Consider the following 63,821-nt stretch of genomic DNA (forward strand, 5'->3'; position numbering starts at 1 on the left):
GAAAACAGTATGGACGATTCTCAAAAAATTAGAAATTGAGCTTCCATTTGACCCAGCAATACCACTCCTGGGAATATATTCCATAGAGGCAAAAATGTATAGTCAAAGTGACGTCTGACTTGTTTGTTCATTGCAGCACTGTTTACAATAGCTAGAATCTGGAAAAAACCTGAGTGCCCAAGAACAGATGACTGGTTAAAGAAACTTTGGTACATTTACACAATGGAGTACTATGTAGCTGTTAGAAAAGATGAAGTCATGAAATTTATATACAAGTGGTACTACATGGAAAGTATCATGCTAAGTGAAATGAGTCAGAAAGAGAAGGACCGATACAGAAAGATTGCATTCATCTGGGGAACATAAAGTAACAAAATAGGAGACTAACACCCAAGAAGAGCCGAGATAAGTACCAGTAGGTTTACTCCATGGCTTGGAGGCCGGCCGCACACGCTAGGGGAAAAGGCAGCTCAGATAGAGAAGGGAAGACCAAATAAGGGTGTTGGGAGGATCCTCCCAGGATGGGAGATGCGTGCTGAGAGTACTGGTTCAGCCCTTTTGGGAAACAGTATGGACGATTCTCAAAAAAGTAAAAATCACGCTCCCATTTGACCCAGCAATACTACTCCTGGGAATATACCTCAGAGAGGCAAAAAATATAGTCAAAACGACATCTGCACTTCTATGTTCATTGCTGCACTGTCCACAATAGCCAAAATCTGGAAAAAACCCGAGTGCCCGAGAACAGATGACTGGTTAAAGAAACTTTGGTACATCTACACAATGGAGTACTATGCAGCTGTTAGAAAAAATGAAGTCATGAAATTTACATACAAGTGGTACTACATGAAAGTATCATGCTAAGTGAAATGAGTCAGAAAGAGAGGAACAGACATAGAAAGATTGCATTCATCTGGGGAATATAAAGTAACAAAATAGGAGACTAACATCCAAGAATAGTCGAGGTAAGTGCCAGGAAGTTCACTCCACGGCTTGAAGGCTAGCCGAACATGCTAGGGGAAAAGTCAGCTCCGATAGCGAAGGGAACACCAAGTAAAGGGTGTTGGGAGGATCCTCCCAGGATGGGAGATATATGCTGAAAGTAGACTATAGACTGAACATGATTTTTGCAAACCTCAGCACCCAAAAGGAGAGAGAGAACAAAAGGAAATGCCCTGCCACAGAGATGGTAAGGGATGGGGGGATGGGGGGTGGGAGGGATACTGGGACCCGTGGTGGTGGAGAATGGGCACTGGTGGAGGGATGGGTACTCGATCATTTTATAACTGAAACCCAAGCACAAAAAGTTGTAAGTCTACAACTGTACCTCATGGTGTTTCACTAATAAAAATTTTAAAATAAATAATACATAAAGTGCTTGCCTATTCATTTGTGGTATATAAAAATATATGGTAAAAAACTAATATTCAAGGCTAGGGAAAACAATGGCGAGGAGGACTGGTGAATCGCTGGAATCTAGCGCAAATGTGAGTGGGGTCGGGGGCGGGGGGGAATAGGTAAGATAGAGAAGAAACCAGTATGACAATAATAGCTGGAAATGATCACGCTGGACAAGAGCTGAGTGTTAAAAGTAGGTAAAGAAATATACACAACAACCTTTCAGTATCTGTATAGCAAACCACAATACCGAAAGAGAGAGAGAGAGACAGACAGAGACAGAGACAGAGACAGAGAGACAGAAGTGCCTTCCACAGAGGCAGACTGGGGGTGTGGTGGGTGGTGATAGGAGGAAACCTGGGGTACTGGTTCTGGGAAATGTACACTGGTGGAGTGAAGGGTGTTGGAAAACTGTATGACTGACACCTAATCACGAATAGCTTTGCAAGGTCTATCTCACAGTGATTCACTTTTTTTAAAACAAAAAAAAAAGAAGTGAACTGCCACCATTCTCACAGCCTCTCTCCACACGCTTGGGCTGAACCTCAACCATGAGTGAATCTGCAAAAAACCCAGGTATGCGGGACTTATGATCTTTGTGACTGAGAACTCCAGTTTCAATGGAACCAGGAAGGGGTGACCCTTCCCCATCTCCCCGTTTTTGGTAGCTTGGCAATCACACCCACAAGCTGCCCCTTGTGCCATATAATCTCATTTATAGCCATGATCCAGAGACTCAACATAAATCTCTTGGAAGAGAGCACAAAATGAGACGCCATAACCCTGGCACTGGACCCGGTACCAGGCTGTTTTATTCAGGGTACCCCAGAGGGGGATGGTGAGTTCCCCTCCCGGCCCCAAGGGACCTAGCCTGGGCAGATGAAGACCTACAGTACTCAACTACCGCCATGCTCATGGTCACTCTCCACACGCTCAGACAGGCCTCACCCATGATACAATCAATTCCTGTACTTTACACCACTGATATACCAAGAGTAGCACACCATATTTGATGGGGTTTAAAACAGAAGGCAACCAATCTTAGGGCGAAATATAGTTTTACAGGTATAGACATAAGCACATAAGGCTCAACCTTTACATGTTACTAATCTCTTATAGAAGGGCTTAATAGCTCCTGGGTGAAATACAACAATCTTCACATATTTTCCTCTAATGAAACCCTTTGGATCACTTTTAGTGGATTATTCATAATAAACAATACAAAATAAATTATTTTGGTTCTGCTTTGGGGGCAGGGATTGGGGTTTTGGGATGGAAACACCTGAAATATGGTAGTAGGAAGATGTAATGGAGGTGGGGTTGGTATTCAAATATTAAATGTAATCAAATATTGTGAACTACTTTATAAAAATTAAATTAAATTAAATTCAAAATTAAAAAAAGCTGGCAAAACGCGACAAAAAAATAAAGTGCTTGCCTAACATATGTGCTGCCTGTGGTCCCTGGCACTGTATATGGTTCTCCAAGAACTGCCAGGTGTAACCCCTAAGCAGAGCTAGTTGTGGACCTCCCCACCGAAAAATAAATAAATGAATAAATAAATAAAGGAAAAGAGGGGAAATAGAAAGTTGTCTTGGTCAGGTAGTCCATCAATGTCCAATCAGGTTATAAGTGCTTTGGTATACATGAAAAGAGACTATTTATTTATTTATTTATTTATTTATTCGGGCTGGAGCGATAGCACAGCGGTAGGGTGTTTGCCTTGCACGCAGCCAACATGGCTGACCCGAGTTCGATTCCTCCGCCCCTCTCGGAGAGCCCAGCAAGCTACCGAGAGTATTTCGCCCGCATGGCAGAGCCTGGCAAGCCACCCATGATGTATTCGATATGCCAAACACAGTAACAACAAAATCTCCAATGGAGATGTTACTGGGCCCGCTCGAGCAAATTGATGAACAAAGAACCTTTTTGAGCAATTTATTTATTTATTTATTTATTTATTATTGAATCACTGTGAGATACAATTACAAAGATTTCTTGTTCAAGATTCAGCCGTACAATCAAATACCCATGCTTCTACCAGTGCACACTTTCCTCCTCCAGTGTCCCCAGTATATCCCCTCCTCCCCATTCCCAGTCCTCACCCTGCCTCCATGGTAGACAATTTCCCTAATACTCTTTCTCTACTTTGGGCATTATGTTTTGCTCAAATTTGTCCACCACCATTCAAGTCTGCCTGCCAGGGGCAGATGCTAGATCATTTATTGTCCCTTGCTCATTTTGAAATATCATGAGTGTCGTGGCTGTATGCTTCTGGAATCATGGATTGTAGATGGTTGGGTTCCAGAGCTATTTCTGTAGGGCACTAATCCATTTTGGGATTCAATTGGATGTCTCTGGACCAGTGCTGCTGGTGTGCTAAAATGGCATCTGGAGGCACATTGTGGGTGTAACAGCCAGGCCAACGAGTGGATGGGGAGCCGGGGAGAGACAGCCTGGTGCCTCTGCCACCATGCGGCTTGGAGATTTTAATCCTGTAACTCGCATACCTGAGCCTTGCTTGTGGCAGCTCTTGGTCGCCAATATTCCATCTGGAGTAGGCGGGGAGACTGCACCTGCTCCATCTGGGGTGCGCCAGTGAAACTGGCTCAGTATGGGGCCTGGAGAGATCTCCAGCACTGTGGTGTCTTCGGACTCACTACTCTGGTGTCTCTGGTTTTTGATCTTTTTTGAGATTTATTTATGGGTCTCTGAAGCAAGACCAGTAATAGAGTTTACAGGGTGGTGCTGGAGTTGGTTTGTGGGGTGACTGTCAGTGCTTTCATGTGTATTGGGAAGTGGGGGAAGGTAACCCATCCCAACTCCGTGAAAACCTGGAGATTTCAGTCACAAAACCCACATACCCAAATTTTCAGCAGATTATATCTTGGTGCTTTTTGGGTCACACCTGGCCATGCACAGGGGTTATTCCTGGCTCTTCACTCAGGAATTACTCCTGGAATTGCTCAGGGGACCATACGGGATGCTGGGAATCGAATCCGGGTCGGCCGCATGCAAGGCAAACGCCCTACCTGCTGTGCTATTGCTCCACAGCAAAGCCTGGCAAGCTACCTGTGATGTATTCAATATGCCAAACACAGTAACAACAAGTCTCAAAATGGAGATGTTACTGGGCCCACTCGAGCAAATCGATGAACAATGGGAGGACAGTGCTACAGTATATCTTGGTGACGTCTGTCCTGAGACGGTGGAGTCAGGCCGGGAGTATGGTAGCGATTTTGGATTATGGAAGCAAGCAGCTGCTGGGAGCTCTGGTTGGGCGGGCACAGACCAATCTGCCCCCCTCCAGTTTACCCCGGTCTGTTCAGCCATGTGCGGGTCTGAGATTAACTGTGGTTTTTGATCTCTTTCAAGATTTATCTATGGGTCTCTGAGATTAGGTCAGTAAATGAGTTTGTCTAGCTAAGCCAGAGGTAGTTTGTGGCATGGCTACCACATACCTAAGTATTGGCCTTTTAATTCTTGGTAAACTTGGTCCCAAGTTTTTGGGGACTGGCCAAATGCACAGCAGCAATTTTGGGGTGTCAGGAAGCCTAAAGGCACCATCAGGCTGCTGATGCACTCGCCCTGCAGATACAAGTTGACCTGTTGGAGGCACCATACCTCCAAAAGAGACTACTTTAAAAGGAGATCTGAGTCAGAGAGATAGAACAGGAGGTAAGGCATTTGCTTTACACACAGGTTTGATCTCAGGACCCTATCCAGCCCTGAGCACCACTGCCAGGAGTGATCCCTGTATACAGAACAAGGAGAAAGCCCAGAGCACCACCAGATGTGGTCCAATACACAAAAAAGAAAAAAAATGTTGGGAGAGATTTTACAGAGGTTAAGTTACTTTTCTTGCCTGTGGCTGACCCTAGTTCAATCCTGACACCTCATGGTCCCCTAAGCACTGCAGGGAACAACTCCATAGCACAAAACTGGGAGTAGCATCCAAAACCTACTAGGTATGGTCCAACCTTCCCCAGCAAAAGTTAAGGAAAAGGCACATATTATACATAAGCTTATCTAATATCATAGTAAACAAATTAAAATCACAAGAAATTTCACATTTATCAGATAGGAGGTTAAAATCATAGCTCAAAATCAGACTGAGCACATGCATCGCCTACAGAAGGCACAGATCCATGCAAGGCACTTCATGGTGCCCTGAGTACCACCCAGAAAATCTCAAGCACTGAAGTAGGAGTAACCTGCCGGTGTATGTGGCTCTATGCCCACATCAACCCAAAAGAAAGAAAATTAAATTATCAGATTGGCAATGTTAAATTCTGAAGAACAACGTTTTACTCAAAGGTGGGACAACCACTTTGAAAATCCCTGGACTCTACATAGATGCATTTATCCTTCAATCCTTCAACTCAGCTTCTAGGGACAGTGGAGTGCAATAAGAGTTCATTGTGGGGCTGATAGCACAGCGGGTAGGGCATATGCCTTGCACACGGCCGACCCGGATTCGATTCCCAGCATCCTGTATGGTCCCCCGAGCACTGCCAGGAGTAATTTCTGAGTGCATGAGCCAGGAGTAGCCCCTGTGCATCACCGGGTGTGACCCAAAAACAAAAACAACAACAACAACAAAAAGAGTTCACTTCTAATTAGTCGAGTATTTTTCTATTTTGTCATCCCATTGTTAAGTAATTAGAAGCCTGGAGCCTGAGCAATACTATGGTGGTAGGACACTTGCCTTGTTTGTGGTAGACTCAGGTTCTATCTCTAGCACCACCAGGAGTGATCCCTAAGCACAAAGCCAAGAGTAAGCCCTGAGCACCAGTGGATATGGCCCACTCCACTCCAAAAAGTAATTAGCAGATGAATTAGCCATGATGGGGATAATGATATAATGGAAATACGAAAACATTACAAATCAGAAAAACCTATTTAAAACCTGAATGGGAAAGCTATTACATGGTTAAGGCATTTGCCTTGCTTATAGTCAATTCCAGCTCATTCCCTTGTACCACATATGATTTCCTGAACCAGGAAAAGTTCTTGAGTACAGCTGGGTGTGATTGTAAAACACTGTCCCTCCCCCCAGTAAAAATACTTGTATAAGAAATATTCTGTCTACACTGTATCTAATGGGTACTAATTTAAAGGCACAATTTCTATAAGATCATCTCTGAGGCATTAATAACATCATAAATTAAACTTAGTTTGAAATTTTCAATTGTTTCCACATTCTTACCGTTCTGTGTAATTATTCTTGAGTAACTTTTAAAACAGTAAGAAAAAATGTATTATTTAGCATAAGAAGCCTAACTGGAGTGGCTTTCTGGTTGGTTAATTTGTTGACTATTAGGTTATTTTGGTGCCTACTGAACCATTTTAAATTGTTCATTCTTCTTCACTTGGTCATCTCAGAAAAGTCTCCTTCACATAAGAAGAAAACTGCAGAAATGCCAGTAATTCTTTAACAGTGAGAGAAGAGCAGTTTCGTCCTGTCTGTATCTTTTCATCAAAGAGGAAACCTTTCCCTGAAATGCCCTTTGGATTTCCCCTCAGTTTCATTGGTCAGCACAAAGAATTTGAGTAACATTTTACTTGACCACTCTCCACACGCATGAAGGTACCACCAGAGGAACAAAGGCATGCGGGTCCCGGGGCTGAGATCTCCAAGCCTGCTCGAATCGGGGGTGAGCATCCTCCACCCAGATCCTCCATCTTTCAGTAGGCAAGGGCCACACCTACCAACTGGCCCCCTGGTGCCATGTAATCTCATCAACGGCCAAGACCCAGAGACTATAAAACCCAGCTCCTGGAAGTGCTGACATCTTATTATCTCATTCTTACTTTGGACAACCTGGCAGGCTACCAAATGTTACCTGCCCACATGGCAGAGTCTGGCAAACTCCCTATAGTGTACCCAATATGCCAAATACCAGTAACAATGATGGGTCTCATTATCCTAACCCTGAAAGAGCCTTGAATATGGCACTTTAAAAATCTCAGGGCTAGGACGAAGGAGACGTTACTGGGGCCTGCTCGAGGCAATCGATGAACAACAGGATGATCGTGATCGTGATCGTGATTTTACTAGATTCAGAATTTATCTCTCCACAGACACTCTCCGCACACATGAAGGTACCAGTAGAGGATCAAAGGCACGCGCATCCCGGGGCTGAGATCTCCAAGCCTACTCGGATCGGGGCTGAGCATCCTCCACCCAGATCCTCCAAATTCCAGTAGGCGGGGGTCACACCCACCAACTGGCCCCCTGGCACCGTGTAATCCCATCAACAGCCAAGACTCAGAGACTATAAAACCCAGCTCCCGGAAGCACGACATCTTATTATCTCATTCTACTTTGGACATATTGGCAGACTACCGAATGTAACCTGCCCACATGGCAGAGTCTGGCAAACTCTCTGTGGCGTACCCAATATGCCAAATACCAGTAACAATGATGGGTCTCATTCTCCTAAAGAGCCTTGAATATGGCACTTCCTTAAAAATCTCAGGGCTAGGATGAAGGAGACGTTATTGGGGCCTGCTCGAGGCAATCGACAAATAACAGGATGGTCGTGATCGTGATCATGATCAGAAAATTTATCATAGGATTTAAGTAGTTTTTTGAAAGACATTCTTCACATAAAAGTTAAATTTTTTAACCGAAAGGGAAAGCCCTAGCGTCTCACATTGACAATTAAAGCCATTCATTATTTTAGATCCGGGCAGAAATCATAAGTAATTTAGGTAATTTTCACCAAAATTATCTCTGTAGAGTTCATGTTTAAGAATGCTTAAGAATCAACTTTCATTCAAATCAGTTCCTTGTTTTCTGACAATTTAATGTATTTTTCACAGATTTGGAACTTTAACCTTGACGATAGGTATAAATGCTATGATTATCTTAATGTCAATATTATGTTTAAAAATAGTCTTGCCTGAGGTAAAACTATCCTGTATCGGAAAGTCATGAGTTTATGACCAGGGTCAATTACTTTTCTCCTGCATTAGCTCTATTTTGACACGCTTACTAGCAATCAAGGGAAAGCATAGGCATATGGTTGTTACAGCAAACTTCCTTCAATTCCACTTCATTTTTTGTTGCAAGCATCTAGAGGAAGTAGAAGGTTCTTCAAATCATTCACTAATATGAAGAATGACTGAAAGCCAAATGTATTAATTTACTAATGAGATCTACATGTGTAAATACAGACTAGAGATTCTGACAGCTTAATAGGAAATAATACCCTCTCTGCCCTGAATCTGCATATATATATCTACAATGTAAACTTTCTAAAATACTCTTGACTGTATTGTCAATAAATGGCTAATTTTTTATTTCATAAAAACTTAAAATATATTTTGGTTTGGGGATACACCCATTATGCATGGTGAACACGTAGTGCTGGGGATTGAACCTGGGACCCCAGGCAAAGCCTGTGCTCAGTCCATTTGAGGTATTTCTCCAACTCAAAATGTTATTTTTTAAATTGATATAACATTGGTTTATAAGATTGTAAATGTTTGCTTTATGGGCATAGTTCTCTCACACCACACCCACCAAAATACCAATGTCCCACCATTATAGTCGTTTGGACTAACTCTGTTCATACATTTGCCTTGCATGCAGCCAACCCAGGTTCGATTCCTCCATCCCTCTTTGAGAGCCCCGCAAGCTACGAAGAGTATCCTGCCTCCACGGCAGAGCCTGGCAAGCTCCCTGTGGCGTATTCGATATGCCAAAAACAATAACAACAAGTCTCACAACGGAGATGTTACTGGTGCCTGCTCGAGCAAATCGATGAACAACGGGAGAACAGTGCTATAGTGCTACCCCAAAATATCACTTGGAGACTTCAGTTCTGTCTTCAGTCAGAATCTGGTGTTTTTTTTGTTGTTGCCGGACGTTATTTCCTTGTTTTGATTCTTTACATATCACATATGAATGAGATCATCCAACATTAAGTCAGGAGAAAGGCCTTTCTCAATCCTCCCCTACTCCTCCAGTTCCATCCGTGTTGTAGCAAGAGTAAAGATTTCATCTTTTCCTTGAAGTCATGAACTTTACATACAAGTGGTACAATATGGAAAGTATCATGCTAAGCGAAATGAGTCAGAAAGAGAGGGATAGACATAGAAAGATTGCATTCATCTGGGGGATATAAAATAACAAAATATGAGATTAATACCCAAGAATAGCTGAGATCAACACCAGGAGGATTACTCCATAGCTTAGAGGCCAGTCGGGTATTCTAGGGGAAAGGACAATTCAGATAGAAAAGGGAACACCAAATGGAGGGTGTTTGGAGGATCCTCCCAGGAGGGGAGATGCAGGTTGAAAGTAGACTGGACTGAACATGCTCGCTACTCAATGCCTCTTTTGCTGATCACAACACCCAAAAGGAGAGAAAGAACAAAAGGGAATGCCCTGCCACAGTGGCAGGGGGGGATGGGGGGATGGGGGGGATGGGGGGGAGGGATATTATCCTGGTGGTGGAAAATGGGCACTGGTGGAGGGATGGGTATTTGATCGTGGTATGACCAAGATCTAAGCACAAAAATTTGTAAATCTACAACTGTACCTCATGGTGTTTCACTAATAATAAAAAAAAAAATTGAAAAACAAAAAAACAAACAAACAAAAAAAGATTTCATCTTTTCTTACAGCTGAGTAGTATTCCATTGTGTATATTTACCACGTTTTCTTTATCCATTCAGCTATTGTTTGGGCACTTTGGGTTATTTTAAAATATTGGCTATTATAAATAGCAATACATAAGTGTACATGAATCTTCTAAAATTAGTTTTTGTGTACTCTGGATAGATAACAGGGAATAAAATTGATAGAATATATGATCATTCTATTTTTAATTTTCTGACAAATCTCCATAGAAAATGGACAAATTTACATCACTAATGATATTTAATTTTCCCCACCCACTCCCCCTATAAAGTGGGAACATGCGCTTTATCACCGAGTCCACATCCTTGGTTCCTCTTTCTGGCCTTGTTTTGTTTTGTTTTGTTCTAAGAGAGGAGATATGAGATACAACCAGCAGTGCTGGGGTGGGGGTTGGGGGATGCCGGGTTGGGTGGCTATTCCTGGCTCTATACTTGCACAGCGGTAGGGCGTTCGCCTTACAAGCGGCCAACATGGCCGACCCGAGTTCGATTCCTCCGCCCCTCTCGGAGAGCCCGGCAAGCTACCGAGAGTATTCGATATGCCAGACACAGTAACAACAAAGTCTCCAATGGAGACGTTACTGGGCCCGCTCGAGCAAATCGACGATCAACGGGAGGGCCTTTACCTTTACCTTTATACTTGGCATCACTCCTGGCAGTGCTCAGTGCTCAGGGACAACATGGGGGTGACTTAACTCCTGTACACTCATGGCCTATATTTAAAAAAAGAAAGAAAGAAAATTCTCTGGCCCCTGTTTTGTCCTTTTTTAAAATACAGGCCATGGTGGGCTGGAGTGACAGTACAGCGGGTAGGGCGTTTGCCTTGCACGAAGCCAACCCGGGTTCGATTCCCAGTATCCCATATGGTCCCCCAGCACCACCAAGGAGTAATTCATGAGTGCAGAGCCAGGAGTAAACCCTGAGCATTGCTGGGTGTGACCCAAAAAGAAAAAAAAAATAGTAGGCCAGGGGTGTGCAGCGATAGCACATGGTCATTTATTTATTTTGTTTTTCCCTTCTGAAACAAAACTGCCCACCCCCGCCCCTCATAATCCCCCCAGAGAATGGCTATTTTTAAGAAGCTACCATATCAAACTTAAACTTTTTCCTTTAAATGTACACTGGTGGAGGGATGGGTATTGGAACACTGTATGACTGAAACCCAATCACGAAATTGTTGTAACTATCTCTCGGTGATTCACTAAAAACATAAATTAAAGAAAATCAAATAAATTTTTCCTTTATGTGGTCTTCTATTTTTGCAATCAGGATCGTTAACTCAGCTCAAGCTACTATCAAGCCACTGTCCTCCTGTTGTTCATTGATTTGCTGGAGCGGGCCCAGTAGGCCCAGTAACATCTCCATTGTGAGACTTGTTGTTACTGTGTTTTGTGTATCAAATACGTCACAGGTAGCTTGCCAGACTTTGCTGTGCAAGCGAAATACTCTCAGTAGCTTGCCAGGCTTTGCAGTGCGGGCGAGATATTCTCGGTAGTTTGCCGGGCTTTCCGAGAGGGGCGGAGGAATTGAACCCAGCTCAGGCCGGTGACTTGCAAGGCAAAGGCCCTACCACTCTGCTATCGCTCTGGCCCACAACTCAGGAACACAGACTCTAAGAACTCTCTGGAGTGAAGTACTTATTACTGAATAACACCAAATACCTTTTTTTGAGGAAGGTGGGGGGCACACCTGACAGTGTAGGGGGAGCTGTGTGTGGCATTCCAGCCCTTTGAGTCATCTCCCTGGGTCTCCAAACACATTTCATAATACCAGTAGGTGGGCTGAAAGGGCGCATGCCTTAGAAAAGAAGGATAGATCTATTTTGCAATCAGAGAGGAAAGGAGGAAAACAAACTTTTTTTGTTTGTTTTGGTGTCACATCTACTAGTGCTTGTGGCTACTCCCAGCACAGTGATACGGGCCAATCCCCAAAGGTATTTGTGGCACCATGAAATGCCAGAGGTCCATCCCCAGCTCACACAAGCAAAACATGAGCACTCAGCCCTTTGACCCATCTCCATGGCCCTGGAAACACTTAAAAAAAAAAATCTATAGAGAAATTCTTTAGTAATGAATGAGCATAATCAAAATTTGTTATCGTAGGTTTAGATTTTTACAACCATGAATTCCTGTAAAAATTTTTTCTGGATTTTGAATCAATATTTTTCTAAGTTCCACTTTTAAAGGAGGAAGTATCTTTCACTGATTCAACTGTTTAATGATTCCCTTTCCACTTGAATTCTTCTCTGGTCAGCTCGTAAGCCTGTCTCCTCCACGAAGTGTTCAGTGTTCCAGAGTCAGAACTCCATATATAATGACTGAAAGAATGCAAGATTTATAACATTCAGGGTGCAAAAATATTAGCAGCAAATTTTATGTTTATAAAAATGCTAATAAGAGTTTTATGAGTGCGCTTTCTTTTTTTAAAAAAAGGGGGGGTTATTTTGTTTGAGTTGGGTTTGGCTTTGAATTTTTGTCACATTAGAAGTGCTCAGGGCTGTTTCCCACCAGTGCATGAAGAAGGCTGTGCTCCTAGCAGCAGGATGTATGGTGTCAGGGAACTCCAGGGAACTCCAAGCTCCTATAAGCAAAGTGTGCTCCAGTCCTTTGAGCTGTCTCCCTCACTCTAAGGAGGCATGTTTTTTAAAAAAATTTATTTACTTACATTTTATTTCCTCCAATCCCTGCAGTGCTCAGGGCCACCAGGGTTATACCCAGAACTGGGTAGCAGGCATGCAGTACTCAGGATTTATGCTTTACCACTGGAGGAACATCATGGGCCATGAGTGGTAGAATTTGGAGTGGTTGTGTTTTTTTTTGGGGGGGGGAGCATTGAGGGGGTTCCAGGATTTACTATGGGTGCTCAGGGTTTACTCATGGAGGGGCTCAGGGCTCCATATGTGGTGCTGGGGATCCAACCCGGTCAAACACATGCAAGCCCAGCTGCATTACGCTCTGGACCAAAAGGCTTTTTCTTAAATTCTGTTACTATTAATAAAATAACTATAGCTATTATTAAGGAAAAGCATTTTTGCCTCTAGTTCTTCTGTATGATTGCAGATAATTTCATGCGAGGAAGTATAAGCAAATACAATCAACTAGAAATACTAGACCCTTAATATGTATATGAAAATGTGTCCCAAGATGACCTCACACAGCAAGGCAGAGATTCTAGCTCCGAGCCATCCCAGTAGCTAGAACTGTGTGTGTGTGTGTGTGTGTGTGTGTGTGTGTGTATCTGTGTATGATGATGACCGTTCCGCCCTCCCCAGGGCCCCCTCCCCAACTTCCACCCAGGGCCTCAGGACATGGCATGTTCGCTACCATTTGAACCAAAAGCCTGCCAGACCTCTTCCCTTTGTGGTTGTTGCCACGGGCTGGGGTCATCCTCTTGGTTGGAGTTGCATCATACTTTGCACATATTTTTTTTTTTCTTTAGTGGGGATAAACCCAGGGCTGACCGCTGTGAAGCACCTTTGGCACTGCTTGCACATTTTCCGTTTTGGTACTCTCACTGGCTGGCACGGGACTGGGACAGCACTCTACAAAGAGCGAAAGTACTGAGTACCGAGCTCTAACACTGAGTGACTCCAGACCTAGAAAACTTCCTTTTCACATTTTCTGCTAGCTTGGACCCACGCAAATGAGCAATTCGTTTACATACCGAAACAAACTAATTTTCACGAGCAGTAGGAGCCAGAGTGATAATACAGCGGGTATGCCGTATGCATTGTACGCGATCGACCCGAATTGGATCTCCAGTACACAATAGGGTCCCGGAATCCGCCAGAAGTGATCCCTGAGCACAGCCCGTGCGGCCCAAAAACAAAACAAAACAAAACCAAGTATTATGAAAATTCCATTTTAAAAAAGAGCGTTGTCGGGCTGGAGCGATAGCACAGCGGGTAGGGCATTTGCCTTGCACGCAGCCAACATGACCGACACAGGTTCGATTCCCAGCACCCCATATGGTCCCCTGAGGACCGCCAGGAGCAATTCCTGAGTGCATGAGCCAGGAGTAACCCCTGAGCATCGCCAGGTGTGACCCAAAAAGAAAAAAAAATAGAGCGTCGTCGTAATTCCACAGCCCTGCGTAACCCCACGCCCTCAATATAAATGTACAGTACGTTTTACTACCACAAGATATGAAACCAAGTACCCCCTAAGAAGAAGCTCGGCGAAGAAGTCACAACGCTTACTGCGGGGGGCGTGGTCAGATACCGGAAAAGTGGGTCCAGGGCCCGGAAGAGGCGGGGCACCAGGCGCCCTAAGAGGCGCTCGCGCCCCGCGCGCTTCCTTTTCCGCTCGGCTGCGGCCGGAGCTAACGCGTGCAGTGGCCGCCGGCAGAGCACCTGGGCCGAGTCTGTGTGCCGATCTCCGGGCTCTTGGTGTTTTGTCCCCTTAGCTATAATCTTTCTGCCGGGACCCCGACCTCGTGCGGAGCCCATGTACGTCCCAGGCTTCGGGGGCTCCCGGGGTCTTCACTGCGATGGCGCCTGCCCCACGCCCGAGTGGCCGCGGGGACGGGGGGGAGGGGTGGTGCCGACCGCAGCCCTCCCCCCCACCCTGTTGGCGCGGCTCCAACCTCTTCTGGTTTAAGTTGCGTTTTTGTAAGTAACCACCAGACTCTTTGCAAATGCCGGTAACTTAGTTAAGGGTCATAACCTTACGGGTCCCCAGGCGGCGGGAAGGAACGGGTCGGTGGGTGGCCCCGAAACCCGTCCTGGCCTTCGTTGCCACCGTTTTGTGTACCTGGGAAGCCGTGCGGCCCTACAAGTAGGTGGTTATTGTCCTTTGGGGTCATTTTATAGTGGGGGAATAATAATTCGATAACAGTATGGCCCGTAACCTCTGACTGCTTTTCCAGCTGCTCGCTGAAAAAAATCCTAGCGGCGCTAAGCCGGGTCCTTGTTATTAGTTACTGGGTCCTGTAAATTTAGAGAAGGTTGCGCTGTATAGATGGCCCTTCAGCTCCAAACGCGACTTTCTGGGCATGATACTAGAATAAACGGCCCACCTGGGAGGTGGGAGGCACGTTTCCTGTTCATGAATGTGAACAGTTCACTAGCAAAACAAACGCGCTGTTTGTTTATCTGCCAGGGATTACGGTCGTGCCTATTTGAGATCCATGTGTCTTTTATTAATGTTTAAAACTGATGAAATTGGTCCCCCACTTCATACAGGAACAGGAATATCAACCATGCTGTAGCAGCTGTTTGTGCCCTACCTCATTCCTCTTGCCTTGCTCCCTAAGGTTTGGCCGTCTGGGGGTTTGTGTCCAGTTTCTTGATTTGGGATGGAGGAGAGTGGGTGGCAGTTACCACAAGCGCATGTGTATAGGTGTGTGCATAATTTGTTTGTAGAAAAACTGGATTATGCATAGTGCCTGATTCTCATAAGACAAATTCCTGAATTAGGATTTAGAATAAGCTTCCAGATACTGATTATGGGAAATAATTTCAGCTTTTCAAGGCTTGACAGTGACAAATTGTCTTTGCAAGGTTCAACATTTGATATATCTTAAATCATTTCCAATAGCCATCTGGTTCAATGATTTATCCTCCTGGGGTGTTTTGTCTAAGTGTTCTTTCAGGACATTTGGGACGTGTTCTATGGATGATTCAATAAGAATGCCAGCACTATGTGTGTAAAACTGAATTTGGCTTTGTGCTTTTTGAAGAGTTTTTTTTTTTTTTTAAATAACCTTTAACCAGGCTCATAGCTCATCCTTGTTAAGGTGAGACAGAAAATCAATAGATGCATAATCATTAAGACCATTCTTAAAATCATATTGCCAAGGTAAAGAACTATACAACGTTTTTCCTATCCAGGCTGATAATATTCATTTCCAGGTTGAAAAGATCATTTAAAGGATTGTTAGGAATTGATCTTTTGAGAAGGATTTTTTTCCCTTTGGAGGCAGGGTACACCAAGTGGTGTTCAGGGAATGCAAGGCGAGTGCCTTAACCTCCCTGTATCACCTCTGAATGCTTCCTTCCTTTTACTGAGTTATAGGAGTTGTGCATGTGTGTTGTTATGTGTATCAGATTCTTGGCACCCACCACTAGTTTCTTTGATGTCCTGTCACCAAAAGATGTATGATCTTGAATAATTCTAGTTGGAAAGTTGGTTGGAATTACGGTAGTGTAAACATGGTTAGTGTATCGTTACTGGTAGAATGGAAGACTTTTATTGGACTTCTGGTGTATAAGGTGATAAAATAAGGACTGGATATAGTTCCTATTAAGAGGCCTTGCTTTGTGAGGCCTTGGGTTCAATCCCCAGTTCAGCAAAAGAAAAACAGTTGTAATAGAATTCAGTGTGATTTTTATTTCCAGGTGAGACGAAGCCTGTCATCATGAAGATACATAGAAGTTATCATGATAAATACTTGGCATAGAGGATTGCTGGGAACCACATAGCACACAACTGCATATGAGGTACCAAAAGTTAACATTAGATTATGTTTTTATTTCTGGATATTTCTGTTCCTGGCTTTGTATATTTTGACATAAGATTAACTGGCACAATGATGACATCACCTTTTGCCGTTTACCCAGCAGAGGGTTTCTTTGAAGAACTATTTTGAGACTGAGATGCCAGTAATATATAATAATAAGAATTCATCAAATGTAATGAAGCTTTAGATTAATGGATAAAATTGTTCCCACACATAGGTAACTGCTGGTGAATGATCCAAGAATTTAGCTGTGAGTTTGAAAAACAGTCATTATCTCAGGTAAGTTGTTAAGCAACACCCATATGTAATGTGTATATATACATATAATCTGGTAAAGCCCCAAAGAATTAAAGAAGTTCCATAATAAAGTGGGAGGGGGCATAGATTCCCTTTTTAAAATGGGTATGAAGAGCTGTCCCTGTTCCTATTTTCATCATGATTTTGTGATTTTTTTTTTTCTCCCTTGGAGGTACTACATGCAACATTTTGGAAGGGAAAACTGAAGACAACGTGAAACAAAAGATAAAAATGTTTGATTATCACCTTGGAATGTGTAAATGTATAAATTATTTTTATAACAAAAATACATAATATGAATTTTTTGATACTATGAAATAAAATTTTCTCTGAAGTGCATCAGGAGTTTAAATCCATACTATTTTCCTATTAGTGTTTTTTTCTCAGAAGTTATATCTCGAAAATGTGTATTTTTGTGTTTCTATTCCCAGTTTGGCACCTTGGAGTACATTTAAAAAAATGGTTTAGGAGCCATAGCATGTAGTTGCTTTTAAAAATAGTATTCAAGTTTTGATCTGTGAAGAAGCATGGTTTCATAGGCACAGGCATACTGCTTAAAAAGGAATGAAAAATTTTGTTTCACATTTCCTATTCATCACCAGCAAGAGTAGCTGTCCCAGGTCCATAAGTAACAATAAACTGATGAAGCTGTTGCTGGCATTGAGTCAGGTAGATATCTCTCTGTTCTAAAAAGTCTTCATTATATTGTTCAAATGGAAATACTGCATTTGGAGCAACACAAAATACTGCAGCACCTAGTGAAGAAGAAAAGTACGAGAAATATTTAGTAGAATGCTAAGCATGAAATTAAAATGTCAACAAAATAAGGAATTAAGTTCTGACTTAAACAGACTAGTCCAGATGTTACTCGATTTGAGACCCAGGATATAGTTAAGAGGCAAACATAGGTCAACCATTGGCAGAATAAGGTTTATATTTAAAGTTTGAAAAATTGGCAGGTAAATAACCAAATGACCAATTGGAGATAAAAAAAAGTACTGAAATAATCATTTGATTAATATCAAGTGAATGGTTGGGGGTCAGTATTTGTGAGTGGTGTACTAATTCAAAGCCACTAATTAAAGGACCATTCAATTAAAAAACCACTGGGGCTGAACAAAAGGGTTGTGAAGGCTCAATCCTTTATAACATAAGGTCTTTAGCCTTGCCTGGATTGATCCTTGACTACCACTGGGTGTGGTCCCCCTTCCCTCTCCCCAAAGTAGTTGACAGGCCAGGAAGACTAAATGTATGCTTTTAATGCAGGAATTTCATGTTTCATCACTGGGGCTATATATCCCCTCACCACTTGATTGGGAGTGACTCCTTGAACAATTTGTTGGGAGTTGCCTCAAAACCACTGACAATGGGGAAGATGAATTGTCACGTTGTCATATGGGTGCAAAGACCTGCACTGTAGCACTGTCCTGTTAATCGATTTGCTCGAGTGGGCACCAGTAGCCTTCTCTGTTGTGAGACTTGTTAGTCTTTTTTGGCATATCTAATGCGTCACAGGCTTTTATTGCCTGATAGGATCAACCCAACAAACACAGAATACCATTAGATAACTAACAATTTTTTGTTAAGCACAGGGGCTTGTAAGGCTCAAGCTGATGACCTTGTGTAGAAAACAGGACTAAGTAACATGTACCATTGTCTTCCTTGTAATATAAAGTGACTTATCTGTCAGAGGCTAACAAATAGATTATCTGAATCCCATCCCCTCTTTTTTTTTTTTAACGGGGGAGACTTCAGAAGCCCTCTGATGACCAGGTTTCTCCTGGCAATTTTGGACCTGATACTTGGGCGCTGTTTAGATTCAGTAAATGCTGGCAGTTACCAGGACCACTCCAGTGGAGTTCAGGGGGCCATGTGGATCTGGGGATCAAACCTAGGGCAAGAGAGGCCCAATACACAGAACACACGCGTTGCATGCAGGAGGTCTGAGATTGACCCCAGGCGAAGCATGGTCCTTCAGGCACTGCCAGCAATGACTCCCAAGCACAGCTAAAAATAACCCCAGGAGCACCAATGAATGTATCCCAAAACCCAAAAATGAACTAAAAATTGGGGAGCTTGTCACATGCAAGGCTATCTTCCTTTAAGCTATCTCTGTGACCCATCCACTTATTTTCTTAAGTACTTTACTCCTGTAATATTTCAGTGGAAGTTTTAATGTCCTCTCTACTGTACATCATACAGTCTAGTTATCTTTGAAGGATAGGCCTCTTCAAGATGTTCAGAATAATACTTTTCAAGATGTATCATTTTGTGAAGTCATGAAATTTACATACAAGTGGTACTACATGGAAAGTATCATGTTAAGCGAAATGAGTCAGAAAGAGAGGGATAGACATAGAAAGATTGCATTAATCTGGGGAACATAAAGTAACAAAATAGGAGACTAACACCCAAGAACAGCTGAGATAAGTACCAGGAGGTTTACTCCATGGCTTGGAGGTCAGCCACACATGCTAGGGGAAAAGGAATCTCAGATAGATAAGGGAGCACCAAGTAAAGGGTGTTAGGAGGATCCTCCCAGGATGGGAAATGCATGGTGAAAGTAGACTATAGACTGAACATGATTGCGACTCAATGCCTCTTCTGCAAACCACAGCACCCAAAAGGAGAGAGAACAAAAAGGAATGCCCTGCCACAGAGGCAGGGGGGGATGGGGGTGGGAGGGATACTGGGATCCGTGGTGGTAGAAAATGGGCGCTGGTGGAGGGATGGGTACTTGATCATTGTATAATTGAAACCCAAGCACAAAAATTTGTAAGTCTATAACTACCTCATGGTGTTTCCCTAATAAAAATTTAAAAACAAACAAGATGTATCATTTTGCTAAAGTTTTTAGAGCTAAGTTCAATTAAGATCTGAAGTCTCATGAGAAACTTCAACATAATGAAGGTCTTAGAATTGAACTTATATTAGAAATAACCTTTCTTTTGATATATATGGCCAACATTCTGATCTTTGTCACATGAGACCCTCTTCTGCGGTTTCCCCCTCATTTCCTCTTGAAGCCAGTTGTTACATCCTTTACCTCAGGGTGTATCTTCCTACATTCTAGATGCTAATTTTCAGTATCTTTGCTGGTGATTTCTCAGTTAAAGTCTCAGTAAAATTCTCTTCAAATTCCTGATTCCTCTGTTTATATCCCTGCAGGATGTTACACTGATACCTATAATTTCATTTTGCCAGTGTTTTCTTTCTTCAGTCTTGCCAATTGGCACTATGATCCACTCATGTAGAAATTTTCATTTGTCCCTCCATGCCCGCTCCCCACCATCCAACTCTTAAATTTAGTTCACGAGTATTTCCTATTGGCTGTGCATTTAAAAAAATATATATGTAGAATTCTTTTTTCTGGCTATGTTAAAAGCAATTTTTTTTCTTTTTGGGTCAGACCCAGCAATGCTCAGTGGCTCTGCACTCAGGAATTATTCCTGGCTGTTCTTGGGGGACCATATGGGATGCTGGGGATTGAACCCAGGTTGGCCACTTACGAGGCAAATGCCCTACCTGCTGTACTATCCCTCTGGCCCCATTAAGAGCTTTTAGCACTTAAGACTTCAAAATCAAGGGCTTGAGAGATAGTGGGAGGTTAAATCTCATACTTGGCATGTGCCCAATCCTGTTCTGTCCCTGGCACTACATGATTCTCTGATTATTCCTAGATGTAGGCCTGTGTAACCCCTAAACACCAACAGAGATGCTCCGGTGATTCCTAACATTTCAAGGCATAAGCTCCAGTGCATCCTGGGACTCAAAGCATCTGGCTCAGTTACCAAAGAATCTCTGGAATTGGTCCCCACTGAGTACCACTTGTAAGGAAATTCCTACCTGGAAAAATAAATACCTACCTGAAATTCATTATGAAAACAAAACATACGCAAAAGATAAAAAAATCTTAGAGACCTGGAAGATAATTCAAACAGCTGAACACTTGCATATAGGAATTCTAGGTTAGTTCCCGGAAGCTGGAAGCAGCCACTGAACACTGCTGGATGTGGCCCCCAAATCGAAACCAGCCAAAAAAAATCCCTACACATAATCCTATTTACATCATCAAATATTTTAAGTGCCTCAAGAAAGTCTAGGGTTAGAAATGGTATATCAAGCCAGACACTTGCTTTGCATGTGGCTTACCCTGGTTCGATTCCTAATGCCACATATGGTCTCCTGAACACCGCCAGGAGTTAAGACCTGAGAAATGCTGGGTGTGGCCCAAAAACCAAAAACATTTTGGACGAATATCTATCAAATGAAAATACTTTGTTATATTTACCAGAGAAGTCCTTAATACTACAGTGCCCAAGTTTTTTAGTTCAGGGACACATTATTGTATTCTTACTGGTCTGGAGCAATAACACAGTGGGTAGGGCGTTTGCCTTGCATGGCCAACCCAGGTTCGATTCCTCTGTCCCTCTTGAAGACCCCGGCAAGCTACTGAGAGTATCCTGCCCTCATGGCAGAGCCTGGCAAGCTCCCTGTGGCATATTCGATATGCCAAAAATAGTAACAAGTCTCACAATGGAGACGTTCCTGGTACCCGCTGGAGCAAATCGATGAACAATGGGAGGACAGTGCTAAAGTGCAGTGCTACTAAACCTAGTTATGTCTTAACTGACATTATTGTAAAATTAGCAGCATTTTACTTATGGTAAATTAATGTATCTTTCATGTTATAACATGTATTTTGAGAAGGGCTACAGAGATAATTCAGTGATTCCGTACTTGCCTTGCATGGACACCCAAACGGAAGTGAAAAGCTGCTGTGAACTTCCTTAGAGGGTGGGGTGGGTGTGGGTCATACCTGTCAGGGAGCTCTTCCTGGTGATCAGGAGTAACTGTAAAAATGGGCCAGGTGGTGCCAGTGATTGAACCTCAGCTCCAGAATGCAAAGCATGTGCTCTAACCCACTGAGTTATCTCCTCAGCCCTCAAATATGTTGTTGTTGTTTTCTTTTTGGGCCACACCCAGAGATGCACAGGGGTTACTCCTGGCACTGTACTCAGGAATCACTCCTGGTGGTGCTCAGGGGACCATATGAGATGCTGGGAATCGAACCCGGGTTGGCCATGTGCAAGGCAAACACCCTACCCTCTGTGCTATGGCTCCAGCCCCTCAAATATGATTTTAAATAAACAGCAAGAGATGAAAAAAAGTCAAAATAAAATATATATTCTTCCTACTATTATCTAGTATGTTAGGAACCATAATTTTTATTTTGGCAAATTATTCAGAATAATAACTATCCTTTTCTGAGAGACGTGAACCTCTAAGACATAGAATTTATAGTTCATCTTTCTGAGCACAAAGGCAAAAAGCAAACAACATAAAAAATACAGATTACATCTAACTTAGGGGTTCATAAACTCTAAGACTACATGGAATCTTTCATTTTATAGCATGTATTTTGAGAACATGTATTCATAATACATGTTATAAAATGAAAGATACATAAAAACTGAAAGATTCTATTTAATAACGCTTGGTTTAGACATTTGTGGAGTGAAGTTGTAATTGATCTTTGTGAAGTTATTAGAGTAAAAAACATATAGCAAACTTAAGTACTAAATATATATGTACAGAAAAGTCCATGTTAATATATTCTTTTAAGTCTCAGCTTTGGAAGCAAAGTTTGGTTTGAAGATTGGTAATCTTTCATCAAAATTAATGCCTCATCTGGTTCAACAAGAACTTACTGAAAATAACTCGGGCTGGAGTGATAGCACAGTGGGTAGGGAGGGCATTTGCCTTGCACTCGGTCGACCTGGGTTTGATTGCTAGCATTCCATATGGTCCCCCAAGTACCGCCAGGAGTAATTCCTGAGTGCATGAGCCAGGAGTAACCCATGTGCATTCCTGGGTGTGACAAAAAACAACAACAACAACAACAACAACAACATTTTTATTCGAAGACTTTTTTTTTGCTTTTTGGGTGGGTCACACCCGGCGATGCACAGGGGTTACTCCTGGTTCTGCACTCAAGAATTATTCCTGGCAGTGCTCAGGGGACCATATGGGATGCTGGAAACCGAACCCGGTCGTCGGCCGCATGCAAGGCAAAAGCCCTGCCCACTGTGATATCGCTCCAGCCCCTTGAAGACTCTTCTTGGGCCAGAGAGATATTGTACAGCAAGTAGGGCAATTGCCTTGCATGTGGCCAACTGGGTTCAATAACTGGCATCCCATATAATCTCCTGAGCCAGCCAGGAGTGATTTCTGAGTGTAGTGCCAGGAGTGACCACTGAGCACCCCGGGTGTGGCCGAACCCTCTACCCCATTATCCCCCTTCCGAAAAGAATTCTTTTCTGGAATCAGGGAAATAGAACAGTGAGGTATGGCGTTTGTTTTGGATGTGGCCCACCTGGGTTTGATCCCCAACACACCATATGGTTCCCCAAGTCCCACCAGGAGTGGTTTCTGGGCAGAGAGTGAGGAGTAAGCCTTGAGCACCACCGAATATGACTCAAAAACAAAAAGAACAATAACAATAAATTTTTTAAAACTCTGGGTTTTTTTTTTTGGCTTTTTGGTTCATACCTGATGATGCTCAGGGATTACTCCTGGCTCTGCACTCAGGTATGACTCCTGGCAGTGCTCAGGGGACCATATGAAATGCTGGGGATCGAACCTGGGTTAGCTGCGTGAAAGGGAAACGCCCTACCTGTTATGCTATCACTCCAGCCCCAGCTCTTCTGTTTTTATTAGCAAAATTACTAAATAAATATTTAGTGGTTGAATAAGTTATGCTGGAGCGATAGCACAGCGGGTAGGGCGTTCGCCTTACAAGCGGCCAACATGGCCGACCCGAGTTCGATTCCTCCGCCCCTCTCAGAGAGCCCGGCAAGCTACCGAGAGTATTCCATATGCCAGACACAGTAACAACAAAGTCTCCAATGGAGACGTTACTGGGCCCGCTCGAGCAAATCGACGATCAACGGGAGGACCTTTACCTTTACCTTTATTATAACAGCAATACTGAAAAGCTAGTGTGCTAGATGATTGCTTTTTTTTCTTGGTTATATGTTTACTCTGGACAATTAAATATTGCATTCTATTTTAAAAAGAGGAAATTTTAAAATTATTTTTCCCCCAGCATTCTTAAACCTACATGGAAATTCAAGTATGGAGAAAGTCATGCATTATATGAAATTATCAGGAGCTGGAGTGATAGTACAGCGGATAGGACGTTTGTCTTGCACGTGCCCGACCCAGGTTCAATCCCCAGCATCCCATATGGTTCCCCAAGAACCCCCAGGATTGATTCCTGAATGCAGAGCCAGAAGTAATCCCTGAGCCTTGCCGGGTGTGACCCCCCCAAAAATATCATATAATGATAATTCCTATAAACAGAAGTTTTCATATTTAAACAGGTCTTTCTTAACTGATAAAATTTATTATTCCTTAGGAGAATATTTAATACATATGTAACATTTTAATAGACTGAGAATATTTAAATTTAAATATTATTATATGTAGGATCATTAAAATTTCATAGATTACCATATTTCAGTGTGAGAGATATCTCAAACAATAAGGCTGCAATGACTACATCTTCTTCAAGGACTTTATTCCTTAAGTTCAATCGAGCATGGGCTTCAGATAGGGACACTCTAAAAAAAAGTTGATGCCAATAAAAACATGTTATTATAAAAGTAATAAATATTTTTGGCAAGACCAAACCAAGTCATAGGTGAATATAAGCAATTGTATTTTTTATTTCTTTTTTATGATTTATTTTATTTACATTGAATCACCATAAATTACAAAGTACAAAATTACTCATGATTGAATTTCAGGATTACAGTGTACTGAAACCAGTCTCTTCAACATTGTCCACTTCCCTTTAACAAAGTGCCCAGTTTCCCTCCTACCTCCATCCTGCTTGTTTAGAAGACACTAAAAAAATTTTTTAAAAAAGGTTTGTTTTCTAGTTTGACTAGACTATTCCAGAACTTTCAAGTATATTGATATATTATCAAGGAATTAGGTTTCTACCCTGACTTCTCTTTATTATTCTAAACCCCTTCCCCCAAATCTGTTCAGATAAATACAAAGTTCAAAAACTTAATCTAAATATCTCTTAAAGACACATACTTGGTATTTTCTTTTAATTTTTCATTTGTTTGGAGTTATCACAGAATCATAAAATGTCAACGTTTGAAGAGATCGTAGGGTTCAAAGTTCAAACTCCAATAAAGTAATTGAATTTTCTTTACAATTGCCCAGCCTCTTGAAACTTTCCTAAGATTCACTATGATTTATGAGGATGTCTACCTTTTAACTGAAAAACTTCCCTTAAGTTCTCAGAATGCAGATATAATGTACATGAATGATAACTGGACTTGGGAAACAGAAAACCTGGGTTAAATCCTTGGAATTTACTAGTTGTGTGACTTTATATAAATTATTTCATTTTAAAATTATTTAATTTATATTTGTAAAAACCTATAAAATGGGGATAACAATAATTCATAGCTTCTGTAATTTCAAATAAAGCATTTGAAAATTTTGTGACTCATCCACAAAAGTTATATAAATGTAAGTTGAAATTGGTTTTACTTTAATTTCCACCCACTAGTACCTGGTTCTGTATTCTGGAACTACAGAACAAGCCTACTACTTCTTAAATGTGACAGTTCTTCAAATAGTCAAAGAAAACTTTTATAATTACCCTTTTTCTAATATATTTCTAGTTCCTTTAGTATACCAAGACACACATAATATGTAGCATCCCAGTTAAAAACTTCATTACCAGATTTGGTAATGCTTTTTTTCTCTACAGGTATTTTGACCAACAGAGGAGAGGTGAGGTAGAATTACTCTTTTATTTTTTCTTTTTCTTCGGTGGAATTACTCTTGACACTACATTCTACTACCCCAAGCAGAGTATAGGTAACATCTTTATTACATTGTCTGTTCATATTAAGCATATTATGGGAATAAATCTCAAATATTTATAATATTAGTACACATCAGGGTTTTGTTTTTTTTCTCTCTCTCTCTCTTTTTTTTTTTTTTTTTTTTTTGCTTTTTGGGTCACGCCCGGCAATGCACAGAGGTTACTCTTGGCTCTGCACTCAGGAATTACCCCTGGCGGTGCTCAGGGGACCATATTGGATGCTGGGAATCGAACCCAGGTCGACTGCGTGCAAGACAAACGCCCTACCCACTGTGCTGTTGGTCCAGCTCCAGGACATATCAGTTTTTTATCATCCACTCATACTTGCACTAGGGAGTTTGGGACCTAATTGAAGTCATTAAATTTATCTTACTGATTTTCTTGTAGATAATATCACTGTTGGTGATTTTTCTGGTGTTATTTACTTACAAATTTAATTATCCTGGCCCTGATATTCCCAACTAAGGTATTTCTAAAAATATTGATTTGGACAGAATATGTGGAGAGTCATTAAGGGGAAAAGAAGAGAGTATCATTCAACTCACCTTCTCTAAAATCAAAGTTGGTGTTATTAGACACCAATCTATAGAAGTAGAAGAAAACTTAAAAGTTTATGATTCTTTTGAGAACTGTTTTCTATTTCATAAACCTATCTCTACACATGCTGTTTAAATACAGTTGTCACATTTAATGTCATATTAAAATTAATTCTGCTTCATTTAATTTCCCCACACCCTTCCCCTTTTACTATTGCTGTAGCAACAGAAGGGCACAAACACACCTGGTTGTAGTGCTTGCACCTCTATAGTGAAGCTCGCTCAACTTTAGTTGTGGTTCTCCTGCACACTTGGCTGTGCTACAGAAATAACATACTCTGTTGTGCTCCAAGGGTCTCAGAAAGCAGAGCTGTAGGGCTTGGTGCATGTAGGCAGCACTGAAGATCAAACTTATGGCTTCACTCTTGTGAAAGCAGGCTATTTTTGCTAATAAACTGTCAACTGATCCCCTCAAATAAACTTTATTTTTAGATCAATATAGTTATATGTTATCTGAGGTTAAGTGAGTTTAAATTTAAAATATCTTTTACTACCTAGAACAAGTTATGAAAATAGCACTTTCAAAGCTCTTAAGTTTTTAATTGATATATGATTATGATTCAAGTAATTAAATAATTAATCCATTAAATAATAATTTAGGAAATGGAAAGTGGGGCAAGAAGAAATGAATCTCAGAACAGTGCAGATCACTGTAGAGATGTCTCCGGACCTTGCGCCAGGATGATTTCACCGGGCACTTCTGATGGGAGCAGGCATTGTCCCTCTGCCAGCTCCAAATGAACCCTGGCGGCCACAAACCTCCAGAACCCAATTGCACCCACCCTCACGACTAATCTTCACAGGCTCTTTCCAAGCTCCTCATGCAAGAGAAATGAATCCGCTGAAAAGCCCAGGTATGTGGGACCAGTGACTGAAAACTCTAGGCCTCAAGGAACTGGGAACAGGCTACCTTTTCCCATCACCCCACCTTCCGGGGTCCTGGTTGTCACGCCCACAAACTGCCTCCTGGTGCCATTTAACTGCATTAACGGCCATGATCCAGAGGCTCATAAATTAATCTCGGAACAGAGCACCTCACTGCAGAAATGTACTCCAATTATTTGAAATTTAAAATTTTAGAATTTCACAGCTGCATGATATCACCTACTATTTTTTATTTTTACTTTTATATTGAATCACTGTGAGATAGACCCTTACACACATCTTACACTATTTATAAAAAGCAATACAAAATAATGTTGGTGGGAAGGTGTAATGGTGGTAGGATTGGTGTTGAAATATTGCATGTAATCAATTATTGTGAACAAATTTATGAAAATTAGCATTGTTAGCACTGTTAGCATTGTCCTGTTCATTGTTCATCAATATGCTCCAGTGGGCACCAGTAATGTTTCCATTGTGAGACTTGTTACTGTTTTGGCATATCAAATATGCCACGGGGAGCTTGCCAGGCTCTGCCATATGGGCGGAATACTCTCTGTAACTTGCCAGTCTCTTCGAGTGGATGGAGGAATTGAACCTGGGTCAGCCGTGTGCAAGGCAAACGCCCTACCCACTGTGCTATCGCTGCAGCCCAGATAGCTCAGTTGGTAGAGTATCAGACATTTTTTATGAAAATAAAAATTAAAAATAAAAAAAATAGAACAATACAGTTGCTTAGAGTGCCTGCTCTGCAGGCAAAGGATCACAAGTTCAAATCCATAGCATGCCACATGTGCTATGTGCAATCTTGGCAACACTGCTGTTTAAGCCTGACAGCCCTGCTATCTGTGATCCCTGGCACTGCAAGCAATTTCTGCTGTACCATACCAAGTATATGTATGCACCACAAAAATAGTGGTGACTTCTGACAAACACCACAACAAAAGATGTGTGAGTGCCATGACCAGGAAGTGAAGCCTTAGTGTGTTGACTCCCAGTAAGCATCAAAACCATTTAACATGTTTGCCTCAACCTGAAGAGTTCATCCTTATGAATGTGTGTGCAAACACAGAAAGCAAAAGAGTGCAAACCACATGAGCAATGAGGCCAAGTTTGTGAGCACCACATAACTGATTTGCATGCCCTGGTGAGCACCACAGTTAAAAATGTGTGAGCCACAGTCCAGCTTGTGTGCACCCTCCTATCATCACTGCATCAATATCAATAACAATAAAGGGAAGGGAGAGAGGGAATAAATAAATTAAAACCAAAGAACAAATGAAACTAAGAAAATGAAAAGCATTTCTTCTTTTCAACAAAACAGAATTCAGTTTCCCATTTTGACAGCATACTTGGTTTCTATGTTGGTTTATCTTTAGCTTACTTTGAGTGGGGACCCTTCCAAGTGGTGCTCAGAAGGCCAGGGGACCAACTGGCAATTCTTAGAGCATATGCCCTAACCCTGTACAATCTCTTGGTTCCTACTCTGTCTCTCTCTCTGTCTCTCTGTCTCTGTCTCTGTCTGTCTCTCTCTCTTTTTCTTTCTTTCCTTCTCTCTCTCTTTCTAAAGCTATTTAAAGATAAATATACAGTTGGAGAAATTAACAAAATATCTCTCTTATAAACCTATACTTGATATTTGTAACCAGTCATTTATTTTTATGAGAATATATAAAATATACAATGTATAAATATCACTGTCACTCTCACTGTCCTCCCGTTGTTCATCGATTTGCTCGAGCAGGCCCAGTAACATCTCCACTGATATATAAATATATAAAAATATAATACATAATATATAATGTATTATTTATTCTTAGTCCTACCTCATTATGTTTTGGAGATTATGTATTAATTTATGCCAAGTTATGTACTAGTCTATAATAGGGAACTGTTTTAATTACAGTATAATCACAGCACTACATAGTAAAACTAATGTAATGATTAAAATGGACTGAGGTAGTTCTTGTTCTCTTTCTTTTTTTTTCTTTGTTTTTTGGGTCACACTTGGCTGTGCTCAGGGCTTACTCCTGGCTCTGCGCTCAGGGATCAGTCCTGGCTTGGGGAATCATATGGAGTGTTAGGCATCAAACGCAGGTCAGTTATGTGCAAAGTAAAGATCTCTCTGGTCCCCCCCCCTTTTTTTTGCAGTGGCAGAATTCAAACCCAGAGCATTTACATGCTAGGCACATGCTCTGCCACTGAACCATATCCCTGACCCCAGAATGAGGCAAATTTTAGGTGCTAACATAAAAAATATGGTATGATATATGCCATACATTATTTTTTTGGTAAAAAATTAAGATGAACATATGTACTTATATGCAATAAATTTAAATAACATAGATCCAAGATATATAACATACATACATAAAATGTAGCTAATATATCATATAGTTATATATGTTTTCTATGCTATTATTTGAGAGGATAATTTCTAGGAGGATGCACAAGAGCTATTAAAAATTATTATCTAGGGCCAGATTAGCACTGATGAATGCAGCCCTGGAGACCCTCAACACTACTTAGTAACTATCAGCATTGCAGGGCCCAAGCAGCACAGCACTTTTGGGTCCGTGGTATGGAATGGGGAGTGCTTAGCAAGGCATTTTACTTATAATTTTAGACTTTTACTGTACATACCCTACTTTTATAATAAAAATTGACATTAAAATTTTTCTGGAAATAGTAGATAAGTATATTAAAGTATTTCAAAGTACAAAAAATATTGTGCTTAGAAATCTTTTTTATATTCAACTTCAAGATTTATGGAATAAAATAGCCACATTTTAAGAAATAATTATTTGCATTTGACATCACCACACTTTTTTGTAGATATGTTTCATACAGGGGTACAATAAAATTAATTTGATTAAAATAAGTTAATGAAAGTTGAAATAATGTAATACTGAAAAATAAAGAAGTAAGTTCCCTTAAATTCTTTTGGAAAAAGGTACATTATAAACTTATTAACCAGAACCTGGAGAGATAAGGAAGGAGGTAAGGCACTTGTCCTGCACATGACCAACACCAGTTCGACCTCTCGCACCACATATGGTTCCCTAACACAGGAACCACTCCTGAGCACAGAGCCAGAATTAGCCCCTGTGCACCAAGGATTGGGGCTCCCAAAACCAAAAGACCAAACCAAAAATAACCCATCAGAAATCAAAGAAGTGAGGCAAATCATTAAATTAATTAAGCACATAATTTCAAAGGCAATACGGGATTAAAAACCTTGCACTGAATACTTACAAGTATTTTAAAGCAGATGCTGACAGTTTTGATCCACATATTGCATCTGTTCTGATTCTGCGACTTGCTAGATAATAGCCATGAATCATTCTTTCTGCCTCCACGCTAAATTCTACTTTTAAATTCTTTGCAAAAGCCAGGAGCTAAATTAAAGTTTTGAAGATTAAATTAATAGAATCACTTAATACAAAGTTTACTGGCACTTTAAAATTAATTGATTAAGTACCTAGGCTATCCTAAAATTATTGAGCACTTTTATCATAGACTAGATACTTGTCAGTAATATTCGTGTTTACCCTGAATAATCTTTGCCTCCCTCTTCAGTCAAGAAATGTTTTGTTCAATGTATTTGTTTTGCCTGTTTGTATGAGATGGAGAAGAACAAGTAATGTTAGTAGACTTCCCAGCGGCAAAGTTTCAAGCAAGACATCAGTCCTAATTTACAGTAGTACACAATCTCATCAGATTGTTATAGTTCTTGCAAAGATTTTTCTCTTTGTTTCAGCCAAGGAGGGGAATGGAACAGCTTAAATGGAAGCCGAGCAAACTCTAGCCCATTATATGATCAAGTGGCAGCTGAGCAAACTCTAGCTCATTATATGACCATTATAATATCTAAAAATTAAAAAATCATGTCCACTGTCATCATAACAATTTTATAATAACCATGGAAATCTATGAAATGGTCAAATGTGGCCAGGACCTTAGAATCCAAGGTATCTCTCTCTGTCCAGTGGGGAAGAAAATGGGAAGGAAATACTGAAGGTGAAAAGAAAGAAGAAACAGGCAGCAGTAGTATTCCCCTGTGAACACGCTCCCTGTGCCTCCTAGAGTGTCCTTCTTATTCTCTTATCTGGAAAGAAAGCTTCACTTCTACCCTAGAAAGGGTTTTGCTTCCTTTATCTCTTTAAATGAGTGCTTGCTTTAAACATTTTGTGCTCTCCATGAAATCCTTCTTGGGGAGGCACAGACCTGGGAGGTGAGCAAGCGGGCTGTGCTTGACCAGTGCCCTGGCCTTCCTCACACTTTTTCAACATCATTTTATTCCATGGAAATACAGAATCCCCAGTAGTTGCCCCAGCTACTGGGATGGGAGTGTTGTTAGTGATGGCCTTCAGGGTCGGTTTCTTCAAAAACTGCCACATGACAGCTCATATCAAATAGAGGTGCAAGTGGAGGAAAGTGTTATAAATCTTTTCTATTTCCATCCAAAGCAGAACAACTCTTGAATTTTCTGTAGTCAAAGCTTACTGTAGGGCCTGCTGAAACTAGCTTGTAAATGGCTCCTACCCACTTCTTCTCCCTTCTAAGGATAATGATAGAACCAACTCTGATAAACACTGTTATACTAAGCTCCGTTTCATTCTAACGCCGAGAAAACTCAGAATCCAATCTATTTCTTCCAATCTCTTTTGCATGACACATAGATTTATTTTATGGGGAAATTATCTTCACTGCTTGACTAACATATTTATATCTCTTCTCTACATTTTTGCCCGAGCTTCAAAACTTATTGCAAAATTTGTCAATAAGCTTAATGAAATTCTAATCCCAGTGATTTCATAAAGTTTTATTTCGGTCAGGAAGATCTTTTCAAAGTTTTTCTTATGTATACTCAATTCTACATTGAGGGGGGAGGGACTGGGGGCTGTGCAGGGAATGGAACCTAGAATCATATATGCCAGACAAGTAGTCTAACATGAGCCACAATTCTTTGCCCTCATTTCTACTTTATAAAAACATTTTAATTTTTTTTAATTGTGGGAAGCACCTGTGCTTAAGAGACCAGGGGCCAGTCTTGGGAATACTTGACTTGGTGGTGCAGGTCTGATAGGTGCTCAGGTCGATAACGTGGTTCTACTTGGACCCTGAGGGGCTGGGGGTGGGGGGTAATGCAAGACATGCACCCAAAGTGCCAAGGACTGAATTTGGGGTCGTTGTGTATGCAAAACATTCACTCAAACCTTTAAAGTATCTCCCTGAGACCTCAATTTTACTTTCATTATCTTTGTTATTATTTTTATCTGTAATTGCCATCCTTACTGCCATCTGAATATTACCTGTTCTGAAGTCCAACTAAATGCTCACTTTCCTCATGAAGTCCTTCAACAACAACAACAAAAAATCAAACTTGATATCTCTTTTCTGAGTTCCTAAAATCTTATAACCATCACCACCCTGTCTAGTATTTAAATTATCCCTCGTTTTAAGTATCTTTCTAATCTCAATTGATTATAAACTTAAATGTAGAATTTACATTTCTTTGGTAGTATATTTTAAAAAATAAGTAGACTCACATAACATATTTAGTAAAAAAACTAGTCCATAGTTTCCATAGATATGTGTTTTGATTGCATGGGAAATACTGGGCAAAAAATTGTGTTATATATTCAGTATCCTAATCCCTAGAGACTTTTTTCCATCCCTTGTCTTTTTTTGGTTGCTATTATTATTGCTTTGTCATGCGGGCAAGATACTCTCGGTAGCTTGCCGTGCTCTCCATGACGTATTCAATATGCCAAACACAGTAACAACAAGCCTCAAAATGGAGACGTTACTGGGTCCACTTTAGCAAATCAATGAACAAGGGGAGGACAGTGACAGACAGACAAATTATTATTGCAATGACTGGTGGTTTCACATGCTTGGTTGTGCTTGAATACTCAGCCACAGTGCTCAATGTCAGTTGCATACTATAGGGCTTGGGTTTTTTCCCCCACAATATATTTGTGGTGATCTCACACTTTCTGACTGTAGTGCTTGCCAGAGGCATGTGCTCACACACATGCTTGGAGGGGTTGCATTCCTGGCCGCAGCACTCACACATCTTTAGATGCCGAACTATTAGATACCTGGCTTTGCACAAGAGCTGCACAGTCTTCTGTGGCATCAAAGGTCCCAAACAGCCTAACTTCTGGGAACTACTCTGTGCATGTAAGCAGCATTGGAGTTCAAAGTCACGACCTCACACTTACAAGGCAGGTACTTTTAGTCATTGAGTCATCACTGCAGTCTATCTTTGTGTGTGTGTGTGTGTGTGTGCGTGAGAGAGAGAGAGAGAGAGAGAGAGAGAGAGAGAGAGAGAGAGAAGCATTGGTGGGGAGCCTGGTTTGGTTTATACCTGACTGAGCTCAGGGACTATTACCAGCTCCAAACTCAGGAATGACCCCTGACATTTTTGGGGGTACCAAGTTTGGTGTTGGGGACCTAAACTAGGGATTGGATCAGTTGTATGCAAGGCAAAAACTTTACCTCCTCTACAATCTCTGCAGTTTCCTACTTTTCTCTTATGTATGAACATAAACTTTATCAAATATATTGTTCTTTTTCTATTTTAATTTATGTAAATTATCAATGGTAAGGCTCATACTTCTGAAATCCATCTCATTTTCCACTCTTTTACTGTTGCTATATGCTTACAAGGAAGGAAGGTATAAAAAATTTAATGACCCATAGAACCCCACTTCCTAATATCCCTTGCCTTTTATTTATCCTACTCAGATACTTTAACTCTACTGTGAATGGTTGCTGAACAATTAATATTAAAATGGCTTTTCGTGTAAATAATTAAGTAGCTTTTATAGCCAGGAGCATCTTACTGAATTTACATCACATAACATCTGCATTATCTAAATATTTTATACTTATTTTCATGTCAAATGATCAAAATAAGGCCTGAGAGCTAGTATAGGTGGTAGGGTACTTGTCTTGCACATAGCTGACCTGGGTTTTATCCCTGGCATTCCAAATGGTCCCCCAAGCATTGCCAAGAGTGATTCCTGAATGCAGAGCCAGGAATAACCTCTGACCACTGCCAAGTGTGGCCCCCCAATATTATTAAAATAAATTAACATGTCATGATAGATACTTCCTAACCTCAGAACTCTGAAGATATTCATACAAGGGAAATCCTTTGAGTAGTCTGTAAATTGTAAATAACTGTGCATCCATATAGCTTTTCATAATCTTCTATAGAAATAATTTAAAACAAAGATTTTAAAAGTTATGATAGAGACAATGGTGTAACAAATAAACAACACTTTAATATACCTATGCATATATTTCACATATAAATCATATGACTATATATGTGTATAATGTATATAGAACTATGTTCTTTTTTTAAGGGAAGTCATGTATGCCCAGCAGTAGACAGGACTTCTTCCTGGCTCAGTGCTTAGGGCTAAGGGATCACACTTAGTGTGGGAAGTGAAATTGGATTGAACATTCAAGGCAAGCCCCTTCACGTCTATGCTTTCAGGTCCTTTCTCTGTTCTTTTCATGTTAAAAAGCTGGAAGGAAGTTGGAATAAAAGAATAATAAAGAAAATTTATGTTCAAAAGGGAGTCCTACTTAAATTCAGAAATAAATATTTTTAGTTACAGTGATTCTCATTTTATCTACTTTTACCTTTTCAAAATCTTCGCTTGTAAACTGTTTAGAAGCAACATAAAGCAGTCCTTCAGGATCAATGGCCTTTTTTAAAGTATGTTGTATAGTTGGAAGAAGTGGGTAGCAAGGAGATGATTCATTGCAATTAATCAATAATCCAAATGTCTCTACAAGATTAGCTGGAATCAAACTGCAATCCTATATTAACCCAAAAGGTAAGGGAAACATTATACTCTGGCATTTTCACAAAAAGGGAATTAAGTTTTACTTATAATAATCACCCAAATTATTACTATTAAAATAGTATTTATTATGAATTATTGTTTAAAGAAATTACTGAAGAACATGCAACCTCCATAGGTATCAATTTTTGAAATTTTTTAAAAATTAAAACATTTTTATTATGTCTTCCTTTCTCCCTTTTCCCTGTTTTTCTCTCTTCCCTCCAACCTTTTCTTTTACTCTCTTTCTTTCCAAACACAGTTTCATGCAAGCATACATTCTACTAATAACCCTCATCTAAGGCCCCTTTAATCATTTGTGTCCACTTTTTTCTTATACACATTTTCATCAAAATCTCCCTACTACCTATGAAAAATAACATAGTGAGTACACATCTGTTTGGATGGTTACAATCATCAGAGTTTCAAACATCACTGTTTCAGTCCTAGTACCTGATTTAATACAGGCACATATTAATAATAGGACATTAATAATAAAAGCATTAATCAAAAATCTGTGACTAACATTCCTGAAGAACATTTTAAAAAGCATGCTCTGCATATAATTTACCATCTGGCCAATTAGAGTGTTGATTTTCTGTGTGTTTCTCTTCGAAGATGACTCCATATCAACAAAACACCAAAAACTGCACTGAACTGGAAAAGTCATTTGCTGATTAATATCATCCCCAAACTTCTTTCCTGGGATGTGTACTGTGATACTTCTGCTTTCCACAACTAAATCAAAGACATTACCACTTTGTCACTTTAGGTAATTGTTATCTGTTTGTCTATAAAGTAATAACAAATATAATATCTAATTTTATGGTGTAAACTTTGTATAGTAAATAAAGGTAAATTTGATTGTTTTATAATACATGGTCATATTGGAAGATCTATCATTTAAAAAGGTCAAGAAAAATATTTGGATGTTCGTGTCCCATGACTTAGAATCAATTACAGCAAGCAGCAGGCTTTATGGTCAGTGTCCAGTAGAATAGGCTGGGGGTTAGAAGACTGGTAATGTAACACAGACTGACAAGGGACTCTGTACATAAGCAATATTATTTTCTGTAGGGAAAAAACAGAATCAGGCTCTCTATATGGGAATGAAACAGGAAATGTTTAAACAGGAATATGAATACACAGATACGGAAATATACCTCAAATTCAGTATTCCTAAACCAAATTTATCATTTCTGTCCCTCAAACTGCTGATTGTGAATCAAATAAGGGCATCTCTATCCATTTCATTAAAACAAACAAAAAAATAACTTCAGAAATATCCTACTTTGGGGCTGAAGCAATAGCACAGCGGGTAGGGTGTTTGCCGTGCATGCATCCAACCCGGCTTTGATTCCTAGGATCCCATATGGTCCCCTGAACTCTGCCAGGAGTAATTCCTGAGTGCAGAGCCAGGAGTAACCCCTGTGCATCGCCAGGTGTGACCCAAAAAGCAAAAAAGAAAAAAATCCTACTTTTCTTTATTCCTTCCTTTATCCCTTATAGTCATCAGATTTAAGATTTAATCCTATTTCTAGGACTCTGTATGCCAAATAATTTGTGAAATTAGTTCTAATAATTATTGCTTTAATGATAAGCCTCTTGTATTTATGTTTGATCTTTCTCTTTTAATCCAGGACCCCAAACTATATATTTGGCAAATATATTTGATTCTACTCTATTTAAATATAAGGCAAATATATATATTTAATTCTATAGAAACCACAAGAGCAGCTTGCAAAATGGTAGTACCATTTTATAATCCTGTTAACAAGAATTTTCAGTTTCTCCACATCAAGGCAACATCTAATGTCAATCTTTATATTTTAATTAATTAATACTTTGTACTGCCAGATATCGAACTACAGGTGTCACAATGTAAAATGAAACACAGTGTAAAATGAAAATTTGAATCATTTATTCCAAAATCAGGGCAAAATATCTGCTGTTATGAGTATGGTTATGTAGTTTTTCCTATGAAGAACATATTATTACTTTAAAAATATGATATGGGTGGTGTGAGAATTTTCAAGCTCTTTAGCTTTAGTTGTGAGAATATAAAAGACGAAACTGCCATAGAAAAACCATTTACCGGTTCTTATAAAAGTGAAACATAGAATTACCTTATGATTCAGCAGTTCTACTTCTAGGTGTACACCCAATAGTGTTGAAAGCAGAGATACAAATACTTGTAAACCAATGTTAATTGCAATGCTATTCACAATAGAGAAAATGTAGGAATTACCTGTGTCCATCAATAGATAAATGACTTTTTAAGTGGTTGACACTTAAAAACCACTAAACTTTACATTTCATACCAAGTAAATAAATCTTCCCCTCCCGCCCCCCCCCCCCCGCTTTGGTGTTTGGACCACACATGGCAATGCTCAGGGGTTACTCCTGCTCTACGCTCTGGAATTACTCCAGGCAGTGCTTGGGAGATTAGATGGGATACTGGAAATTGACTCCAGGTCAGACATGTTCAAGATAGGCATCCTACCCACTGTAAAAACTATCACTACAGCCCCAACAAATACATCATTTTAATTAATTAATGGTTAATTTGGTGCCTGGGATCCAACCCAGGTATGATGCATATGAGATATGTGCTCTACCACTGAGTCTTTTCCATTTTCCTTTTTTTTTTTTTCTGTTTGTGGGGTCATACTTGTTGGTGCTCTGGAGCTACTTCTGGCTCAGTGCCTGGGGATCATGATCAATGGTGCTCTGGGACAGTGCAGTTGAGAGTGGGGGAGGACAGGGCAAGGGGGCAGGGATGTGTCAAACTGAGGATTCCTTGCTCTTTTTTTGAAAGTTTGGGGTCACACTCAGTAGTTCTAGGGGCTTCTCCCTGCTCTGTACTTGGGACCCTTTCTTGGCAGTGCTCTGGGGATCACATGGTGCGAAGGACTAGAACTCGGGTCAGTCACATGCAAGGCAAGTGCCATAACCTCTGTCATATTTCTCTGATCCTGCATTCTAGCTCTCTAAGCTATTTCTCTTCATGTTCCCGGAGCGAACAGATGCCATTGGGCTACACTAGCACGCGACAGGGACAAATGGAGACGTTACTGGCGCCCGCTCAAGCAAATCGACGACTAACGGGAAGTTAAGTGATTAAGTGAAGTGAAGTCATTGTTGCTGCAATGGCCAGGGATGACTCTTACAAGATGTGAACTCAAGCACACTTTGATGCAGTGCTCCAGATGTCACATCATTTTGTTGTGGCACTGGCATCACTAACCAAGACTAAACTCCATATGTGAGGTAGTGCTGGGAACCAAACTCACAAGGCAGGCACTCTATCACTGAAACACATCCAGGGCCCCTAAACGGTATATCTTAAATTGATAACTGTGTGGTATGCAAATTATATCTCAATAAAACTGTTACCAAAAATGTACAAGTAATTGCTGTTCCAATTAAAAACTTTGATTATTGTCATGATTTCTATCATGTATCTTATATTATACAATAACAGTCTTAAATGCAAATATATCAGCACTTAAATCACAAGTGAAATCACAAGTATTTTGTAGCTAATACCTATATATATTCAGGTGTGTACACACACACAAACATATACACACATACACATACACATACACATACACATACACATACAATAGGAACAGGGGTATACAGCTCAGAGGTAAAGCACATACTTTGCATGGCCGAGACTGAAGTTTGATCCCTGGCACTGTCAAAAAAAGGGAATGGAGAATACATATATTTTGTTTTTACCAGAACAACAGAAATGCTGCAGAAAGCTGTTTATTTTATTCTTTTTTAAAAAATTTATTTATTTATTTTCTTTTTTTTGGGGGGGGGGCACACCTGGCAATGTACAGGGGTTACTCCTGGCTTATGCACTCAGGAGTTACTCCTGGCAGTGCTCAGGGGACCATATGGGATGCTTGGAATTGAACCCAGGTTGGCTGCGTGCAAGGCAAACGCCCTACCTACTGTGCTATTGCTCCAGTTCTGTTTATTTTACTCTTGATATGCACACATCTTATCAACAATCTCTTTTTTCAGTTGGGCCTCACGGGATGGGGGTGGGGAGCCGGGCCTGTCCTCCCCACCCCAACGAGACCCCAAGTCACCGCCCACGAACGGCCTCTCTGGCTCCTCACCAAGCTGCTCAACGGCCATCATCCCAGAGACTCAGGAGCAGATCTCGAAACCCAGTGGCTTTTGGCAGAAATCCCTCCAGATTTAAGTGTTAAAATTTCGGAATTTCAAAACCACATGGCCTTACTACAGCCATGCGACATCATATGTTATTCATAACCAGCAATAGAAAACAAATTGTCTACTGTTGCCTTTTAAGCAGACCTGAGTGTTGGGGTAAAATCTCAAATAATAATGGTGGGTCTGGTGTCGAAATATTAAATGTGATCAAAGTAGAGAGAGTAATGTGGAAATCATCTGCCCCACAGGTAGGGGGAGGGTGTGGGATGGGGGTATACTGGGGTTTTTGGTGGTGGAAAATGGGCACTGGTGAAGGTACGGGCGTTTCATTGTATGACTGAGTCTTAGACCCAAAAGCTTTGTAACTGCTCTCACAGTGATTCAATAAATAAAATTATAAAAAATGAAAAAAAAAAGTAAGGTGGAGTTCATGCACAATTCAATCAGCTAATCAGTGGCTGAATAAATAGCAGTACTCCTACAAAAAAAATAAAAAAATAAATAGATAAATACATAAGTAACACAAAAACTCTAAAACATATTTGGTAGTAAATAATAATTCATGGTCCTCCTGTTGTTCATCGATTTGCTCGAGCAGGCCCAGTAACGTCTCCATCATGAGACTTGTTACTGTGTTTGGCATATTGAATACCTCACGGGTAGCTTGCCAGGCTCTGCTGTGTGGGCGAGATACTCTCGGTAGATTGCTGGGCTCTCCGAGAGGGACGGAGGAATTGAACTCGGGTTGGCCATGTTGGCCGCTTGTAAGGCAAACACCCTACCACTGTGCTACCGCTCCAACCCATTTGGTAGTAAAAAGCCTGCAATTTTTTTTGCTAGATCAGGAATAATATAAGAAAATCCCTTCTCACCAATGATCTTCAAAACTATTTTGGGGACCAGAGAGACAGTATGGGGATAAAACACTTGCCTTGCATGCAGCCACTTCCACTAAGCCTGGTTCAATCCCCACACACATACCGTCCCCTGAACACCACCAGACATGATACTGAGCACAGAATCAGGAATAGTCCCAGAGCACCATTTTGGGTCATCCCCAAGCCAACCAAACAAAACAAACCACACATTTAAAATTTTACTGGAAATATTCTAGTTAATATAGTAAGAAAGGAAATAAATCTAGCTCAAAACAAGCTCATGTACTAGCACAATTCTGAACAAAGTTTAAATGATTCATTTGATGTTAAATTCATGTTTTTAATTATAAAAAGGAAAAAAGGAATTATTTAATTTTTCAATTGTTAAAATGTGTTGCAATATCAACTGTTAAATAACTTTTTGATGCTGATGAGACTATAAATAAGTAAAATTTATTTGAAAAAATTTGTTTACCTGATTGAAGTTGTTCAAGCTTATCTTTTTTGTGTGAAGCCAAATCTCCTATAAAGCAGATACCACCTTTTGCTAGCAAAGCACTACCAGCTTGAATGCTACCTGCTCCAGTTCCATATTTATTACTGGCCACTGTAGGGAACATTTCAGCAGAGACTGGATGACATATGCCACGGGGCACAAGGTTTATACTAAAATTCAAAAGCCTAGGAGGGGAAAAAACAACAAAATATTATTGTTAGTATTCCAATATTTATTTTCAGGAGCCATGATGTGTTAACAGCTACACAAACTGTTAATCCTTATATGTGGATAGGTAAAAGTTATAAAATGTCTAGTGTATATAACTTCCTAAGGAATTTCAACACTAGTTTGAAGATATAAAAAAATGGAAGACTTAGAAATATTTGCAAGTCAATAAAGGAGTGGTCTTTAAATATAGCCCAACTTAAAATCACCGAGAGAAAAGTGGAGAATATAGTTCAAGTGGTAGAATATATTTCAAGCATATGTGAGGCACTGGGTTCTAGCCCCTGACACCATATGACCCGCTCTTCTAGTATCATTAGATGTGAACCCCATAAGATAAAAAATCTAGACAGTTTTGAAAAAATCAATACCAAGTCCAATCCTAACCATGTAAATTAGAGGTGGAATAAAAATAAATTTAAAAATTCTCCCTGGTGATTCTACAGTCAAACTGAAAACCTCGTCATGTATTGAACAACACGATACAAACCTGGTTATATATTAAACTGAAAAATTTTTTTTTAGGGCTGGAACAGCAGGTAAGGTTGCTTGCCTTGCATACGACCAATCTGGGTTCAATCCCTGGTACCACATACGGTCTCCTGAGCACCATCAGGAGTGAGTCCTGAGTGTAGAGCCAGGAATAAGCCCTGAGTTGGCAGATGTAGACCTCCCCCAAATTTTAAATGACACAAGATCACAGAACCATGGTCAAAAATATAAAGTTTGAATTTCCATATATTTGAAGTAAATACTTAAAAAATAAAATTATTAAACTACCATTTTTAATAACAAAAATACAAAATTTTTAGAAATAAATCACAAAATATGTGCAGGATTTTCATAAAACATTGCTGAGAAAAATTAAGGAAGATAGAAATAAATATATTTATGGATCAAAAGACTCAACATTGTTAAATTGTAAATTTTACCCAAATTTTAATTATAAATTAGATATCAGTCCCAATCAAAACCCTTTAAGAATTTCTGGGTGTATGGACAGAAGAGTGGCATTAATAGATTCTGAACTTAAAAGAACATTTAAAGTATTCAAAATAGTAAAAGATAAAGAAAATGAATAAAACTGTAACACTTGATTTTAAATTTAGCATACAGTTACAGTAGTCAAGAGCATGTGATATTGGCAGAATTATAGACAAATAGGCCAAAATAACAGAAAAGAACAGGCTAGAGAGATTACTCAGTGGGCTAGGTGCTTGCTTTGAGATCAGAGTTCAATCCCTTTGCAAAGTCCTCTTAGCATTGCCAGGAGTGAACCTCAAGCACTGACCTCAGAGTAGCCCCTGAGCACTACCGGGTGTGACCTAAAAGGAAAACAAAATAACAGAAAAGAGTTCCCATAGGTTTACATCACCCTGGCCGTGATTGGGGACATCTAAGATACAGAACACAGAGTGATGCTCAGAGGACCAGGTGGTGCCACAGATTGAAACAGACTGGCTTCATGCAAGGTGTGTTCTCCGGTCCCATGAATCAGTATTATTGACTGGAATCTTGGAGGAAAAGAAAAAAAGACTGTAGTCTCTTAATGAGGAGATCATTTTAAAATGAAAACAAAGGAGTTTACAATGTGGCTCAGTGTTAGAGCACTTACCTTGCATGTGTGAGACACTAGGTTTGATCCCTGATACCACACAAACAAAATAAATAAAAGAAAATGAAAACAACAAATCTAAACATGTTCGAAGTAATGAGGGTCAATAAGTCTTTGAATAAGGCACTTATTTATAAAATCTGAGATGACTAAATATGTTGAAACTAGGGTTGGTTAGATTTTCAAACAATGAAAAAAAGGACTTCATTTTTCAAATAATGTTTAGTAAGTTTAAACCCAAGATTAAAGTTTATTTAAATATTATTCTGCTTGACTAAATTTCAAATAATTATCTTGTAATAATGTTCATAGAAATGATTCATTCAAGTCTGTTTTACCAACTTAAAATTTGAAAAAATATCATGTTACCTGTCTATAAGTAGAGTATCACTTGTTATAATTAAAATATCCAGAAAACTTTGCAGTTCCTTGTTACAGTCATTTGTCAGTACTAGACTCATCAGCAAACACAACTTGAGTAAATTGTAAGTCCCAGGAGGAATGATTTGTGATGCAAAGATATTGGCAAGTATTGCTGTAAACTTCCAGCATGAACTGGCAGTCAAAGAGAGAAGACACCTGAAATTGTCACTAATTCCGGAAGGAACTGAAAGTAAATATTAACACAGATGTTAAAAAAAAGGGGGGTTACAATAAGAAAATGTCTTTATAAATAGTAAATTTGGTAGGGCACAGATATTAAAATTTAGATATTTATAAAAGCATTTTAAAAATTACAGTTCATTTACTGATGCTGTTTTTAAACTCTTATGATAATAAATTAGATTTAGATAGGCTCTGGTCTATCATTTATATCCTAGGTAATGTAATAAAAGGAATCAGTTGCCCTGTGTATCCACATAGATTTGTTGTCAGTTGCAATCCTCACTCACCATTTAAAATTTAGGCAGCTAATGTTTTCTGAACAAATGTATTTTAATTAAAATATCTGCCAGTGTTTGAAGTTAATATTTTCCTTACCTTTTGGACTGCATAAAGTGATGCTATTTGCCTCTATACAGACAGAAGTTTGTTTGGTTTTCACACAAGTTGGAATTCCAATGATTTTATACTCATGTCCTATATTCATTTCATTCACTGATTCATCTAAAATTATTGAATACAAAAATATTTAATAAATAAAACTTTATATTAGCATATGACTCATACATTTTAACTCTTGTTACAATTCAATAGTTCAGTTAATAGAAAGTATTTACTTCTCAGTATAATATCTAGGTAGGGTGACACGAGTGCAAATTGAGGCAATATTTGTCCATTGTCTGTCCTCCCATCATTCATTGATTTGCTCGAGCGGGCCCAGTAATGTCTCCATTTTGAGATTTGTTGTTACTGTGTTTGGCATATTGAATACATCATGGGTAGCTTGCCAGGCATGGCTGATAAACTGATATTTATACGCCATGATGAATTAACTATAAGAAGTATGTGATAAAGTAACTAGTCTTTTATAGCCAAAAGGTAAAAGATGACCATTCTATATGAGACAAAACATTTTTGTATTATATGATAAGCAGAGCCCCGACAACTGAAGAACTCCGGGACCCAGCCAAAGACTCAGCCATGCTGAGACACTCTTTACACGCTTGGATGAGGAACCGGCAGAGGAACCCAGGTGGGCGGGACCGTGGCTGAGATCCCCAAGCCTGCTTGGTTCAGGACTGGGCCTCCTCCACCCAGCTCCCCCAACTTCCAGTAGCTAGACAGTTACACCCACCAACTGCCGTGTAACCCCATCAACGGTCATCCAGAGACTCTAAAACCAAGCTCCCAGACCTCTTATTCTCTAGTTCTCACTCTCAGAGAACCGGCAGGCTACTGAGAGTATCATACCCACCTATATGCCTGACTAGGAACACCTATAAAGGTGATTAGAGGGCTACCCCAAAAGCCTCCATCCATCTCGGAGAGCCCGGCAAGCTACCGGGAGTATTCTGCCTGCACAGCAGAGCCTGACAAGCTACCCGTGGCATACTCGATATATCAAAAACAGTAACAATGAATGATCCTCATTCCCCTGACCCTGAAGGAGCCTCCAATATGTCATCGGGCTACACTTGCACGTGACAGGGACGAATGGAGACGTTACTGGGCCCGCTCAAGCAAATTGAAGAACAACGGAGTGATAGAGACAGTGATGATAAGAAATGCTAATAAAAATAACATAAGCAATATCTATTACTTATATAAGTAATACTTTTATTTGGAAAGAAAATAATTTGAAAAAGTATTATTCACAGGTTACATTAAAGAACCCCTACCCCTTTCTTTGTTCACGATCACCATGACGATCATCCTGTTGTTTGTCGATTGCCTCAAGCAGGCACCAGTAACGTCTCCTTCGCCCTAGCCCTGAGATTTTAAAAAGTGCCATATTCAAGGCTCTTTCAGGGTTAGGAGAACGAGACCCATCATTGTTACTGGTATTTGGCATATTGGGTACACCACGAGGAGTTTGCCAGACTCTGCCATGTGGGCAGGTCACATTTGGTAGCCTGCCAGGTTGTCCAAAGTAAGAATGAGCTAATAAGATGTAGCACGGCCGCGAATGTGGCCACGCGCTTCCGGGAGCTGGGTTTTATAGTCTCTGACTATAAAACTTTTCTTTGTTACCATTGCAATATCCAGACAGGCAAGCATACTTGGTCTTAGTGCTAGCATATTGGAGAGGGCACACTAAGTCAAGGCACCTTTACACACATTATCTGTAAGGTACATATTTATACTTATTTTACTTTATTTGGGAGTGGGTTGATCCACCATCCATATTCAGAGATTAGATTACTCCTGGTTCTGTGCTCAGGGATCACTCCTGTCAGTACTTGGGGAAGCTTCACAGAGCCAGTGATCAAACCTGGGTCAGCCAAATACAACACAAGCAATTCATTCCCTGTACTATCTTGCTGAAACTTTTGACCCCTATATTATTATTATTATTATTATTATTATTATTATTATTATTATTATTTTGTCCACATACATCTGTGCTCAGAGCTTACTTCTGGATCTGTGCTTATGGATCACTCCTAGCAGTGCTTGGGGACCACATGAAGTGGCAGGGACAGAATTAGATTCAGTTTCATGCAAGGAAAACCCTTTAATCCTTATATTATGTCTCTGGGGCTGGAGCGATAGCACAGCGGGTAGGGCGTTTGCCTTGCACGTGGCCGACCCAGGTTCGATTCCTCCGCCCCTCTCAAGAGTCCAGCAAGCTACCAAGAGTATCTTGCCAGCACAGCAAAGTCTGGCAAGCTACCCGTGACATATTCGATATGCCAAAAACAGTAACAACAAGTTTCACGGTTTGTTGTGAGACATTACTGGTGCCCGCTCGAACAAATCGATGAACAACAGAAGGACAGTGCTACAGTGCTATTATGTCTCTGAACCCTGTTATCCACGTGTAATATACAAAGAAACAAGATGCTAAATGACTTTACCAAGGCTAAAGAGTGTGTTACAGAACTCAAACACACAACCAGGTCTGTGTATCTTCAAAGTCTATTCTACTGTATTATATATTGCATCATAAAGGTTTTGCGCAAGTTCAAAGTTTATGCACAAACTTTTGCACAAGTTCAAACACACAATTAGAGAACTGAGAGAAAATACAGTGGGCTTGCCTTGAATGAAGCTGACCCAGCTTTGACCTCCTACAAGGCATGATCCCTTTAGTGCCTTCAGGAGTAATCCCTGAGTGCAGATCAGGAATAAGCCCTGAGCACCAGCCAGTATGGCCCCCAAAATAAACAAAACCCCAAAACATTCACTTGGGACTGGGAGATATCCCAAAGGGGCAGAACATAAATTCCTAAATTCAATCCCTGGTATCATATGTCCCCCTGAATTCTGCCAGGTAAGGCCTCTAGCATTGAATTACTGAACCAGATGTGGGCCTGCACAACAGGGAGTGGTTCCCAAACCAAGTACTACTAGGGAGATGCCTCCCTCTCCTTAACCCCACCCTGACCTCACCACAGATACAATAAAAATATTTTTCTTCCACTGTACAGAGGGCAGAAGTTTGGTGGTTGTTTGGTGGTTGTAGAAGTTTACAACAGAGAGCAAGACTATCACAGCAATCTTATACTCTCTCAAACATTTATTTATTTATTTTGGGATGTCACTCCTAGCAGTGATCAGGGCTTAATCTAGTCTCTGTGTTCAAGGATCACTCCCAGTGGGTCTTGGGATGCTGAGGATCGAATCTGGGTTGGCCATATACAAGACATGCGTCCTATCTCCTGTACTATTGCTCTGGCCCACTTTTTTTTTTTTATTCACATGTAATGCTGAGCTTTTAATTACCAAGAATTTACTGGTTATTTTTTTCTCTTTTAAATTTCAGAAGAATATTCCACATTTATTCCCCATGTTCTTTTTTGATTTTTTTATATTTTTATTAGTGAAACACCATGAGGTACAGTTGTAGACTTACAAATTTTTGTGCTTGGGTTTCATTTATACAATGATCCAGTACCCATCCCTCCACCAGTCCCCATTCTCCATCATTTACATTTTTTTAAAAATTTTTGTTAGTGAAACACCATGAGGTACAGTTGTAGATTTACAAAGTTTGTGCTTGGGTTTCAATTGTACAATGATCAAACACCCATCCCTCCACCGGTGCCCATTTTCCACCACCATGGGTCCCAGTATCCCTCCCACCCCCCATCCCACCATCCCACCCTGCCTCTGTGCCAGGGTATTCCCTTTTGTTCTCTCTCTCCTTTTGGGTGTTGTGGTTTGCTCTGGCCCACTCTTAAAATATTTTTAGTTTTAGAGAGCATACAGACCTTAAAGGGATGAATCAAGCTAAAACTTGAGAGAAAACAAAGCAAACAAGAAAACTCAAAATGATCTAATCAACAACAAAAAAATCAACTAAAATATACATAATTAATTATTAGGAAGAAATAAAACAAAACATATTCTCTCCAAATCAACAGTTTTTCTTTTTTTGTTTTTGTTTTGGGACCACAACCAGAAGTACTCAGGGCTTATTCCTGGCTCTACACTCAGAAATCCCTTCTGGCAGTGCTCAAAGGACCATGTGGGATACTGAAGATCAAACCTGAGTCGGCCACAACGTAAGTGTCCTACCCAGTGTACTATCACTTTGATCCCAAAATCAATACTTCTTCAGTGGTTCCATGTTTGAGAGATGTTCCCAATGTCAAGAAAAGATCAAAATGAAGACAAGAGATGGGAAGGCCAGTATCTCTTCTGATGTCAACACCCCAAATTTTGCTTCTATTTTCTTTCTTTTTTTTTTTGTGTGTGTGTGTGTATGTGTAGCTGGGTATTGAGCGCAGGACCTCACACATAAAAGATGAATTGAGCTACATTCCCAGCCCTATTAATTTAATTAAAAAGCATTTATCTGGGGGACCAGGAATGTGGCTCAAGCATATGACTTACATATTTGAGGCCCTGAGTTTGATTCCTACTACCACATGGATTTCCCCTTTCCTAGTACTACCAGAAGTGAACCTGCTGTGCACTGAAACAACTAACAAAATAAATGAGGGTCCCCTTTCCTCCACTTCCACTGCAGTACTGGTTGTTTTGTTCATGATGTGTGCCAGTATCAATGGTGTGAGATGATATCTCATTGTTTTGATTTGCTTTTTAATTTTCATTTCTTAATTCTATTTTCTCAATGAAGATTCATCTTTTCCTGGATGGCTCAGGTTGATAAGGATTTCCTTCTTCATAGCAGACTCTTGTGTACTCACAGGTATTTACCCATGAATTTTTCAACAATTAATATGTCAATCTTATTTGTTTTTTTGTTTTAGAGAGGTGCTCAAAGGCTACTTCTGTCTCTGTGCTCTAGGTTGCTACTGGTGCTGCTCAGGAGACCATGTGATGTAGGGAACTGAACCCAGATCTCCTGCATGCAAAACATATGTTCAGTCCTTTGAGTAATCTCTGTAGTCTGTTTCATTTATTTAACTAATATTAATTAAGGTTTCACTATATACAGTAAAGAAATTAAAGTCCATATCCAAGAACATTCTAAAACTATAACTTCAAATTTTGTATAATACTTATACATAAGATAAATAAAATCATTTCTATAAATAATTATGATCCCAGGATTTAGCAAAGTTCTTGGGACATAACAGGTACTGATGGTTTTAATTAAAAGTTGTATAAAGTGAAAGAGTTGATACATTAGCTAAATATAATTCTTTCACAACACTGAAGAATAGAAGACCCTTAATAACTCTTAAGTTATAGGGACCAAGAGATAGTACAACAGGTAGGGTGTTTGTCTTGCATGCAGCGGAACCTGGTTCAATCCCTGGAATCCCATATGGTTCCTTGAGCACCACTGGGATTAATTCCTGAGTGCAGAATCAGGAGTTAATCCCTGAGCATTGTCTGGTGTGGCCCTAAAACAAACAAACAAACAAACAAACAAAGCCTTAAGCTATGTAAGTATCATTCATATTACATAAGAGGAACAAGTAAATTACAAATTGTATGATAATTTGCTTTGAGTTCAAACAGAATCTACTTACCTCTAAGGAAAATTGTAAGACATTGAAACCTAAATGGTTGGTGGTTAGAGTATCGCTGGAAAGCATGAAGTGCCTTAGTAGAAATTATTTCAACTATTTGTTTATCTTAAGGCAAAGAGTGAGAATTAGTTATTAGAATATACATATAATTCCTATTTTTAAATATATGTAAATATTACTTTAAAACATAAGGCTAGGAGAGATGTCAATGGTCTGGATTGCAAACTTTGCATGCAGAAGGTCCAGATTCAGTGTCTGGTACATGTTTCTCTAAGCATTGCCAGCACAACCCCTGAACATAGAACCAAGGGTAACCACTGAGATCTGTCAGATGTAGACCCTCCAAAAATCAGTACTTTAAAAATTGTAATTATGAAATGTAAATACATTTTACCACCAAGTACTCTGAATTTTCTGTCTTCCAGTAGAGAAGAATCACACAGACTACAGAAGAAATCATTTCTTACTGTTGTAGATTCTGTAGCACCAGGCACATGCACTCTTATATATTGAAATCCTGAAAGAAAACAGTTAAGCTAAATTTGCTTTCAGGTTTCACTTTTCATCTAAAATTTCATTTAAAAATTAATCTAGTTCAGGGTTGGAGTGATAGCACAGCGGGTAGGGCATTTGCCTTGCACGTGGCCGACCCAACTGACCCAGGTTCGATTCCTCCGCCCCTCTCGGAGCACCCCACATGCCATATCTTGCCATATCTTGCCATTATGGCAAAGCCTGGCAAGCTACCCATGATGTATTCGATATGCCAAACACAGTAACAAGTGTCACAGTGGAGACGTTACTGGGCCCACTCGAGCAAATCAATGAACAACGGGAGGACAGTGAGAGTGACAGTGAAGCTAGTTCAAAGAATAATTAATTCAGTTTTTGCTTTTGGGTTCACAGAAGTTCAATGTATATGTATTTCTTGACAATTTCTTTTTTTGTCTCTTAACTTTAGTCCAACTTCAATAAATTAGTTTTTTCAAAACGATATCTTGCTGCTTGGCTATTTCTTCCCAGGCATTATACTAAGACATTGGTAATATAGATATTTAAGTATACATTTTCAAGTGACAATAGAAAGAAGATAATTTTAACAAGTGGTATTGATTTTCAGAGCATAGAGAGAAGATAAAATGGACAATCCAACCCAGTAAGAGGTGGAGGTTAATGGAAAAGATGACTCGGAAAATATCTGGACTGAAATTAAACAAAAAGGTTGAGAAAAGATATAACATGGAGAGGAGGATAGAATGACCATAACTAATATGTAAGAATAACAAGCAATGGGCTTAAGAGATAGCTGAATTGGCTGAAGCACTTGCTTTTCATGAGGGGAGGTTTTTTCCCAGTGACCTCATGGTTCTCTGAGCACAGCCAGGTGTGACTACCTGCTTGAACAAAAAGCTAAGAATAGCTTCTACACTCCCCAGGGTATGGACCAAAACCCAAAGAAGAATAATTAAATCAGCAGAGCACCTATAAATTGGAGAAAGTGGTAGAAAAAATGCATTTCAAGATTATGAAACTTATAAAATTAGGAGATATAAAATTTTATGTCATTATTTCTATCCTGTGATTATTTCTATCCTCTGTTAGAAATAATAGAATAAATAACGATAGAAATAATATCATAAATAATTACAAACAAAATTTAGGATTAAACAACACAGTTCTTAATATTTTATTTTACATTTTAATATTTACCTTTTGAAAGAGGGCATGCATCATCTGAACAAAGAAATTTTGCACCTTGTGTATACTTGGTTACAGTTGTCATCGCAACCACAATTCCTTGCATCATATAAAACCGTTGAGATGAATAATCAAGTGGAAATTCACACAGATCAAGATTATAACTTGGCAGATGAGGTAAATGTGTTAACTTCAACACTATATTAATCTAATGAGAGCATAAAATGGTATTAAAAATTGCAGACATAGTTGGATTTGTGTTTCAATATAGTATGCACATTTCTTGGAAAAATCATGCAAATGATGTGTTAATGTTATTAGCAACCAATATTTTAAGTATTAAAAATACAATTAAAGAAATACAGCTGGGGTGACAGCTCAAAGGGCTGGAGTGTGCACTTTGCATGCATGAGTTCCAGTCTGATCTTAGGTACCATATAATTCCCGAATACTTCTGGGTGCAACCCAAAAACAACAGAAAAGTCTAGGATTTGGGTTTTATTTTCTTTTTTCAGTTTTTTGGTCCATACCCAGTGGTGCTCAGGGGTAATTCCTGGCTCTGCACCCAGGAATTACTCCTGGCCGGCTCAGGGGGCCATATACAATGCTGGGGATTAAACCTGGGTCAGTTGTGTGCAAGGCCTTACTCATTGTACTATCTCTCTAGCCCCTAGGTTTTGTTTGTAATTATTTATAATATTATTTCTATCATTATTTCTATCAGAGGATAGAATACGTCAAAAAAAGTAATGATTCAGATAGCAAAATATTTTAAATTATTTCATCTGAGTTATATAAGTATGGTAGTTCACTGTATAATTCTCTTTATTTGTGGGCTGAAATGATTTGTTATAAAAATGCTTAATATTACGAGAACATAAGAAATAAAGATGTGTATGTAATAAATACTGAAAAAAACACCTTTTTTAATAGACAAAAAAAAGTGTGAGTGTAAAAATAGTAATAAGTAATCTTGAAAGTTATAAAAATGCTTAATATTACGAGAACATAAGAAATAAAGATGTGTATGTAATAAATACTGAAAAAAACACCTTTTTTAATAGACAAAAAAAAGTGTGAGTGTAAAAATAGTAATAAGTAATCTTGAAAGTATTTCACCTTAGTTTTCTTTGCTAAATTTAATGAAAAACTTACTTGGGTTTCAGTTTGCAACTGTCCAATTAATGAGAGAGTTTTAACAGCAATAAAACAGACCTGCAATTTAAACAAAGCAAAATATTAGTAAAAATTCCAGGTAGCATAAAATTCTTTCTTTCTGTAACTTACTGATTGAAAAACTTGAACAGCTTGTAAAGGCTGGTGTAAAATGTGATTTCCAAGTTCAGCATCTAATTCAACAATATCAGAGGGATTTATCAAAATATTGAATCGATAGACAGCATAACTTTGTTTTGAATCTATAAAAATAAACAAATAATCATATGTAGGAATTTATGTAGGAATCATAGGTAGGGCTTGATCTGTAGAAGAGTGGGTAGGGCATTTTACCTTGCACGCGGCTGACCCGGGTTCGATTCCTCTGCCCCTCTCGGAGAGCCCAGCAAGCTATCAAGAGTATCTCCCCTCATGGCAAAGCCTGGCAAGCTACCCATGATGTATTCGATATGCCAAAAACAATAACAAGTCTCACAATGGAGATGTTACTGGTGCCCACTCGAGCAAATCTATGAACAAGGGGAGGACAGTGCTACAGTGCTACAGGAATTTATTTTAAGGTTTCTAAAATAAAATGAGTGTTGTCAAACATACCATTGTAGTACTTGCAATCATCTATAAATTTTTGGAGACCTCCACTTCGGTCAAGGTAAATAAGTGCTGCTTCTTTCATTTTCAGATTTGACATTTTCTCCTAGTTAATAATTTGTCTCTATCAGTCACTGATTAAATCACAGTTGCTGGTAAAATTTCAAAGAGGTTGAAATTCATAGAAAAGATGAGAAAGCCTACAAATAAATTCAAATTTACATTTTAAGACCTCTACTAAAGACCTTCAAGACCTCTGATAATTTTATGTTATTAAAACCGAGTGAAAAAAAACTAGGTAAAAATTAAAGGTTAAAAAGATTAGGGTCCAAAGAGAGTACAGAGGCTAACTTTGCATGCAAGCTAACCTGAATTCAACCCTCATGTCCCAATGCCCCTCAGAGCATGTAAATCTGGAAACTTCCGCATACCACTTGTTACAACTCTAGAATGTCCATCTCCCCCTAAGCACAGCTGCTCTGGCTAACCCCTAGCACAGTAGATCCTGTGCAGCAATGCATCCTTAGACCCTCCCATTGAACCACTAGCCCAGCTAACCTAGAATTGCCAGATGAGACCCTGAGACTCCTGAGAACCAGTTGAGACACTCCCCTCAAAGGAAAAAACGGACTAGGGGGCTGAAATTGTCGTTCGGTTAAAGAACATTTGCCTTGCATATGAAACTCTACATTTGATTCCTGAAACCTTCAGACAATCAAAACAAAACAAAACCATATTCTAGCGGAGGGAAAAAATTGTCTTTTTATATAAAAAAAGAATCCACACTAGATTATGTGAGGTTTTTTTTTCACGAAACTACAAATTTAAGAACAGGAGCCTGAAAGATACTCCCTAAAAAGCATGTTGAAAATATTAGATGATGAAGTTGCCTTATAGGTGCAGATATTAAAAAAGTGGTAAGTTGTTTTATAACTCTATAATTCAATCTAAGTAGTAGCAAAGCGTAATCTAAGAAATACGAAAACTTGGGTCTTAACGAAGTATTTCCTAATTGTTATGCGAGAAATAACTTGATCCTCCTTTGACTCACTATCTTTCTCTATAGAAAATGTGGGGTTGAATTTGAAGAGAATGCCTCTTCTCACTTTAAATCTTTATTATAGATTATCATAAAATACTAAATTGGAGTTGGAGAGATAGTACAGTGGGTAGAGAGCTTGGCTTGCACAGGACTGACTTGGGTTCAATTTCCGGCATTTCATATGGTCCTGTAAGCCCTGCTAGAGAAATGGAGTGATCCCTGAGCACTCCAGGTATGTCCCCCTACCAAAAAACAAAACAAAACAAAACCTAAACAAGCCTAAATCACTAAATACATATAATACTCTGTCTTCATTTAAAAAGAGTGAACACAATACTAATTGAAAATAATAACATCAATAATTACATTAAGTTGTAGGGATAAAATGATTAAGATCCTGGTTTTGAAGAATTTTTAATTTAGAGAAGTAGAAATGGCCAAAACATTATTGAATATTTATTGGGAATCTACTATTAAGTTGATATCATACTTTGCCAGGCTTTGGGGGAAATTTTATGAGGAAAATGTGTTTCTTATTGTTCATATAGCATACAGTAAAAACATTTTAAGAGATACATAAAAACTTAAAATGCAATTTATGTACTACAGATTATTAACATACTTTAAAATATGAAAGGACCAATACATATGAAACAGTTCTCAATATTTGACATTATCCTTGTTTAGTGGTCAGAATTTTTCTATTCAGTATATTTTTTCAAAAATTTTTATTAGTGAAACACCATGAGGTACAGTTGTAGACTTACAAATTTTTGTACTTGGGTTCCAATTATACAATGATCGAATACCCATCCCTCCACCAGTACCCATTCTCCACCACCACTGATCCCAGTATCCCTCCCACTTCCCATCCCGCCCATCCCACCCTACCTCTGTGGCAGGGCATTCCCCTCCGTTATCTCTCTCCTTTTGAGTGCCGTGGTTTGCAAAAGAGACATTGAGTGGCAATCATGTTCGGTCTATAGTCTACTCTCATCACGCATCTCCCATCCTGGGAGGAACCTCCCAACACCCTTTATTTGGTGCTCCCTTCTCTATCTGAGCTACCTTTCCCCTAGCATGTGCGGCTGGCCTCAAAGCCATGGAGTAATCAGTACGTTTTTATTGAAGACAATGGAGGTCATAGAGAAGTGAAAAATCTACTTTAGAGGTAGAATTCATCAACTTTATGAGTAAAATTATATTTATGAGAGGAGACCTAAAAGAGGAGGAAAACAATTTTTAAAGATATGAGTAAATTTCACCCCCCACCCCCAGCTCCACTTTACTGTCAATTTTGGGACCTACACTACTGGTTGAAAGACCCTACTACTTGTTGCTCTAATCACTTCCCCAAAAAAGTAACTAGATTGTTCTTTTCTTTGTCCTTATGTGAGAGAGAGTTAGAGTTTATCTGTCATCTTAAATTATATGTTGCGTTTAAGATACTGTGTTTGTGCTTCACTGGAATAAGATTTCTAGGGATGAATAAATAAAATAAAATGATGGGATGAGATTTAGTCAGATTATAGAATTGGAGGGTTTATTTTCTTTCAGTGTTGGGTTTAAATCCAGGCCCTCACACAAACAAGTGCTTACAGAGCTAAAACCCTGAATTTTTAAACAGATTATAAAGGTAAAGGTAAAGGCCCTCCCGTTGATCGTCGATTTGCTCGAGCGGGCCCAGTAACGTCTCCATTGGAGACTTTGTTGTTACTGTGTCTGGCATATCGAATACTCTCGGTAGCTTGCCGGGCTCTCCGAGAGGGGCGGAGGAATCGAACTCAGGTCGGCCATGTTGGCCGCGTGTAAGGCAAACGCCTGCTGTGCTATCGCTCCAGCCCCAAACAGATTATAAAAGTCTTTAAAAATTATTTTAAATTTTAATTATTTTTCGGTTTGTGGCCACATCTGGCTGTACTCAGGGCTTACTCCTGGTTCTGTCTATGCTCAGAGATTACTCCTGGAAGGACATGGAGGGCCATAGGCGGTGCCAGGAAGAACCAGGCTCCTCCAAAGAGGGAAGCGCTCTACCCACAGTTCTATCGCTTCCACCTCAGAACACTTTAGATATCCATGGATTTACTAGAGGACAGTTCTCAAAGTTTTCTTTTGCGTATGTTTGCTATTGCTGGGGATAAGGGACGCCCAGGGTCCCACCAATAGTGGGTTTCCAATGTGGGTCCGCTGATGAGTGCCCTCGGGGACGCGGGAGCCCAGGGGGAAATCTAGGGGAATGTTCGTTCATTTGGGGTATCTTGACTCTGACTGGCTCTCGGAAGTCCGCCATCAGGTTTGAAGTGACGAAAACCAGGGGTTCAGCAGCAGTTACCCTCGGAGAAGTCATGCATTTCCAAGGAAGGAGAAGCAAAGGGAAAGTTCTGGAAGTCTGAGGAAACGCCTCAAATAAGCGAACCGGGATAAAATTCTACTGACTTGGGTCCCGCTGGAGTTAATAACCTTGAGCCTTCCCTCCCGCCCGCCCTCATAAAAAATAAAATAAAATAAAATTCTTGTCATTATGAGTCTAAAGAACCCAAGAAAGCGTTAGTTCTCTTCAACAGGCGCGTGTGGTGGCTTCAGTCCTAGCTGCGTCAGTATGAAAAAATAAAAAACAAAAGTCAACACCTCAGAAGCAGAACGGACTGAAGCGAACTCAGCCTCACACCTGCGGACCAAGGTTGCCCTCTCAGCTGCAACCCCTGGACTAGCGACACCCAAGTCCCGCGGCCACCCAACGTGGCCTGTCGCGCGCCGCCTGGAGCCGGGAACAGAGTGCGGCTCTTCGGCGAGTTGGTGACGCGAGGGCTGCTGGGATCGGCTCAGTGCGCCCGCCCCGCCCACCCCAGCCCTGCCCTCGTTACCCGGGCAACCAGCTGGCCTATTGGGAGTGAGCCGCTGTCTCTGGCTTTCCAATGTTCAACTGTGATTAAGCGCGACTGTGCTAGTTTTTTAGAAAGAAAGGAAAAGGAAAAGGAAAGGGGAAGGAAAGAGTTTGTAGTATTATTTATAAGTTTTTTCTTTATGATAAGTGCACACAAAAAGTGTTATCCTCATACAAGAGAATATTTTTGGCCTTAAAAAGGAGTCAAAGCGCTAAAACATGCTACACAGATGAAACATGAAATATTTTCTCATTCTGTTCGTATGAAATAATCCAGAACAGGCAGAGCCATACAGAAAAAAAGTGGATTTGTGATTGCTTGGAACTTGAAATGAAGAGTGACTACTAATGAATGTGGGATTTTGTTATTTTATTATGGAGAAATACAGGTTAAATCTGCTGCATAAACCATTTTATTATTTACTTGGGTTTGGGGCTGAAGCGATAGCACAGCGTGTAGGGCGTTTGCCTTGCAAGCGACCAACATGGCCGACCCAAATTCGATTCCTCTGCCCCTCTTGGAGAGCCCAACAAGCTACCGAGAGTATCTCGCCCACTTGGCAAAGCCTGGCAAGCTACCTGTGATGTATTGGATATGCCAAACACAGTAACAACAAGTCTCACAATGGAGACGTTACTGAGCCCGCTCGAGCAAATCGATGAACAACGAGAGAAAAGTGACAGTGACTTTGGGTTTGGGGGCCTGCACTGCCTGTGTTTAGGGTTTATTTGTGGCTACGTGCTCAGAACTGACCCCTCCTGGTACTCAGGGCACCATACATGGTGTTCAGGATTCTAAAATTCTATAGGACATTTTCACAGTCCTAAATATTCTCCATGTTATGACTATTCATCCTCTTACCATTGTACTGGACAACCACTGATATTTTTACTGTCTCCACAGTTTTTCTCTTTCCAGGACATCAGGTGGAATCATACACACTAGTATTTTATATTGGCTTCTTTTCACATACTCCTGAGTTCCCTCTGTATTTTAATACTTGATAGCACATTTTTTTGAGCTGGCAAATATTTCTTTGTCCTAACTTAACAGTTTATTCATTAGCCTACTTAAGAATACATTGTTGCAGCGATTTTGTAAAGCTGCTTGTAAAAATGGTGCATAATTTTATGTGCATACAAAGTTTTCAACATATTAAGCCCAGAGTCTAGAGGAGAGTGGGGAGGATCATATGGAAAGAGTGTGTTTAGTTAAGACGCTTCTGCACCTCCAAAGAAACAGTGACCAAAATACAAAGGACAGTCTACAGAATGGGAAAGGATATTCGCCGAATACACATCTGACAAGGGGTTGATATCAAGGATATATAAAGTACTGGTGAACTCCACAAGAAGAAAACATCCAACCCCATCAAAAAATGGAGAAATGAAACGAACAGAAACTTTCTTAAAGAAGAATTCCAAATGGCAAAAAGGCACATGAGAAAAAACTCTACATCATAAATCATCAGGGAGATGCAGATCAAAACCACAATGAGATATCATCTCACACCTCAGAGACTGGCCCACATCCAAAAGAACAAAAGCAACCGATGCTGACGCAGATGTGGTGAGAAATTCTTCACTGTTGGTGGGAATGCCAACTGGTTCAGCCCTTTTGGAAAACAGTATGGACGATTCTCAAAAAATTAGAAATTGAGCTCCCATATGACCCAGCAATACCACTCCTGGGAATATATCCCAGAGAGGCAAAAATGTATAGTCAAAGTGACATCTGCACTTGTTTGTTCATTGCAGCACTCTTTACAATAGCCAGAATCTGGAAAAAATCTGAGTGCCCAAGAACAGATGACTGGTTAAAGAAACTTTGGTACATCTACACAATGGAGTACTATGTAGCTGTTAGAAAAGATGGTAAAGGTAAAGGTAAAGGCCCTCCCGTTGATCGTCGATTTGCTCGAGCGGGCCCAGTAACGTCTCCATTGGAGACTTTGTTGTTACTGTGTCTGGCATATCGAATAATCTCGGTAGCTTGCCGGGCTCTCCGAGAGGGGCGGTGGAATCGAACTCGGGTCGGCCATGTTGGCCGCTTGTAAGGCGAACACCCATGAAATTTACATACAAGTGGTACTACATGGAAAGTATCATGCTAAGTGAAATGAGTCAGAAAGAGAGGGATAGACATAAAAAGATTGCATTCATCTGGGGGACATAAAGTAACAAAATAGGAGATTAATACCCAAGAATAGCTGAGATCACTACCAGGAGGATTACTCCATGGCTTAGAGGCCAGCCAGGCATTCTAGGGGAAAGGGCAGCTCAGATAGAGAAGGAAGCACCAAATAAAGGGTGTTTGGAGGATCCTCCCAGGAGGGGAGAAGCATGTTGAAAGTAGACTATGGACTCAACATGATTGCCACTCAATGTCTCTTTTGCAGACCACAACACCCAAAAGGAGAGAGAGAACAAAAGGAAATGCCCTGCCACAGAGGCAGGGTGGGATGGGTGGATGGGTGTGGGAGGGATACTGGGATCCATGGTGATGGAAAATGGGCACTGGTGGAGGGATGGGTATTTGATCATTGTATAATCAAAACCCAAGCACAAAAATTTGTAAGTCTAAAACTGTACCTCATGGTGTTTCACTAATAAACATTAAAAAAAAGAGTATGTTTAGTTTGATAACAACTGCTAAACTGTCTTGTAAAGTAGGGTGGCATTTTGCTTTCCTACCAGAAGAGAATGTGGGTGCCTATGGTTCACTTCCTTGTTTTTTTGTGGGCATTGGACTTGGAGTGGGGGAACACCCAGAGGTTCTCGGGGCTTACTCCTGGCTCTGTACTAAGGAATCAGTTCTGGTAAGCTTGGGGGACCATAAAGGAACGCCAGAACCTTGGGTCCACTGCATGCAAGAAAAAAGCTGTACCCACTGTACTACCTCTCTGCCACACTTGTCAGTTGATGTTGATAGTGTTCTGGAACTGAGACATTCTAGTAAGAGAGCAGTTATTTTCCAGTTATTTTAGTTCAAAATTTCTCTGAGAACACATGATGTCAGACATCTGTGCATATGCTTTTGTCAACTGTTATATCTTCTATGGTGAAAACAATTTCTTGTGTTTGGGGCCACACCTGGCAGTGGTTAGGGCTAATCTTGGCTTTGCTCAAGGGTTACTCCCTGCATTGCTCAGGGGACCATATGGTGCCAATGACTGGACTTGGGCCTCCTTCATGCAAAGGAAATGGTGCCAGTGATTGAACTTGGAACTCCTTCATGCAAAAAAAAATTACTAAAAAAAGAGAAAAAATGATATTGAAAAGGAATGATGAGGAGGCCATCTTTGCTTTGTTGAGCCACACCTAGCAAAGCTCAGAGACCAGTCCTGCTTTGTTCTTGAGTGACCACTGGGTGTGCACAAGAGAAGGCTTGAACTAGCACAATCCTACATATAAGGGAAGTGCTTCATCTTTGAAACTCTCTCCTAGTCCCCCAGATTAGTATGCTTTTATTCATATTTACTTTTGGACTCACAGTCATAAGTCATTAATGATGGGTATATGTCCTGAGAATACCTTTTTCAGCGATTCATCAGTGTGCAAATTAGTGTCTACTCTTCTCCAAACAGTACTTTTTTATTCCACTGGCCTGACAGGAGGGCACCTTGGAAGGGGAACGACATCATCCATGACTTCTCACTACTCCTACATTACACTGGCAATGGATGCAATGTTATCACTAAGAAATAGAAATTTGGGCACCAACATTATACATGTGGTCTGTCATTATGTGGTACATGACATGACATGGTATAGGTTGTATTATATTTAGTTATCTTGGGCTTCACGTCCTACTGAGGTCATGAATTGCCCCCCACAAGCGGCTCTCTGGCACACCATGGCTCCAGAGGCAAAAGAGCCCGGCAGCTTGCGGCAGAAAAGTGAATGGACCATGCGTTAAACTACAGCGGCCATGCCTCCTGGGAGGGAAAGGATGTTGCTCCCTTTTGTCTTCTTCCCACCGGGCAGCAAGGTGGCTGCCGCCTCAGAGCTTATTGGAAAGCCAGGTATGAGCCGACGGTGATGGGGCAACTGCATTCTCATGGGAAGGGGGACGGTACCGGCTCGTCCTTCACGCCCTACCGAGGTCACGAGTTGCTTCCCGAGTCGCTCTCCAGTACGGCCATAACATCAGAAGCACAGAAACTGATCTTGTAATTATCTGGTTCTTTGCAGAAATCCCTGCACTTACCTAGTAAAATATCAGAAATCCAAAATTGCTGGGCCGTGACATGATACAGTTTTCATAACCAGCTATAGAAAACAAATTTTTCACAATGCTTTTCAGCAATTCTGATTGTTGGGGGGAAATTCTAAACAATAATGGTGCATCTTTTGTCGAAATAATGAATGTAATCAAAGTGGCAAGAGAATTAAGTAGAAATCATCTGCCTCACAGGCACTGGGAGGGTTGGGAGGGGGGTACATTGGTGGTGAAAAATAAGTATTGGTGAAGGGAAAAGTGTTTGATCATTGTATGACCGAGACTTAATCTTGAAAGCTTTATAACTTTTTCCACAGTGACTCAATATATAAATATAAGAAAAAAATAAAGTAGTTATCTTGGGACTGGAGAGAGATTACAGCATAGGGAACTTGCCTTTACACGACTAACCCAGGTTCAAACCCTGGCACTTTACATGGTCCCTCAGGGACCCGCCAGATGTGATCCCTGAGCCTACAGAGCCAGGAGTAAATTTTTTTTAATTTTTTGCTTTTTGGGTCACACCTGGTGATGCACAGAGGTTACACCTGGCTGTGCACTCGGGAGTTACTTCTGGCGGTGCTCAGGGGACTGAACTTGGGATGCTGGGAATCGAACCCGGGTCAGCTGCGTGCAAGGCAAATGCCCTACCCGCTGTGCTATCTCTCCAGCACATCCATGAGTAAATCTTGAGCACCACCAGGTATAGCACAAAAACAAACAAAGAAACAAACAAAAAAATAAAGTCGCTACCTTGCAGACAACATATAGAATCTAAGTGTTTCTGATATTTTGATAATTCTAATTGGGCATATAGACCGTTCTAACTAATCTCTGGCTATAATTGGATTGTTATTTGTAATTGAAATCTCCCTTGCTTTCATTTTTATATCTAGTCACTGTCTATATTTTCCTAACAGCTATTTCGCTGACTTTTGTTACCTTTGAAAGAGTGGGTTTAATGTAAATTGTATCTATAAACAGGGCTGGAGCAATACACAGTGGGTAAAGGACATGTCTCGCACATGATTCACCTAGATCCGATCCTGGCACCACATATGGTCCCCTCAGCCCTGCCCAGAGTGATTCTGAGTACAGAGCCAGGAGTCAGCTCTGAACACCACTGTCCCTCACCCCAGAATAATTGTGCCTGTAAGTATGAACATAGTACAGACAGTGAAGTGAGAAACTACTCTTTTTGCAGGGGTCCTTTTAACTATTGAGAAATACTTTTTGAAGGATTTCAGATGCATGATTATAAAATATTGGTAAGACACCAAAATGTTAAAGTGGTGTAAATCTCCAATTGGAATGCTTTCAGAAGGCTAGTAATTCCTTAACATTAGGTGAGTAAAGAAGATTAAAATCCGCAGAGGGAAAACCCAAGATTCTTAGAGTTGTGAATTACCTTTTTGAGCTTATGCTCAAAACTAATAGTCCCTCCCCAAGTCAATCTCATATACATAGAAAACTTGGTATACCATTTGAAGACAGTTACTCAGGTCATTTGAAACTTATACATGCACATATTAGTTTCACTTAAATGATCAACCACTTTTGGAATATGAAATAATCTATAGAATTAAAACCATTTAAGGGCAAGTGGTATTGCCTAGAGCAACAGCACAGCAGGCAGGGCGCTTGCCTTGCATGTGGCCTACCTGGGTTTGATTCCCAGCATCCCATATGGGGCCCTGAGCACTGCCAGGAGTAATTCCTCAGTGCATGAACCAGAAGTAACCCCTGTGCATCACCAGGTGTGACCCAAAGAACAAAAATAAATAAATAAATACAAAATACATAAAGGTACGCGGTAGAAAATACCACTTCAGTGCAAAGGCTGCCTGAGACTCTGTGCTGCCCACCTGCTGAGGTGTGTGTAGGGGGGCTCTCTCTGCCCGGGTTCTCTCGAACATGTTACTCTCTACTCTCCCACTTCCTCTCCCTCCTTCCCTTCAAAAACCTTAAAATAAAAAGTTTCAAAAAAAAGGAAAAAGAAAATACCACTTCAAAACAGAAATTCCAAATTGTATAAGGAATTAAGTTACAAATTTTAACATGCTTTATTGACAGTCATTTCAGCATTATAAAAGTTTCTACATAACCACTCCCATTTTTCATACAGCATATGATATACAAAAAGACTAACACAAAAATATCTGCATAAGGTTTTATACTTAGTAAGTCCAAGGATAATCACTACACTAACAAAAAAATGCTGAGAATAGGAACAGAAAAAAATTTACCATAGTTTAATATGAATCGATGCTCATTTTTAATAATAAAATTAGAATACTGAAACCATCTTTTAATATCTTATTGATAAAATTACCTTTAGTGTTAGCTGGCTCTCTCTGTAAGTATCTCAAATTCAAAAATTATTTTGGCATGTTAAAATTTTGGAGAGAGTACTCACTGCTACTATCACTGAGCAACTCTTCCAATGAACCAAATTTTACCATTTTTAGTCTGTGCTAGGATGTGTAACTGGGTAGGAAGGCTGCTGGTGGAGTAGATGTTCTCTACTTATAGTACATACAATAAAATGAGAGGTAACATGAAAATATTAAGGAGACTTCATTCCAACCTTGAAGTTTATTTTGGCAATAACCACTAAATGGTTCAACTATTCAAAGGGCATACTTTTTTTTTTCTGTCTTAGCATACTGTGAGAGAAAAGTTTAAATTTAGATTTTTAGATTTTTATCTATAAATTTTAAATATATCAGTATATGATCTTTTTATATGTATCCAATATTTTGTTAAACTATACTTTTCTCAAAAAAAACCTATACTTTTTTCATACATATAGCTTATTTTTGTGATGAGTATTTTAATCATAACCAATTTTAAAATGACAGGCATTAATCAGTAATATTTTTATTAACTTTATTATACTGCATAAGATTTTTACTTCTTGTCATCTGGGAAACATCAGTATTCTATTTAAAATTTCTTCTTAAAAATATACAATATTGCACTTTAAGTTTTGGCAGTTTAATTAAGGAGTGACTGAGTAAAAAACATACATGAAACTTTTTAACTTTGCTTTATAATAAGCAAAAAACTTTACATAATAGGATAACTTACAGCAGTGCCAAATAAACTGAGTATTTACAGTGTTGCTACTAAAGTCTTGCCTCTAAAGGAAGATTCAGTGTATTAGATATAGGTATTATT

General features: G+C 39.9%; 1 protein-coding gene, 1 long non-coding RNA gene and 1 other non-coding gene across 4 annotated transcripts; 2 read left to right on the forward strand and 1 right to left on the reverse strand.

Annotated features, from left to right (window-relative positions):
- The first annotated feature begins 14,361 nt into the window (after positions 1 to 14,361).
- LOC130021301 (uncharacterized) lies at positions 14,362 to 17,145 on the forward strand. 2 transcript variants are annotated; one of them, XR_008792151.1, is made up of 4 exons: positions 14,362 to 14,659; positions 16,388 to 16,489; positions 16,727 to 16,788; positions 16,979 to 17,145. It is a non-coding gene; the product is annotated as an uncharacterized LOC130021301 (long non-coding RNA). The 2 variants fall into 2 exon arrangements; XR_008792152.1 differs by having other exon boundaries at positions 14,362 to 14,497.
- LOC130023243 (small nucleolar RNA SNORD87) lies at positions 16,570 to 16,653 on the forward strand. Its single transcript, XR_008792429.1, has one exon. It is a non-coding gene; the product is annotated as a small nucleolar RNA SNORD87 (small nucleolar RNA).
- Positions 17,146 to 17,351: 206 nt separating the features above from the next.
- On the reverse strand, positions 17,352 to 52,682 carry MCMDC2 (minichromosome maintenance domain containing 2). Its single transcript, XM_056111535.1, has 14 exons — positions 52,500 to 52,682; positions 52,017 to 52,147; positions 51,885 to 51,944; positions 50,742 to 50,937; positions 49,426 to 49,548; positions 49,032 to 49,136; positions 43,462 to 43,587; positions 42,850 to 43,087; positions 40,617 to 40,822; positions 35,638 to 35,804; positions 34,864 to 35,043; positions 30,454 to 30,596; positions 24,322 to 24,431; positions 17,352 to 17,561 (listed from the first exon to the last, which is right to left on the reverse strand). The coding sequence occupies exons 1-14, from the start codon at positions 52,591 to 52,593 to the stop codon at positions 17,395 to 17,397; spliced, it is 2,046 nt and encodes a 681-aa protein (XP_055967510.1). The 5' UTR covers positions 52,594 to 52,682; the 3' UTR covers positions 17,352 to 17,394.
- Positions 52,683 to 63,821: the final 11,139 nt, after the last annotated feature.

This window comes from Sorex fumeus, unplaced genomic scaffold, assembly GCF_029834395.1.
Source record: "Sorex fumeus unplaced genomic scaffold, SorFum_2.1 ptg000002l, whole genome shotgun sequence".
NCBI classification, from domain to species: Eukaryota; Metazoa; Chordata; class Mammalia; order Eulipotyphla; family Soricidae; genus Sorex; species Sorex fumeus.

What these genes read in the sequence shown, in the direction of transcription:
- MCMDC2 (XM_056111535.1), bottom strand. Translation starts at nt 52,593, where the DNA reads ATGTCAAATCTGAAAATGAAAGAAGCAGCACTTATTTACCTTGACCGA. An exon ending in TGATTGCAAGTACTACAATG is followed by an intron (nt 52,148 to 52,499) that starts GTATGTTTGACA and finishes TTATTTTTATAG; the next exon opens with ATTCAAAACAAAGTTATGCT. An exon ending in TCTTACAATTTTCCTTAGAG is followed by an intron (nt 43,588 to 49,031) that starts GTAAGTAGATTC and finishes CAATAATTTTAG; the next exon opens with ATGAATCAGTGAATGAAATG.